The 72,089-nt window shown below is 42.2% G+C and overlaps 2 protein-coding genes across 2 annotated transcripts; both read left to right on the forward strand.

Moving 5' to 3' along the window:
- The first annotated feature begins 224 nt into the window (after positions 1–224).
- On the forward strand, positions 225–19,860 carry lin52 (lin-52 DREAM MuvB core complex component). Its single transcript, XM_018746123.2, has 6 exons — positions 225–258; positions 1,165–1,239; positions 1,336–1,373; positions 1,647–1,713; positions 2,593–2,676; positions 19,356–19,860. Exons 1-6 carry the CDS (start codon positions 240–242, stop codon positions 19,409–19,411), a joined length of 339 nt encoding a protein of 112 aa, XP_018601639.1. The 5' UTR covers positions 225–239; the 3' UTR covers positions 19,412–19,860.
- A 9,802-nt stretch (positions 19,861–29,662) lies between these two features.
- vsx2 (visual system homeobox 2) lies at positions 29,663–41,963 on the forward strand. The gene is made up of 5 exons (XM_029258671.1): positions 29,663–30,369; positions 31,228–31,312; positions 33,055–33,178; positions 38,343–38,523; positions 40,781–41,963. The coding sequence occupies exons 1-5, from the start codon at positions 29,922–29,924 to the stop codon at positions 41,092–41,094; spliced, it is 1,152 nt and encodes a 383-aa protein (XP_029114504.1). The 5' UTR covers positions 29,663–29,921; the 3' UTR covers positions 41,095–41,963.
- The last annotated feature ends 30,126 nt before the right edge of the window (positions 41,964–72,089 follow it).

The following is a 72,089-nucleotide window of genomic DNA, read 5'->3' on the forward strand; positions in this document are numbered from 1 at the left end:
CACCAATATTCCTCCTCTTCTACGCAATTTTTATTAACACTGCATGTAGTGTAACATTCCCATTTTGTGTAACGCCACATTTATCGCAGCATATATTGTTGTAAAATACGTGAGGCGAAGCAGCTACGCTCAACTTCTGGCTCCTCTCGCGCTGCACAACCCGCGCGCGGAAGAGTAACCAAATTCCTGCTCTCGTCCCGCCCATTGGCTGCCGTGCGTCACGTGCTTTTGTTGTTAAGATGGCGTCTCCGAGTGGAGGTAAATTCTAATTCCTGTTTTTCCTGACTGGTTTTCATATTCTGTTAAAAATTGATCTTTCGAATGCGGCAACAGTATTTTAGTCTATATTTACTCATGAATGCATAAAAATGAAACGCTAGTTACAGCAATATATTAAAATAAAAGCATTTTTGTGTGTCGTTGCTTTTGTCCGGTACAACAAACGCAACGAGCCGACGATACGTAACCGTTACGGTAACGACGTTTGGTTTGTTAGCTATTTATTTAACGCTAAGAGCCGCACATAACAACACAAGTAGCGGTGCTAATGGCTCTCACTCAGCACACACACATTTTACCATCACACACGCTCACTTCCCCGGTGTTAAAATGAGGAATTATGTATTAATTTGCGCAATTATTAGTCAGTGCAGAGTTTTCTCAGTTTTTTTGGGAAAAGCACTGATGTCAGTTCAACTTTAAATAAAAATCCGATGCTGTTTGTAGTATTAATACGTGGCATAACATTTTACAGTACCATACAAGATTCAGAGAATATGTATACAGTATTTGCGTGTAGTGGGCAGCAGGGGGCGTAGTGGTCAGAGGTGGCGCCGGCCTTGCACTCGAGGGCCCCGGGCTCAGGCGAGGTGATTGGCTTCTTTTTGTGTCCATTAGGGTTTGTGATGAGTCCTTTCACTTTGAGGCTGGTACTGAGCTGTCTGTACTGCTTTTAAATGATTTTTTGCACACCGTTTGTTTACACTTTTATACTTTACGCTTCAGTATCCGTGTTGCTGCTGTGCGCATGTCTGCTGCAGCATCCAAGCGCGATTTCCTATGGGCTTAAAAAAAAAAATGACAAGAAAACCTTGTATATTTTATCTGCGTATTAGTGGAGTCTTTATTCTCGGCTTATTTGTGTACCTGTTTAACTTTTTCCAGTTGACGACTTTGAGTCGTCTTTGCTGAGTTTTGAAAAGCTCGACAGAGCCTCCCCGGACCTGTGGCCGGAGCAGCGTGAGTACACTCGCTGGCCGAAGGGTTTGCGCCGTCACATCTCCAGCCGTGTTCTCACCCTTGTATATATGTCCCCTGTGTTCTTTGTCTCCAAAGTGCCCGGTGTTGCAGAATTTGCGGCTTCTTTTAAGAGTGTAAGTGTTTTAAACGCTTGTTGCAGGGGTCTTGGGGGGCGCATGTTATTAGCACATACGCTACACATACTAATATGAAACACCCACATTTCGCACATTATCTTCATTTGTAACTTATTGTTCATCTTATCATCAATACATGCATGTTGTTTTTCCCAAAACTACATACAAGTCATTCTATACAAGTACAGTAGCAAGTATATTAGAAAGTTGTGGCCTACCATTCATGGTTTATTAGGAGTAAAATTTGCAGTCTCTCAATTTTTCTTACAGCCAATCACAAATTCGCCACCTAAGTGGATGGCAGAACTGGAAAATGATGACATTGAAATGTTAAAAGGTAAGTGCTCTAAACACTGCTATTGTGTTAGTTTGGTGAATGAAGTTTCTATGTGGTCCATGTTAATTTTATTTATTTATGTTTTCAGTCTTTCCAGGCAGTTTTGTGTTGTAAATATATGTTAGATTAGAAATTATTTTAACTTCTATCTCAGCCTTCTGCCACCTCAGAGCCGTCCGGACAGCAAAGACCAGTGATCGCTGGGAGGAGTAGGACACAAGAACAAGCAGAGTGTTTCGTTCCAAATTCTCCTCGAGTTTTATTGCATGTTCACAAAGATTATATACTATTTTGCAGAACAAAGAAATAAGTTCTCGTTGGTTTAGAAAGTGAATCGAGGTCTAGGGACAAGACTGTAAAAGGTAATATTAAACAACAGAACACTGTAATTGGTTATACATATAGGGAGGATATGTGATATTTCAGTTGCCTCCGTTTGCCCTTGAGCATAGACAAAGAGAAAAAATTAAAACAAGAACTTTATTCTTGCATACACATTCGTAACAGGTCTGACACACACACACCAGAAGAACAGGGAGGACAGAGAGATAGAGGTGGAGAAAAGACACGAGAGCCATTTATTTCTCACAGTATATAAACATTTTCCCATGTCTGTTTTTATATAAACCTTGCTTCAATAAGTAATTTGCTTTAGAGTTTCATAAAACATTGATTTGAACTAATGTGGTATTTTGTGAGAAGGGATGAGGTTGACTATATAGCTGAGAATGTGTCTAAATGTAAAAGAGCACTTAGTGACCAGATTTGTATCTGTATGTTAAGAGTTTGGGGAGAAAAATGTGAACGATATGTGTTAAAAATGCTGGGTGTTTCTCAGAGCACTCACAGCCCTATGGTTTTGACTGTTCATGTGTTTAGAGCTGGGGAGCCTGACCACAGCTAACCTGATGGAGAAGGTGAAAGGGTTGCAGAACCTGGCCTACCAACTGGGCCTGGAGGAGTGTAAGTTCCGCTCTTGCGATTCAAGCCCCTTGCATTTCACTGTGGAGGAGCTTTTGTGTCTTAGTCTGAGAAAGCTCAACTTGAAAAACTTCAAAATCAGTCACCTTGAAAAAGCTGTTTTCCAAATTTCATCACGATCATCTGCATGTAAGAATGCTATTTTGTAGTCAGTCCTGTGAGCTTATTGTATTCTGGATGTTCACTTGAATTTTCTTTGCTCTTTAGCTTTGATTCCATTACTCTGCCTCTGTAGAAAAATCAAAGTTTAAAACACAGTCTGCTGCTCTAGAAGTTAGGCAGTGTTATTGGATTGTTTTAAGTGAGGATCTAATTTTTTTTTTTCTGGGATATATGGCCAAATATGGTTTAATTTGAGTGGAGGAACACAGAAGAGTTCTTTACACTCTCCCTACTGGTATGCCAGGTTGTCATGCTTTTGCCTCTAGGTGGCACTGCTTTCCACAGTAAATTATAATATCACAGCATTAAGATTTTACCTGTCCACTGTAATGTTACCACCTTGCCTTTCTACAGTTTTCTAGTAAGTTCGTGTTGACCTATGAACCCTCATCTGCTAATACTGTGTCCCATCTTTGCTCCCAAAGCGTCAAATCATGGGTGTGTTTTGTACATGAACATGTTGTGACATGATTTGTATAGTTAAGTTACTGTATATTTAATTTAATATGGCGGCAAGTAGCTTTATCTAGCACTAAACCGTAGAGTGTTGCACTGATATATATTTTTTCCCAATAGGCAGAGATTTTGTCTACGGAGTCATTAAAATTGGGTCTTTATTATTGTACTTTTTAGTTATAATTTATGTGATTTGAACATACTTTCATAACTGTATTTTGTGCAGGAATAAATATGGCTAAAATTCAAGTTGCAATTAACAACAAGCACTTAAAAGCTTAAAATTTAATATTACAGAAATGACATATGGTTTGACTGATATGTGATTTTTGTAACTGTTGTAGTCCAGAGGAAATGAATTGCATTTTGATTTTTTGCATATGAATAGGTGTTAGTTAATTTTAGCATTAATTACCACAAAAAGCTCCAGGGATAGTGCTGATTAGTGACCAGTATGGAATATTTCTGTCGTATCAGATGTTTTATTGTTAATGTTGCTACCACATTTTCCAGATTGAAGCGCTGGAAAAGTAACATTGGCTGCTTAATTAAATTTTGTTAATGCAGTCCAAATGTTTCACACATAATTATATTTTTAATAACGTTTAATGCTGCTTTATATCTTTTTTGCTTTTCGTTAAAATAAGTATGTCCTTACTGTTTAGTGAAGGTCATTCTGGCATTCGTTTGAGTATGACAGTATCACATGTACAAAGGTGATGAGTGAACTTGCTCAAAATTGAGGAGGGCATGAGTGTGTGTTGCTCGCTCACCCTCCGCTCCTTTACACCTCCTCTCCTTTCTAAAGTCATGGGGCACCATGGCCCATGGCAAATTCACTGCAGCTTTGTGAAATTCCATCAAGACGGGATGATTAAACCAGGCTTGTCCTGTGCCGGATTATGCCAAACATGATTTGTTAAGATTCAGCCCTGTCAGGGAAGTGATTGTTGAATGGTGTCTTTTCACTTTCTTGTTTTGCATCTGCAGCCGGCTCTCACCTTGTCAGGTTTACATTAATGCATATAAGCATTACCACGGCAACAAACACACAAATTTGATTAGCGTGATGGACGTGCATAGGAATTCTGCTTAATTGTCATCGTAACGGTTGTCTTTTTTTTTGGGGGGGGGGGGGGGGTGTAGTATGAACAGGTTTCTAGTTCCCTAATTAATAGAGAGACATTAAGTTGTCCAACGTATCTCCTGATCAGGGCCTATGACACCAATTTAGTTTTAATAAAGCCCCTTTCAGACATTTACACTAGGATCTCCAGACACTTTTCCGAAAATCAGACATCCCCTGTTATTGGTTCGTCAGGTTTACCTTTGATTGAAGTTGCACTTGGCAGCCCTATTAATTTTGAATCACATTTCCTCATCAGTTGTGTCTGCACCTTTGGTGACCTTTAGAGATTGTGAGTGGAGTCCAGTGTATACGAAACCCTAAAATTCCCTTAGTGTACCGTTCATTGATAGCTGGATTAAACAAGGCCATATTTTCTCGATACTTGTGTTTCATTATTTACTTCTTTGCTTAACCCAAGTCATTACCCAGGGCACCCTTTTTAGTGGTTTATTAATACATTTGTTGACATTTATTCCATTTTCAGTGAATTAAGTGATTCTACAATAGCTGTTAGTGTACAGTAGTAGAGCAATGCCAGTCTGCTAGAATATTCCATTTAGCTTTTAGGAGTTGATTGCAAAAAATTTTTTTTTCACCCCTGAAGGCAAGACTGCAGTTGGACTGGTTCCTTCAGCTCTGGGTACAGTTTTTTTAATTTAGTGATCAATATGTATTTTTCACTTGCCGGTTGTTGTTATTGAGCTCCACGGTTGGGTTCCAGGTTCAAGCAGAACTGTTAATGATGCACGTAATGATAATGTTTGTAAGAAGTTAAATACTGACAGCTCTAAAATCATTTATTAGGGACCTATGAAAGATGGCTTTCAGTACAGCTGGTCCTGCAGTTATGACATATGTGGCTTAGGACCACCTTAGTATTCTATATCGGGATCATTTTAATGTGAATTTTGTGTGAAATTAGTGACAAAATACAACAAAGCCCTATCATCAATCTGTCATTGATGCATGGTATTGTGTGTGTGTGTGTGTGTGTGTATATATATATATATATTATCTGTATATGTCCTTATGGTTCATGTAATGGAAATGGATTTTCAGCTTACTGTGGGGTTGTCAGGATGGAACCCCATCCTAAACTGAGGACCACCTGTACATGTTACAGTTTACATTAATTTACAAATAGTTCACGTTACAGGAAGTGGTCATGGTATATGTTCGTTCGGTTCCACTACAACGTAATAATTTGTGTTCCTCTGCAACATCATGTTGTACCAATTTGCATAATAAACGTAACTGTTTAATTGGGGAAAAATGGGATTAGAGTCAAATCATATTAAATACAATAATCAGAAATTAGAATTTACTGCAAAATCTACCAAAAAACTTAATCAGTTGTAAATAAATGATAAAGCACATGAAAATATGCAGTAGTGACACATTGTTCTTTTGTTTAATTAAAAGAACTTAAGAATATCCAACTTCCAGTGTCCACTGTTGTTGGACATTCAATATCCAAAACCCAGAATGCTTCTTTGCACTTTCACTTTGTCCAACCATGATAACTAATGCAGTGGATCAAATTTAAATGATAAATGCAAACAGTTTTTTGAATTTCCAAATGGAATTGTGTTATCAAAATGCACTTGCTGAAGTTAGTATCATGTAAATTGTGTTCCTGTACTTGTCAAGTTCTTTTCAACTCATGTAATTAAGATGCACATTATAGCACAACTGGCTGTATTAATTTTGGGTTTAGGGTCTTTGATGTTGTGAGGCAACACCCAGCAGACTGGTGTTTGTGTTCCTTTAGCCCTGAGCTCTGATTGGCCATAGCTGACAATAGGACTTTCCCTGCTAGGGGACTCTCTTCAAGGTGGTCTTACGGTGTTATTAGTCCACACTGAGGCATAGAGCGCCTTTTAATGGTACCTCTGTAATGTGCCTGGGGTTTAATTTTCTCCTCTGCCGTCTGGGGAGGCCTTGTAAATCTCTGCTACTTTTTCATCGCCACTCTGTGCTCCTTACAGCCCCTAAATGAGATGGGGGAGTGTAGCAGGGCGGGGCGGCGATTTACTGCCCCCCCAGAACGTGTGGCCCATTAAACACTTGAGCTGCTTAATGAGGAGGACACAATCACTCCGGAGAGATGCGGCGACTCGTTAGGGGGTGGGAGACATGGAGGACACTCCAGAGTCATGGTAGCATTTACCTGACCTGTTTGCATAATGGTGTGCAGCTCGTAGCAGAGTTTACTGGGAGGGTTGTTAGCACTACCTCCGGTCACTTAGATTGTAATGATGGGTTACTTTAGCAGGAGGAACAGAGGTGAGGTGGTTTACTGCTTGCTCATATTTCACTGAGTTCATCCTGTGACTGTAAGTCCATTTCCTGGGTGTGTATGCATGTCCACTAGGGTTCAAACTGGTAGTGTTTTGTTGCCAATGCAAGTGATTTAACCTGTCGCCCCTGTTGTGACTTGGCGCTTTTGCTTCTACTGTGTAAATGGTGCAAATACTTTGTTCTTCCCTGTTTTTTTCCCGATAAGTGGCAGTTTGTAATGTTAAATTTCACATTTTTATTGGTGCTGATACAATATAATAGCTTGAGTGATAGCCTCTATGAAAAAGTTGTTTCCCACGGCAGCAGTCCCGCTGGAATGGTCTTCAGTGTCTGTTACTGTGTTTGTCTTACTCATAATAATTTTAGCTTGTATTGAACAGTATTTTAAATTGCTCTTTGTTTTAAATCAAATTTTTGGGTATATTTCAGCAAGGGTTTACATGCCTACATGAAAACTAAATGTTTTCAGTGCCATTCTGTTATGCTTAATCATTTTCAAATATGTAAATCACCCCTTTGTGCTGATGGAGGACAGCCATCGGATAAAAAGAAAGGATGGTAGGAAAAGATGCCTGATCCCACCAAATGGTTGATTTTGTGCACCACAGCAGTGACTACATCTATGGGATAAACAAATCTAGAGGAATTCACAATTTAAGGTGTGAAGTGTGAAAGTGTGAGCTGTTGGTAGTGCTGCCTTGGAAGGGTGTGTTTAGAATTTGGTGTAAAGCTAGGTTCTTCCACTCCTGTCATTGAGTGGCAGTAGAGTGACTGCTCAAGTGGGACAGGTGGTATCCATATGGATAGCTGAACCAGTCCTGGTAAAGCCGCGTGCAGCAATGTCCCCAAGGTCTTGGAAACTGTCGTAGGCCTTACTCCTTTGACCGCGTCCCCAGCACATCCCCTAGGGATCCAGCATGTGCCTTTTCTCAGGGCCACAGCTGTTTGAACCACGCCCCTACCACCAGATGAATGCTCTCATCACATGTTGCTGAGCATCCTCTGGTAGTTTTAGCTAGGGGGGCATGCCCATGGGACCCCCCAGGACAGGCCGCAAGATGCTGTTATCAGAGGTAATTGAACTGAGGGTTCCCAGTGGGAGTTTGCGCTGCTCTAACACCCTACAGGTATTTTCTGTCGATACACTCTGTGATTGGTTAAGGAGCACTTCCACCCCTTCTGTTCCATTCTCAGATTGGTTCCTGCACCAGCCAGTAAGCATAGCTTTGGTTGTTGGGTGTCACTGAATATGAGGTGTTATCACATACGCATGTTGATGACTAGATGACAGATGCCTGAACGAGGCTGTGCCAGTGAATTTAGTAGCAAGAGTGAAATCAGAACCTTATATTTTGATTGTAATGTGTAGTAGATGCATTGGGTTCATTATTTTGTTCAGACTTTCCAAGGGCCCGCAGTGTTCCACTGAAACATGTTAGTCTCAGGGCTTGTTAGAGAAATTATGGTTATCAGTTCAGGGTGGTCATTGAACACAACAGCAAAGTAAATTGCAATAAACCCTCATGGGAATCACTGAGCTCTAGGCTCTGAGGGGTACATCTTAGATGGGACAGTGCATTGGTCCGTTGCCAGGTACTAATTATTGTTGTTATTATTCTATTTAGCTGATGTTTTCCCCAAAGCAATTTACAATGTTAAGTTGCTTAGAATGAATTACCTATTTTACAGAAGGGTAATTTTTACTGGATCAATTCAGGGTACTTTGCTCCAAGGTGCTACTACTGCAGAAAGTGAGGTTTGAACTTGGGACCTTTGAATCCTTACGAATAAGTTATAGGCAGCTTTTATAACATAAACACCCCTACACTATTGCAGTTAAAGATCAAATGGTTATCTAACCTCATATCTGTTAGTAATGCTACATCGCTAACAGCATAGTATCTGTATGCTTTGCAGGGTGAAAGACATAGGCAGTGATCTTGTTAGCTTTATTTCATTATAATCCTTGACCCAAATTATCAAAATATCTCTATATTTGCCTAATGGGGTAACTTCACAAAACAAATTAACCCCATTGTAAGAGGAAGAGTTACAGCGGGATCAGTGAGATGGTGGTGTAGAGTTTTGCAAAAGCTAACCATAGTAATTCAGTGAAAGCAGCCCGATACTTTATCTCCAGATTACTGAGGTTGTGAGGTTAATATATCAGTGCTTGTAATCATGTATGTATGAAAGACCACGAGGGTAATAAAGTTTTAATCAAAATGATGTGCGTACAGATGACAAATAATTAGAATGTTGAGCAGACGCACTCAGATAGAATCATTTAAATATGTATTTGGCATTCATATTATGAGTTCTATGTGAAGTGACTATCAAATGTGTGCAAATTTAGAAGCAGATTCAGTCTGAAAAGTCTGACTGAAATGCTGGGTGGAGTTTCCCAAGTTGTTTGATTTTTGTTACCAGAACATCCTCAAACAAATATCGTGTGTATCATAAATGGTCTGTATGTGAACCTACCCTTCGCCAAACTGCACGATATCCTTTACAGTCCTATAAAGTGGGATATAAATAGAGGGTGATGAGCTCCGGTTTCGTCTCCCTGTGGGATAAGACAGGTACTTTCTTATTGTGATCAGCAAAATTGTAGTGGTCAGTGTAGCAGAGTTTAATACTGCCCTTCCCCCTTCATTATCTCTACTGAGTGGTTAAATTCCTCAGAGGTTCACCATCCTGATTTAGAGTGGCTACCCTCTGTTCATGGGGCTCCTCCTCCCTGCCCCGCCTCCGCACCTGAAGGGGATCCTGAAGGTCAGCTGTGACAGCTCCAAATGGTTGCTCTCTGCTCCTGCCCTCTACATCGCTGAACCCCTCTATGAGGATCAATCTCCTCTTGGTGAGGGACCCAGGACGATGGTTTGCAGTGATTGCACTGACGCCAGTCTGCCCCACATCCATCACCTGGGCACGGGCTGGAGGATCGAGCCATTATAGAGTACCAGTCTGACAAGCTTCCAACGAAGCCTTTTTATTTCCTCCATTTAAGATAAATAGGTGCAGCTAATGTTTCCCTGTTGCAGTGCTATTAGGAGGTGCACATGGATGGAATTGAACAGCACTGTTTGTTGGATGATTTTTTTTTTTTTTTTTGACTGAGTGCGATGTCACGAAGGTTGTAAGGAAGTATAAATGTCACTTTGTTTTATTTGTTTTCTACGGATTCCCTCTATACAAAAAAAAAAATTGTGTAAAGGTACCTAATTGAAAAGTAGCTTATGGGCAGCACGGTGGCACAGTGAGTAGCGCTGCTGTCTCACAGTGCCTGAGTGGTGTGAGAAGACGTGAGTTTGATCCCCGCTCAGTCTGTGTGGAGTTAGCATATTCTCCTTGTGTCTGCGTGGGTTTCCTCCCACAGTCCAAAGACTTGCTATTCAGTTTCCCCTGTAGTGTGTGAGTGACAGAGAGAGAGTGTGTTCTACTGATGTATGGGTGAGTGACCCATAGTAAGTACTGTATCTATCAGTGTAAGTCATTTCGGTGAATAAAGTGTGTGAACTGATAACACTACATAGAGTTCATTGGAAGTTGCTTTGAAGAAAAGCGTCTGCTAAATAAAAAATGTAAATATAAACCAGATGTTCGAATAAAAAAATAGTGCACTTGAATATTCTGGACTCAGAGGCTGGGATTGGGAGGGAATGGGCTGTGGTTAACATGCCAGCTTGGTTTCATGTCCCTCCGACCAGGCTGGCTCTGAGCTGGGGAGAGGGAGGGTCCTTTGCACACACCTATTCCCTTTGTCCTGAACGTCACCCTGCGAACATATCTGAAATGACACCTCATTTGCATAAATAAATTAGAAATTCATAGGATTTTCTTTTCTAGCTAATCGCTGCACCAGTGTTAAACCTTTTTGAGTTTTTTTAATGAATGAGTTTTGACTGATTGCCTATTTATAAGGACACCTCTGGAACAGGGGTTTGGCATTTGGTGTGGGCGGCCGTAAGACAGGTGGGGTTGTTCAGGGGCGCGTAGGGGCGTGCATTTATTTTGTGTGCGAGAGCGGGTGTTATAGATGTGTGCATTTGTGTGTGTGCCGTTTGTGCGTGGTTTAGGGTTATGCACCGGTGCACGTGGCGAGACAGGAATTCTCTAGTGGGTGAGGGCTGTGGGATTTTGAGAGTAGGAATCATGGGGGGTGGAGGGTCCTCCAGCCTGGGACATAAAAAAGAACCGCTGGGCCCCTTGGGAAATCATCACCCATGTCCGCATCTTAAACATCCCTGTGAAGTATCAATAAGTGGGTAATTGAATTTTGAACACAAACAGAAGCGTCAGGTGTGTGTGAAGGGGGGTCATAGGGGCTTTGGGGGGGTCAGTACAGGGAAAGAAGAGGGTGGCAGCATTGGTGAATTGTCATCTCCTCTGTTCAACCTCTGTCCCCAGGGGCTTGGCCAAGGGGAATGGATGTTAAATCCATTAAATAAAGATTACACTCTGTAATGGCTCAGTGTGACAGTTTACGGGGAATAACAGGGGTAGGATTACAGTCTGTTTGAGGCGTAATGAAACTGCACTAGGATAGTGAGGAAAAAAGAGGAGAGTTCAGTTAGCCTAGCTCATTATGTGGCCTCAGAAAAAAGGAGGAGCCCTTTTTCATTCTGCCTCTTCTGGCCAGTCTCTTATTAACAGTCTTTCTTTCATGTGAATCCAATGTTTTGAGATAGTTGCTAATGTCAATGTGTTTTGAATAACATAATTTCAATATTTTATGTCCCTTAGTGGGAAATATTTAATTTTCCCCTTGGTACCCCTATTTTTTCTTCTCGGATTAGTTCAATAATTTGTAGAATCACAGTAATGCTGTTTGATGATGGAAAAGTATACTACTGATTTTTCTTTTATCATTTTAGTGAAGTGCTGCTGTTCTGTAATTTTGGATCTAGAAGGTAGTGTTAGTGCCTCACAGTGCCTGGGCTGCACAATTGGATGTAGGTTTGAGGCCCACTCAGTCTTTGTGGTGCTGGCATATTCAGCCTGTGTTCCCGTGAGTTTCCTCCCACAGTCCAAAGACTTGTGTTTCAGGTGGATTGGTAACTCTAAATTACCCAAAGTGTGTGTGTGTGTGTGTGTGTGTGTGTATTGCATTGTTCTGATGTATGCACAGGTGAATGATTGTAAGGAGTGTGGGGTTGTGTCCAGCATTGTAAGTCACCTTGGCTAAAGATGTAGCAATCACTGAGTATCAGTTTGGGGGAGAGTGTCTGCTAAGTGAATGTGTAAATGTAAATCTTATTTCTGTAGCATCTGCAAATAGAATTTGCCGAGAAATTGTTTATGTTCATAAAATGGGTGCTGAGAGCTCAAAGTGTGCTTCAGTCACCATGTGGCTAAACTGACAGGGATAAAGTGATGATATTTGAGGATAAACTGGCAGAATACCTGGGACAGGTTGGTGTTGATATAAGGTGTAGAGGGACTGTATTTCCCCCCCCCCCCCCCGTGGCAAATGAGAAACCCTGGTTCTCCTGGTTCTGCCCTCCTCTCTGCTGGTTAGCGAACTTCTCTTTTCCATGGTGGCATGTGGAGCTTAACCTCCATGGTCTGGCACCTGTACGCTTGAGTGTATTTAGTTCAGATCCACCCTTAATTTGCCCTTTTGACCAAACAACAGGTAGACAGACATTGACAGCCTTTTTTCATTTTCATATCTGTTTTCATTTTTACCTGTCGTCTAAGACTTGGAGATACCAGTCATCACATGGTCTGACATTTTTGTAAGATGTGACATCTTGTGTCACAATTTGATGTTACAGTGAGATTGCTGGTAATGTACACAGTGTTAATGGACAGATCACTTTTTACTTTAATAACAGAAAGCGCAATGCACACACAGAGTATATAGTATTGTTTAGTAATAAAACAGTTAGTACACATTTGTCTTAAACTGTAAACTAAATGGTCCACAAACAGAAAAAAGTACCAATTTACAAAAATCTATGTTCAGATTTTAGTGAGCAGGAAACTTTTTTTTAAAAAAAGAAAAGAAAGAGGCAAAACATACAAACAAAAAGGATGAGTGTTGAAATCCCTAAAATGCTGTTTGGTATGGATGCCGACCGTAACAAGTTGCTGATTAACTAAGTACAGAATTAGTAATTGACCTTTCGAATCAACTAAACAAATCCCTGCCTCACACTAATCAGTATTGATCTCAGCTTGTGCCTAGCAGATTTTTTGTGTGTGTGTGTGTGTGTGTGTGTGTGTGTGTGTGTGTGTGTGTGTGTGTGAGTGCGGATGCTTTGAAGAACGCGTGTGAAGAGTGAATGCTGCTAGCTGGATGGGCACTCTTTATTTCTCTCCTCAGTCTCACTCTCACAATGCAAATCATTTTGCTTTCATGGCGTGCGGAAAAGGAGGATAAATTGAAAACTAATTAATGGCTGGAGCAGAAGGGCGATTGCCAGGGGATGTCTCTGGGGAGTGGACTCACACACTTCTATGATGGGGAGAGAGAGGGAGATGGCAGGGGAAAAGAACAGGCTGTGCCCACATGCTGTGTAGAGGATAGATCCAGAGCCAGAGCCCCACTTGTCATTGCACACAGCGTGTAAGTAGCAGGAAGGGAAGACAAACGTTCCTCCAGCAGAGTGATCTTCTCAGGTTCTTGGAGGGAACCCTGTCAGACTCTGTAGCTGAGAAACACTCTTTCAGATGATTCCCTGTTTCCTCCTTGTTGTTTCGTTGTGTCATGACTACCGTTCTGCACGTCGTGTGGGTGTGTGAGATCAAGAAAATTTGTATATAAGAAATAGGTCTGTCTTATGTGTGTTTTATACACTTTATCACATTTTATTCATCAGACTTGACATGATGTTGTTTGTGGTGCAGACTGAAACTAGATCTGCTGCTGTTGCTTCCCACTGGATCTCCATTTCCATGTTGTGGGCTTTTGTCCCAGTGATTGTAAGGAGCCTGGACAAGCATGGGTCTCAGGTGCTAAACATCATCCCAGTTATTCTATCAAAAGATCACGGACCCCAAGCGCCTAGAGCCATGATACCTGGGATGTACTGTGTTCATGTTTGCGGTTCTCTGCTCTTCAGCAGGCTGGACCTCGTTGTTTTCTGTGTTAAATCTCTCCAGTTAAAATTTACTTCACTTCATCCTGATCAGTCACACATTTTTAATTGCCAAACATTAAAATGATGCCAAAGGTATTTTAACCAGTGTCCAATGTGTAAAATGCAGAAGTATTCTTAGCATACCTAGTAGACTCATCTGTGAAATTTTTGATTTTCATGTTCCAAATCTTTTGATTCAGTTGTCTTCTCTTCATGTTCACTTTGGAAAATATTACCATGGTCTGACAGAGTAACAGAGCCATTATTTCTGAGTCATTTTAACGTAGACCTCATGCTACTCCTTGTCTGAAAAACTGTCAGTGCTTGCCCACCTAAGCCCCTCCCCCAGCCTTCAGCTCCAAAGTCATATTGAGTAGTTTGAAAAGTAAATAAAGTTGGAGTCGCTCGGCCACTATAATTTCTTCTAATATGAAAATGATATCTCGGCAGCAGTAATTACGGGTCATCCTAATTCATTTCATCCCCTTGATTCTTAGGGATTCATTCCTTTTTAGGCCCGGCCTGGCTGTCCAGGGCTGTGATTATTTTGTTAAGCGTTATGCGAATAGACAGCGCGGAGCGAAATTAATCAATCCGAATCCAATTAGCATCATGTTTAACCTGATGATGGACACCTCAAGGTGAAGCGGCCCTCGCGCTGTAGAGACATTGATATTCCGCGCCGGGCGGCTCGTCTAAATTACAATCCGGCGTGCTTTTTCATTAGCTGTGGGGAGGGAGTGATGGCAAGTCCTTTCACTGGAAAAGTGGGGGATGACTTTTCCATGGTAACACTAACCAGGTTGGCTTGAGTGATTGAGATGTGAATGCATGTGTGTAGCTGTTGTTAGTGTATTTTTTTATATGTGTACAGAAGACAGAGATTACAGAAGTGCATTGGTGTTGTAGTTGTAACACCTGTCAGTGATGTTTTATTAACCGAATTTACAACCCATCGGAAGAATATGTCTTTCAGTTGTGTTTATGAATCAAGTCATGCTAAACATTCTGCTGGAGCAGACACAAAGAGGTAACGTGACATGCTGTTAAACTATACAGTATAATGACTGCATAGATGGAATTTTAATGTTTTCATAATATTGTACTCAACACTGCGCTGAAGATTACTAGGTCACCAGGGTTGTACCTTCCTCATCTCACACACACATGCACACACTTTGATTTTATTCTGCATATCTCATCACTGCTGTGGCAAAGCTATAAAAAATCTTACTTTTTACTGTTGACTATATACCACTTTCTCATTCTGCTCCTGTGGGCAGCAGGGCCCTGCTTGTAAAACTTCATCAGATCTATGGCCTGCTGTAAATTGGACCAATCTCGAACCCCCCTGAGCGCAAGTTTTACAGCAGCATGTGATGCAGGCCAGCTGAGCTGTTCTTTGTGGATGTGATGACTTTTTATGTTGAGCATTCTGAGTCTGAACATGAGGTGAGAGCCTGATCCTCTTATACAGGAACAAGCAGGAGTTACTGTTCTCTGCAGGGTGAACTGCCTCTGGAGTCATATCCACACTGGATGGAAGAGCACTGTATGTTCTCCTTTCCATTTCTGATGAGTAGGAGCTCTGGAGAAACTGGAGTAGACCTTGCTGTTGTTTGCTTTGAGTTAGAAAGACTCCATGGCTTCATTGTCCCCAGTAAGTTGGTCCTTTCAGCTCCACAGAGCGCAAACTACTTATGAGAGCAGTAACACCTTTCGCTGTCCACCCTGGCATACTTGGTCTTCACGTTCAGATCTTTTCTGTGGAACCTTCTATTGCAGGTCTTTGTTCAAGTTATGAAACACTTTGAATGTGAGTTTCCGATTCAGTAGAATCATCTGTATAGGTCTTAAGTAAGTCAGTAAGTCCAGACTGAAATTTAAAAAAGACAATGAAGGTCTTGGGGAAATTTCCATAATAATCCAATTTAAATAACCATATTTAATAATGGTTGTTAATTTAATCATAGCCTCTGTACGTAGTATTTTTTCACGTGACTTACTATTTAAATTCACTGATCACTAGGTTTATTGACTTCGCTAATTCATTCAAGCCTTGGTAAGTAAATCTCTTGATTAGCTGTACATTTATTTGCTTAAAAATATTACCTTAATCAGCTTAAAATTTTAAGTACAAACAGAATAATAGATTTAAGAGCTCTTTCACTGTTATAGCTTTGATACTCATGTGCTTGTGTGCGGGAGTGTCGAAAAGGGGGGGAGAGAGAACAAGAAAATAGTCTGTAAAGTTACTATTTATTTACTGCATCAATAGATAATATATCCATAATTCCTAATCCTAACTACTTATTTTGTCGCTTGTATTATTTTATTTTACTGTTTCCACTTGATAGTTTTTCAGTTTATTTTTTACTTTCAATTCATCTGCCTTGGTAAGGTAAAGACAGGGAGATTTCAGTAAGCTTATTTTGTGATAATGTCTCTGAAAACATGGCATCACATGGTGCAAAGAAAGTAATACAAGATTTAAATGACTCTAAAGCAAACAATTAAAAAAATGATATGCATTCTATAAACATTCAGCACAGGATTTTAAGTCTAGTGTCGTCAGCAATCAGAAAGACTTCAAAATTTCTGAGGCTGAAGTGTTGACGATTCAGCCTGGGTCAGACAGTCTCCTTTACAGTCTTCTGAAGAACTGGAAAAAGTGGGCAAATCTTGCCCTTACAGAGCTTCTAAATCTATCAACTGTATCAGAAGCCAATAAGAGTGATGTCACCCAGCTCTTAGATGCCATATCAGTTGATGAGGAGACAAGGCAGTTTTACAAAGGAGTTTTGGCTGTGACTAGTGAAGATGAAGATGAATAATGATTGAATAGTGTTATGAATTATGTTGCTTTGATTTTCATCTCATTAAGTACTGTTTCTCTAATTAAACTTTTTAAATGTTGAGTGGTTTTCTTATGAGTTTGAAAAGAAGGTTTGAAAAATCTTTGGATTTGTAGCGTTTTGCTGCTAGATTGATCTCATTTTGTGGAGAAAAAAACAAACAAGCAAGCAATGATCTTTTTCCAAATTTCTGTTCCAGTAACATTTTTTCAATACACGGTCATTAAATAGGATCAACACAAAGTGTATATTATGCTTATAGCTTCGTACCAGGTCAAAGTAGCATTTTTGAATTACAAAACTGGGTTTTTCTCAAAACAATCAAAATGGATTTATCTCATTTTGTGGTCAAACTCTTCATTTACATTTATTCATTTACCAGGCTCTGTTCTCCGAAGTGACATACAGTACATCTCAACAACAGATAATTGCAAATGAGCTGTTTGGCAGACAAAATTAGTTACAATGAAAAACTTGACTCAGTGGAGACGTCTTCTTAGGGTCTCAAGCTCATAAGTGGAAAAATTGTTTGGCTTAATACAAGTCTTTCATATTTTCCAGTGAATGTATTGAGACAGTAAGATTTTTTTTTTATTATTTCTTCAGTACAAAAACACTGAATTTCTCCATGCTGTTGTCCTGTCATGTTGTCATATCCATGGTAACGGGCTAATGCACAAACCTTTGATACTGCAGACGGTGTCTCATTTTCTGCTCAACAGGGGAATAACATTCCTCATTTGGCCCCTGTTCATTGTTGATGCTCCTTCCAAGAACCCCCCCCCCCCCCCCCCACACACACACACACACATATACACACACACACGCAAACACACACAGATTCATACTCAAGCAAACACATACACACAGGCAGACAGCTATAAACACGGACACACATGCTCTGACACACTCGCACTCCCAGAGATGATGACACATGCTCTGTCACCCTGGTGGCTTTGGGCTGCTTGCAATGTTGTTTTGTGAGTCAGAAATGAGCAGATGTTTGTATAAATTACCTCCCAGTCTGACGTCTTGCAAATTAAATACGCTTGTTGCATTAATAAGCTGTTTCAGTAGTGCTGGTTGAGTGGGAAAGGATTGGTATTAGGGCTCCAGTATCAGTTTATGGAGGTTCCGTTGTTAATCCCAGGTTGAAGCCAGTTTAAGAATGCCAGAGGTAATAAATAACTAAATAATTTGGGATTAATGAAAAATATGTTAAGTGATGAGTTTTAATAAACATACCAGACAATTCTTTATGAAATCTCCACGTCAGATTTTTTGAAGATCAAAGCTTGTATATTTTTAAATCAGTCACGAATCATAACGGATGTAAAGTTTTATCAGTAACTTGATCCATATCATTCCAGAATGACACAACTAATTTTCTGCAGAGGCATGGTTGTCATAATTTAAATTAGTTGACATAAATTCAGTAATTGATGTGTGAAAGGAAATGTTTCCTTTCCTTCCGTATATCGTTTTTGTATTTTATTATTGATCTGCTGTTAAATAATGTTGCATTACCTCTGACAAACATCTGTTTTGTGCAGAATTTGTTATATGTATGTATGAAAACTATTGTAGTAAGCTACAAAAAGTGTAGCCAGTTTATTATTAGAGTACAGTCCTAGCAGGCAGTTTACCTTCCCATCATGCACTGTATATCCTTGGACATGTGACTCTTGTCTGTGTTTTTTGAGCTGTGCATCTGTCAGGGGACAGTGGTGCGAGGAACTGTAAATAAAAACAGAAGCACACATAACACACACTACATCATTTGCTAAAATATGTTGGTACATGTTTGTATGGTGTGGTGCTAAAAAGTCCCAAAAATGCTAATCCTGGACTTTATGTGTACATGGCCTAACCCATTTTTGTGTGCTCTTGCATGCTGCTAAGATGGACCTCTGTTCTTAGCTTTCCCAGTAGAACATTGCCCACTTAGTTGTGTCCGCTTTGTTTGCTGACTCAGAGGCACTGTAGTGAAGCGAAGGCTAGTCCTTTTTCAGCATGGCTGCGTTGTGGGGTTAGTCCACAGCTCAGCAGGGTGCAGAGCCCCCAGAGAAGCTGTGGCGACAGCATCACGGCTGGGCTCCTGGTACACAGTCCTGGAACTGTCCCCACTCCTCCCCACCCCCTTCCTGTCCTCCTGTCTGCCACCCTGCATTTGGTCTCCTGCAGCCACCCAGGAGCCAGCTGCTTTGGCCAACCCTAGCGTCACTCGCATTCCTCCGCTTAAACTGCGTGTCTTTGCTTATTTTTGTACGCCCTCATCTCTGGTTGTTTCTGATGTCAAAAGTCTGGTACTAGGCCTCTCCTTTTGCATTTTGTAGTACTTCTAATTGGAAACTATATGACACTGATATTTTAAAAAGTCTTGACATTTCTGCAGTCAGCTGAAGTGATTATAGATGTTTCCTTTGTTTGGATTTTTCGCCAGGAAGGAATTATTTTCAAAGCTGCTGTCATATGAGGTAGAAGAGTAGTGCACCAGATAGTATACCAAAACAGTGTTTGAGAAATATTTAGAAAGTACATTTTTATGCAGTGAAATGCCCTACCAGAAAATGCAGTAGGCCATGTACATTTTTGTTGGTGAGGGGTCAAAAAGTACATATTTTATGTACAAGATAATTTCACAAATGATTTACTGTGTTTCTTTTTCAGCCAGGGAAATGACACGAGGAAAGTTCCTGAATATCCTGGAGAAACCCAAAAAATGACAGCTGAAACGCCGCTTGATGTGTACGTATGAACAAAGGGCTGAAGTATGAAGAACACAGTCACTGGATCCAACAACCAAACTTAAGTTTATTCGAGCAAATTTGCACAGATGCCTTGAAATGTATCTGTATGCTTACATATATCTAAACAGAGTATTTCATAGTTCATACGCATTTTGTATTAATGAAGAGAAAATAGGAAAGCCCGGCTCTGCAATTCTGGGCAAAGAGACTGCTGTTGCAGAATTGTACATTCATTTAGTCAATAGTACATGATCTCTTCTTTATGTTTGGGGAAGGTGCTGGTTATTGCATGCTTCCTTATAGATCATAGTTCAGTATATGCTTTCAAATAAATATACATCCTGTATTTATTTTTATCTGAAGATGGAATTAGTTTTTAAATTTTCTGATTTTTCTCCTAAATTCTGTAATCTTTAACATTAAAGGCAGGCCTCATTTATTATGAGGGAAATTTGCTAAGATATGTGTTTGTACCTCATTTTCTGAGTGCTTTGGAAAAGTGTGGTTTTCTCAGATCCTGTTACCTTAAATTTATCTCCTACCAATGTACTTTTGTTCCAGTGATGCCAGCATATTAACGTCTAGCAACACAAATCCGTAGTGTGCAGTAAATACGGTGGATTTATAATGTCTCTACAGAATGCTGAAAAAAGTTTCTGTGGCAGTGATAGTGCAACAGTCGGGCAAGGAGAGGGCCACAAACTATTAATTAGGGCAATAACTTCATGCCTCTGCCATTCCATAGACACTCTCTGTGAAAGTGCCTCTTTAGGTCTGGAAAATGTAAGGAGTTCTGACATAGGAGGGCTGCCCCCTCCTGCACCGGACCTTTTTTCACTTAATGAGAATTGGAAGTGGACGCCTTACACAAAACATTGCATAAAAATAATATTGCACATTGTCATCCCTTGTAACAAGAGTTGACATAATTACTACGGCCATTTCTTTTCTAATTAGCACACTTCCCGCACGGACGGAGCTAGCGGGCGGGCAAAAAGGGGATCGGACAGGCATGCCGGACGAGAAACAATGAGGTGCCCGTCCGGCGTAATTAGGTGAGACAACGCCTCGGACTGTTCCCGGCTGGAGATGTCGCGGGAGCCCTGGCCATGTTGGCGAGCGGTCGCTCCACAAGTTACACATCTCCCCGGGCTGCTAATAAGCCCCTAATTGTCTTTCCGAATTACTGCCCCTGACCCACCCACCATTGCTGAAGCGGCTGCTGCCCTGCTTCCTGCATGGACCTAACATGGCCCTCTCCGCCTCCCCCTGGCCCCTGGAAAATGGCAAAAGTATGTGGGATGGCCGGGGGGGGAGTTCATGCCCCTGACCCACACTGCACCCCCTCTAATCATTGGAAATACTCAGCCACTACTGCAGTGTGTAAATCTCACAGTTGAATTACCTTGGCCCTGACTGAATACCCTTCTGAAATGCAACTGGTCCTTTCATTTTTTCAGTGGAAAAGTTCTCCATGCTTCATTCTTAATCAAGCTCCATTCCTCAAGACTGGATGGCATTAAAACATGCTGACAGTTTATCAGAAATGTTTGTCTTGTATTGGCCCAGGTGTTTCTGTGAGAACAGTAGCCACTCGAAGAATGTCAGGTAGTTCCAGTTATTGCTTTATTTTTTCCCCTTCTCTTTTTTTCCTTTCAGTAGGTCCATATTTAGGCAGTCACAATTTGTTGACTATCTCCTCATTAATACTGACCATGCTGGTTTGTTCCATACTCGATGACGGAAGTAGGTTAATATTGGAATAATTTTGCTTGTACTGTTGAATCCATTTTGACTGATAAACTACGTGTGTTTTACCTGTAGATATCAGTGGCAGTGTTTAAACCAAATAGGTTTGTTCTTTTCGCAAAACTATTGCACATATTTAATTTGCTTGTACTATAAGTCTGACTGACTTATACATATTAATGTTGTCCCATGTCCCTGACCTTGTCTATTGACTGGCACCTACTTGTTGATATTAATTCCTGTAGATAAGCTAACGACATCCTAACTGTCTGATGGCTGGGTTTTCTGGTGTTTTTTTTCCAGCCACAGTGGGGTGACTAGGATTCTTCTGTGACTGATTATCAGTGACGGTTGACAAGTTCACAAGTGGCTGTGCTTCACAGGTAGTATTTGTACAGGGGGCGCTCAAACAATTGCGGGAACGCAGTCTTGAGACGTCTATAGCTGTCCGTGGCAGACAGACACTGACGCTCCAGGGCCCTTCCGAAACGTGTCCCTAACTCTAGGAGTCATTCCCCACGAAGGGGTTGTCTCCATATGACCCCCTACCAGCTGTCCTCCCCAAGAGAAAAAAACAACCACCAACGACACGTTGGCCTGACCCTGCTGCCCTGACAAACGTCAATCTGATGTGCCCTTAGGCCCTTAATTAGCTGTCAATTAGTGCAAATGAATCAACTCCTCGCCTAATTAAGCAATGCCGCCGGGCAGCTCCCAAACACACCATTGTAGGAGTGCCATGAGAAAACTGGAGCTAGCAAACTCAGTTTGTGTCAGGAGTGCATCCCACCCCTGGCAGTGCTCTGGGAAAGCTGCTCGCTCCAGGCCGTTGCCTCTGGGGACGCATAGAGCACTGTTCAGCTAAGTGGGGCTTCTCCGGAGATTGGAACCCCCCACTGAGCTGCAGCACAAGGCCAGCGCGAATGTGTCCATGTAACTGAAAATCCATACTTGAAAATTGCCCCTCTGTTGCAGTATTCTTTCTGTGAGACAGGAGGAAACTACAGAACATCCGCACAATGTCAGCACAACAGTGTGTAAAAGTGCCAGTGACAGATTGCATCATTGCCATGTCATTTCAGTTACGCGCAGCAAGGTAAATAAGGGAAATGATTTTTGACAGGTTAACTTAGCTTTCTTTGTGCATAAACATTAGCACAGGTAAAAGTAATCAGGGTAAGTTTATGCTTGCAGCCTAAGTATTGATGAAGTGATACAGTGCACTGCTGTTTTATGGCTTTTAATGTTTCCAAAAGCATCCTCAAATCACCTCGCGCTCAAGAGCTACATTAATTGGAGTGCTGTTGAAGGGTGAATTGCTTGTTAAATGTGGCTCGTAAATCCTTGGTACAGCACAAGATGGTTTTGAGGAGAGCAGGAAGGTGAAAAGATTTTGGTTGCGTTCAACAATTTACATAAGGGTAAAGACCAAAGTCAGCATGGCGCAGATGTGTACGCCAGACGGATATTTTCCCTCACGCTGCTTCAGGAACTTCTTGGCCTCACTTTTAGTTTCAACTATTGCAATTTATTTTCCACTCTGCTGAAAAAAGTCTGATTCATTTGAGTGAAAAATATATACATCAAAGTAACAAATGCAACAAACATGTCATGGCATATTTATCATATTTAATATGTAATATTTAATATAATGCAGAGGCATTGGGAAGCAAAGACGGGCGATCCTTCATTTCGATTGCAGGCGGGGTATGAAAAATACAACCCATCACAAAGCTCATTACATCATGACCTTCTTCAGAAGCAAAAGGTCCTTGAATATTTATAACGACTGGAGTCAGCTAATCATCGCAGCGTTTAGATAGATGGCACAGCACTCCCATCAAAACAAGTGCAGGATTCATCAGTATTTATGGCTCAGGGGTTGTTTGGCTGTCTAGGTTTCTCAAAGTGCTATCGGGGTGATGTGTCCTTCGTAGTCAAGGGGCTGTTGTATGTGCAGAGGTCAAAGGTTGAGACTACTTCGTTGGACCTTCTCCCTGCTTTGCTTCACGGTCCCTCCCTAGGCTGTTGTCCAATCGAGAAACTTCTTCCCATTGAACCAGTTATCTCAGCGTGCGGCTTGTCTCTGTGATGGTGTTCAACTTCCATCCGCAACTTTTCAGTGCCGAGTTCAACGGAAACACCCCCCCCCAGCAGGCGAAAGACCCTCTGCTTTTGAGAATGGAGGACTGTCTTTGCTGCTGCTGCACTGGACACATTGGCACTGGGACCAAATCGTCCACATGCAAATGAAGAGGCAGAGTGGACCACTGGAGTGGGAGTAAAACAAACAAACACGTTCTTGCAACAGCTGTTTGTCCTTTAATCTGTGGCCGTCAGATCTTCTGGTCTTTGATGGCCTACCCAATCTACACGACCGACTGAACTAAATCTTCCCTTAATCTACAACCTTATTAGTCCGTCCCTTTTATACATGCAAATCGGGGCACAGCGGTTTTCATATGCAGGTGGATTACTCAGGGCTGGTGTGTGTGTGTGTGTGGGGGGGGGGTGGCTTCTGCTAACAATAAACAACAAAGCAACTGCAGATTATAGCAGAAGTGGTGGTAGAGCAGGGGCCAGGGACCCTCCGCGAAATTGACAGGCCCCCGTGACTGGGGTTTAATCTGTGCTGGGAGCGGGCGGAGCCACACGTGAATGGATGGTTTTGTCTCTTCTGCCTGATGTGTCATTAGCATATCAGGATAACATTGATTTCTTCATTACCCGTAATGAAATTTCCACTTAATGGCTTCTAATTAGTTTCAACTAGTGATCAGGTAATTGCTCCGGTGAATTATTATTCCTCACCCCCCCCCCCTTCTGTTTTCTCCCCCTTTAATCACCCACTCAAATTTAACCGTTTAGTGCAAAAAATTATATCTGGACGCTCCTGAGACAAGTGGAATTTCCACTGTGGTTTGTACTGGAGTGTTTTATTGTTTATTTTTGCTTTCATTTCTATTTCAGACCCCAGGTAGAGAAAGGAAATGTGTTATTTTGATCCATATCTTATTTTCAGATCCCATATTTTCACAGTAACTTAATTTACCATACCTGTGGCTGTGTAGCCCATAATGACAGAATGAAATAATATAATCGATTACAATGTGAAAACCCATGAAGGTAGTAGTACAGAGTACATTTACTAGGTTATCTAGCACAAGTTCCAAAAATATGTCATTACTAAATCGGTCAGTTTTGCACACATCACTACATTTAAAGAGAGCGGTAGTTGGTTAGAATTTAAAATGTAGTATCTATATATTGTTTTTGTTTTTCAGAAGTCGGTATCATATGCATAACCATACCATAGTATTACTTTCCAGCACAGTTTCTTAACGTTTTCCATGCCACGGACCCCTTGGCCTTAAAGAATCTGATGAAGGACCCCCTCTGGGAAAAATGTCCATAAATAAATTCGCTTACATGCGCGTACAATTATACCTTAGACAGTAATAGTAATAGGAGAGTAATATTTCATTTTTAACTTTTAAACGGTGTTATTTTGAAAGCATCTCCCTGCCTTGAACCAGAGAGTTGTATATCCATGTAACGTTTGAACACCTGTCTTGCTCATGTACGTTTTACAGTAATATTTCTGCAGATGTATATGAAACACACTGCTACTGTATCCATGGAGACGGGCAGTACGAGCGTTTGCACGCGGTTCTAATTGAAAGCTATGATATAAAAAGCGGGACAGGCAGGATGCTGAAGAAGCGCACAGCTTTCGTGTTTCTAAATCTGATTAACCCCCGCAGTCGAGACGGGATTACGCTGCATCGCCCCCATTATTAATACCCGCGATATATATATATATATTTTTTTTTTTTTTTTGGGCTGCCCGTCAATGTGACTCCGCTCATACTAGGGCCGCGTTATAGCGGCGCTTACGGCGTCCAAATAATGCATCGAAAATGCGCCTCCTCGGCTTTTTTTTTTTTTTTGTCACAAGCCTCCGCGGGGAATTCCACGTGCCACGCGCAGGTAGCCGCGGTGCGCGCCCCACGTGCCGCGTGCCGCGTGCGCGCAGTTCCACCCCTTGACCCGCGCCGTGCCTTGCCGTGCCGCGCCGCCTCGCCCCGCCCTGCCGCGCGCCATAAATCACCGCATTTATTTATTCATCGCCACATGGCACTTTGATAAGATCGGCGTTATCTCCGCCTCCGTCGAAGCTTTCTGCTTATTTCCATAAATTATCTCACCGTAATTATATGTCCAGATGTCCAAAGTGTGCCACAATTTACCTCCGAACGAAAGAAACGCCAGTAAAATTTAATAACGTCTGATTAGATGGGATTAAAAATCCTTGTATAAAAAACACAAAACGAAATTAGGGTATATTTGTCCTGCCCAAACAAATGGGGTTGTAATCCTGCCAAATCTAATGCCCTCTTTTACTAATAAAGACTGCACAAGAGAAGAGTCTCCGAAAGGGGGAAGACGGTCGGTGTAAGTGGCTCGAACACGAGCGATGGGCGGAATCGCGTGGCTTTGTTCACCCCACGTGCCCATCGTACTACTCATATCATATGCACCCCTTGAAACACACATGATGATGTGTAACCATTATAACACCAGGTCGTCGGCGGTCCACCGGCAGACTTCCGAGCTGCGCGAGACGGTGGCGCAGCGGGTAGCGCAGGTGTCTCTCAGCGCCCGGATGCTGCAGTTGGACATGGATTCGATCCCCGCTCAAGCTGTATGCATTTAGCGCCGGGTGCTCTGGTTTCCTCCCTTCCTCGCGGTGTAAATGGATGAAGGAATGTAGGCAGTGTAGTAGTGTATCTAGTACTGTAAGTCCACATACATAGTTAAAGTTGTCAATTATTAATCATTGCAGTCACTTCAGAAGAAAGCATCTGCCAAATGAGTAAATATTCGTGCACATTATTATTATAATACTCGCGCTCTGCGCTCTTTGAAACACACACTGCCACTGCACACCTTTAAAACACTCCTGAACGCTCTTGTTTAAATGACACGTGTGGGGTTTTCACTATCAGGGCGTGTTTTGCTCCTCAACTTCAAGGCGCAGTGGAACAGATGACTCTGTCAAAGGTGCCAATTCATACTCACCGCTACTGCAGATTTCCCAGGGTTTGGGGACTTTAGGGACGGCAGCAGGGCGCCGCTTTCACTTAATATTTATTTGAAACACTTGCGACACCTATGATGAGATCTCGAGCGGTGAAGTGCCTGATTCTGGGACTGGGTGGTCGGAGGAAAGGGGTCAACGAATGAGCTGCTGACCGCTCCACTGTGGACGGTCATCCCGAGTAGGAGAAATCACTCACTGTACTGTATTTACACCTTGGGCCCGGAAACCAACCGCAATGAGAAACCCGGCAAATGGGGAAAAAAATAATAATAATAATCAGGGAGCAAATGACGACGGTGAAAAAAAGATTCATTTGCTAATCGCTGATTAAAAAACATCTTCTTTATAACTTTATGTGAGGGTGACACGTTTACCGCACCAACGACGACTGAAATAAAAATCAATAAACTGAAAAAGTGCATGTATTTAATGCACTAACCGATTATTCGCGTCTCGGAGTGGGGATGTCCTGCACGCGCTGCCCGTGGGGCACCAGAGCGCATGCGCACACGGCGCGTAAATCCTGTCAAAATACAGGGTTTTACAAGGGGGAAAAAAAGTGACACACAAAATACAAATATTAGAGACCCTGCAGCAACAGATGTATGATGTACTGAGCCCAGACTGACTCTACAAACAAAACAAAGACTAAAATGTTTAGTATGCAACGCGAATTAGAATATGCAAATGAAGTACTAATGAATTAGACTTTGGGGATTAATGTTTATGAGCGGCTTTTACCTAATTAATTAGTTATTCCGATTTGATTGGTAATTATCGCTTGAAATACTGCCTCCAATCTGACCTTTGATGTGTTAATAGACCTTTTTCAAACAGCTCTTACATTGTGTTGGGACGCTTTGAGGAGCTGTCAGCATTAACTCAGTTCTTGACCTATTATTACTGTGATAATAACAGAAGGCAACATAAGATGCGAAACGAGACCTTCATAATTTGCCAGTTCGAAAACGGGAAAAAAACACATAATCCAATGCCTTCGTAAACATTTCAGTATAGTTTGCATCACAAACTTCCAGTACTGTTAAAATTCAAACCCAAATTATTAGGTAACATCTTCCTACTTTATGATAATGACCTTTAATGCAGAAAGTTTTTGAAACAAGCATTGGCAACTAAAAATATTCTGATAGAAACCGTGTCCAAAATATTTTATCCTCATGACACTACCGCTAGGCTACAATTCCATATTTATTTAACTGAAATAACCACAACTATGTACATAAGTATAAAACATCAATCTGTATAAATTTTTAAACATTTGGGAGCTTCACATTACGTCTCCGTTCAAGCATTATTAAGAAAATGATAATTTGATATTCAAATAAAGCCGTGTCCTCTTCTAAGTTGTTCCAAATTAAGATGATTTGCTACGAAATAAAGACTTTATCCCGCAGATGAGATCTTGTCGGAGCTGATGAGATGGGATTATGGTGCACATAAAATCGAGGAGACGGATGGAGACTCAGAGAACGCAGTGAAAGTAAGACTGCACTTCTTATTGATTTTTACTCCACACCTCTTTTTCCATTCATATTTCCAAGCAGTCCGCCTAGAAAACCTTCTTCAAGACCCACCAGTTCTTTACTCACACGAAAATACAATAATTTCACATCACGAAAGAGAAATTTGATTTAAAACACACACACACACACACACACACACACACACACACACACACACACACACACACACACACAAGTGCACCAGAGATATTGAATATTTCTCTGCCAGTACAAACTGTGAATTATACATGAAGTGTGATGTGGTGAACTGAACTGAATGCTTGTGTTTCGAACCGTGTATTTAAATGAACCAAATGAAATTTATCTAAATAAGACTTTAACTGCAGTAATCTGAGTCTTCCATTAAAATATTAAAAATAAACAGAATGTCTTTATCCAAAAAATAAGCGACTTTTGATATATGAAAAACATAGCAGCAAAGCTTTTACGGTATAATTGCTTGGGATTGCGCCGTGGATTAGAATAGAAAATGGAAAAAACCCATTAGAATGACAAGTACAAATAAGGATAACCACAGGAGTGATTCCATAATTACGTAACCTGCGTGTTCGAAATATGTTCGATCAAATACAGCAAAATACATTCTTAAATAATGACTCCCATGATCTTGGCTCGCCAATTGTAATGCCATCATAGACCTGTTATAATGTTGGCGGATTTTGCAAAACTGTTGTTTTTCATCGCTGTATTATAATTTGCAGAGCCAAATTATCCCAGCTGCTTAAATGAAGGGCCCTTCCTTCGCGGTCCAGCGTGGATGGATGCAGGACTTCTCTGGAACTTCACACACTTGATGATCATCGGACACGGAGCCTTGATCAGATGACGCCGATTATGAATTATTCACATTTGTACAGTTATTGACAATTACAGGCCGATTCCACAACGCGCACACCCCATTGTGCGGATGTTCTCGTTTCTGTTTTATTTCCAGTGTGTTCCAGGAGGATTTAGGCTATTTTTCAATATTTTTCATCAATACTCCGTCAGCCTTCAGTAAGCAAAACGCAGCTTTTATCTTTAATTATTTGGAGGCAGAAACAAGAGTGTCGCTCCAGCTCTGGATATTCCACAGAGTTTTAATTATCTGCTAATTTTTCCACTTGACGGGGTCTGCCAGAAATTCACCGGCGTTTCACAGGGTCCCTCGACCGTTCGCAGTGCGCAATTTTATATTTTCAGCCAGGAAGCATTAATACATATACATAGATATTCCGCACGGGTAAAATTTCTCGAAAAAAACATCAATAATATTTTAGTTCTGTATGTTCGAGTTATAAGAGCAACGTGTATATCACGACCTAAAATAACGAGTTTTTAAAATCGATAATTTCTAGTGCTTTTTAAAACAGAATTTCTACTTTTTATGGCTGTCATTCATGAAAAGCGCATTATTATTATTATTATTATTATTATTATTATTATTGTTGTTGTTATTATTATTGTTGTTGTGCTGTTATATTCATTTCATTTTATTGTTACCTTCCCGTAGCGCATTCTGGCTTTATGAAATTATTACAAAGAGGACATTGCTGCTGCTGCTGCTGGTCGCCCGATCATGCCACGGAGTGAAGTCCTGAGCCTGATGACCGAAAGGGGACTTTTTGGTTCAGTCCGTCATCATCTGCATCATCTGCATCATCTGCATCATCTGCATCCTCCGGTCCATTCATTCATTCCTGTCCCTGTCTCTGCTCGGACACCTTTTCTACATCAACTTAAGTTCACATAAGCGAGAGCCGTCCACGGACCCGAAGCCGGCTCCGGCCCGGGACACACGGAGCTGCCTGCATTTCATTTCCTTCTTTCAATAGCGTGTGTAACGCGTGTGTAACGCGTGTGTAACGTGTGTGTGCTGCGACGCGTGCGCCGTCCGTCCGTCCCCGCGCGGACCCGTTTCCTCTGGAATTTCTCCTCGCCTCCTGGCCGCTGATTGGCTGCCCGCTCTGACCCGCGCCGGGACGGACCTGTTGGATAAAAAGGGAATTTCTAGGGGATCATGAGCATTTCGTAGCGGAGGGTGGGTGCACTGGGGACCAGTGTGTGTGTGGGGCGAAGAAGGACTAGGAGCTCAGTCGACACACACACCATGACAGGTAAAGAAGGGGCCCTGCTGTCGGAGAGTGTCAGCAAAGCGAAGACAGTGTCCCCCCCGGAGGACACGGTCACGGGGGGCAACAGCCGACAGCCGTCCAAGAACGGCGGCTCACACCCTCCGCGGTGCACCGGATTCGGCATCCAGGAGATCCTGGGCTTGAATAAAGAGCCCCCCGCGGCCCCCCGCAGCGCGCTCGAGTCCTTGCCGCCCGGGGCGCACCTGCTGGCCGCCAGGTCCGTGCTCAGCCCCGCTGGCGTGGGAGTCGGCGTGGGGGTCGGGGTGGGCGTGGGGGTCGGGATGGGATTAATCGGCCCTGGAGGAATCCCCTCGTTCTACAGCCAACCCGCCTTTCTGGAGGTGCTGGACGCGCAGAAGGTTCACCTGCAGCCGCTGGACAGAGCAGCCGGAGCGCGGGAGGCCGGACAGACCCCTAGCTCAGGTACACACACACACACACACACACACACACACACACACGCGGTGTCTCCCTCTCTCTGTCTGTCACACACACACACACACACACACACACACACACACACACACACACGCAGAAAGGGACCGTGATTTCCAAAGGGTTTCACGGGGGGGGGAGGGGGGGAATGCTTTTCGTTCTTTATTTTCAATGGTCAAACATTTTTTTCTGTTTTTTATTTTTATTTTTTGCAAAATAAACACTATATGGCAAAATGATCAATTTTTCATTATAAAATACCACAGTATTTATATGGCATTTATGAGTAATATAAATAAGTATATATTAAATTACTATTTTAGGACATTGTGTATTTTACGGTATACAAAACAAGACAAAAATAGCAACTTAAATTTTTTGTTTATTTTATTACACTTGGTTTATATGAAAAATAGAGTAAAAATGACAAAAGAGTAGAACAGAGTTAGTATGACGACGTGTGATTGTGCTATAATGAACGTGGGCTGGTTATGCTGTCAATACGAAGCTCAAGAGTTCATCATTACCTAAGAAACACACCCAGCTAACTTTTCGAGGTTTTATATTCACTACAGTTAAAATTAAAACGGTGCTAAGCCATAGTTTGTTTGGTATTTATATCCTGAAATTTAATTAAGAAAAATTAGAAAATTGTTAGAAATGTAAATATTAGGCTTACTATGTTTTTCCTTTTTAAAATGCTTTTTATACAACTCTGCGATTTAAAATATATATATTTATACTGTATATATTATACTGTACTTTTAACAAAGCAGTAGGGTTTTGTTTTTTTTTTTTTTATTTTCGTACCACTACAGTTATAACTCCTGTTTTCATCTCGCACAGATTCTGAAGATGTGTCTTCGAGTGAAAGAAAGTTATCAAAGTCTTCATTGAGCCAGAGCAAGAAAAGGAAGAAGAGGCGACACCGGTAAACACTCGTCGTTCACACACGACCTCATGTCTCCTGACAGTTTCACAGTTAAATATCGGGGATTTTATGGTGCAACGTATGAAAGTAATACTGACATCACGTTATTAAATTTTTTTAGTTAGTTACTTTAGTTAGGGTTTAATTTTTTAATTTCACTGAGTAAAATGTTTATTAAAAAACGAATAAAAAAGAAGACATAACCAATATAAAATGCAACACTGGGATAAAACATTAATTCGAATATGAATTTACAGGCAAAAATATAAACTGTACAAACTGCGATCAACGTGCTTTTCCTTAAATAAATTGTTTCAGTTCACCTTTATACATCTAATATCTCTTCAGTGCTGATATGTGGGAGATGCTTTTAAAATATCATTTTTAAATATAGATATTTTAACACTTTAAAATGATTACATTTTATCTCTATTTCTAATTATGTGCTCAGTGTACATGTTTCACAACAAGATGCTTTGACAATTTACAATAATGCTCATATCAATTCGATTTTAGTGTGATAAAAAAACAATATATTTAAACGCAAATCGTATTTCTTTAATATCATAATCAATATAAAGTGTTTTATATTCTATAGAAGAGCTCGTTTTAGTCAGGGAAGCACAGATCTGATAATAGGTGAAATAAAAAAGTAAAGGGAAGGGGACTTTTTGACCCTCTGTGTGCTTTCGCCCCATTCCACCTGTCGAACCCAGGTCCCCCGTAGCTCATCACGTCGAGGGTTTATCACCAAGGAAACCAGGAGTTCTGCGCCCCAAATCTTCCGTAATTCGTTCGGTGGTTGCATTAAATGAGATTGATATCCCTGGGATTATGCACAAAAATACATCAGAACAGGGCCACGTTTGATTAATCCGGTCTATCCCTCTATTTTATTTGGTCATTCGTTTAAAAAAAAAAAGCGTCCAAGTTAAAATATAAAATGATGATAGCAGGAAAAAATGTTGGGAGAAATTCTTTCTAGGAGTTTTTCGCTTACTTGCCTTCACCAAAGTGGAAATAAATTCCGTCTTTCTGATCTGTGAGCTCTTCAAGTGTGGCGCTGCCTGGGGGTGTTACATACTCAAAGGAAGGTGTGTGTGCGTGTGTGTGTGTGTGTGTGTGTGTGAGAAGCCTTTTGGCCTTTTTGTGAGGGAAACTCGTCCAGGTTTATTCACATCATTTCCCAGCTGTACACCATGAAGCTAAACGTTTGTGGATTTTCTATCATTATATCATATCGACGTACATCTCAGAGAAATACAATCTGTACATTTACGTTAGGAGAAAGAGACACATAATTATCATTTAAAAATCCCACAGTGAAACGCAGCAGCAATAAAACACAAGAGCATCGTTTGGACCTTTTTTTCCCCACAAGGAAGACAAATACATTACAATATTACAAAATGAGATTTATTTGGCATATGGAGCAGTTTTTTCATTATTGAAAATTAATTTTTGTTTCTCGCCTTTTACGTTTTCGCTATGAAGAAATGTAGCGGGCCATTTCACGATATTTTTTAAATTCTCTTTTAGGATTTCACCTTTTAAATTTTAAATTTTTTCCATGCTCATATTTAAATTTTCATGAAATAATCATGTTTTCTTGTTTTAAATGACACATTTTTACAAGAGTAAATCGGGTCGAAATAGGTGCGAAGACTCACCCCTCTGGCTTGTATTTCTGAGCAAAGCACATGATGTCATGTTCATTCTTGACGGGTCCTGCTTTCCTCCAGAACCATCTTCACCTCGTACCAGCTGGAGGAGCTGGAGAAGGCCTTCAACGAGGCTCACTACCCGGACGTGTACGCTCGGGAGATGCTGGCCATGAAGACGGAGCTGCCGGAGGACAGGATACAGGTATCTGTCCCTCCCTTTACCGAGTGTGGAGCTCCATCGCGGACTGTGTGTAGTTCTGGAAACGAAAACCAGTGACTGCGGTGTGTGTTCGTGTGTGTTCGTGTGTGTTCGAGTGTGTTTGTGTGTATGCGTCCGGGGGTTGAGTGAGGAGAGGAAAAAATGGACATTTAAATTCGCCTTTGAAACTGGCCTTCGAATTTTCCCTTTAAAATGTACAGTTTATGTCGCATGCAAGTGTGTGTGTGTGTGTGTGTGTGTGTGTGTGTGTGTGTGAAGAATCCAACTGGCATTATAGAACGAACGAATGAATGAATATGTATCCAGTTTACTGCAAATTCAAAACTAAGAAGCAAAAGGCAAACCCATAAAAGGAGGAAAACAGTCCTCCACTGCTGTGTTCTTCTTTCAAACTTGTGCACAAGTGGCAGCGCTGTAGCAAAGAGGGCTCTGCGTTCATTTCTATCCTGCCTGTATCCTAAGTTCTGGGGTGAGACATCATCAGTGTGCACGAGGTGCAGTAACGGAAGAGTGATCGCGAGTGGGTCGGCACTGCATACACACAACATCTTCAAACACACCGAAACACTTACATTGAGTTAAAATGACATTTCCATTGCAGAATTGCTCACACAAGTGGTCATAGCTGTGTGGCAGCAGAGGAGTACACGCCACAGTGTGCTGATCCCTTCTCCATGAGCATCTCCATGGGCCTCTGCATGGTCATCTCCATAGGCATCTCCATGGCTATTTCCAAAGGCATCTCCATGGCTATTTCCCTGGGCATCTCCATGGCTATCTCCATCTCCATGGGCATCTCCATGCAATGGTTTCTGCATTTGTCAGTATACCTTAAGCTGCAGTCTTATATTAACAACCCGTTTTGGGTGGGAGCAAATCTGTCTGGTCATTGTTGTCTTTTTAAAGTGAAACTATATGTTCGGACTGCTGCAGTTTATTTGGCAACAGTGAAGCATCCGGTAAAAATAGTCATTCTTGGTTAGCAGCACCGCTAACTCGCATTCGAAACAGAAACACCAACGTTAGACGCAGCAGCAGTCACGTGCAGCATGCGCGCGCGCGCGCACACACCCTGACATATCTATTTATGTGTATGTGCATAAAATGTACATATATCTACACCAAGCAAGTTTAAAAAAAAAAAAAAAACTAGAAAACTTCGAGATGTACCAGAAATATGTAGAGAACTGGCACACAAATATCAGAAGAACTGAGGAAAAAATAGTTGGTGCGTTACTGAAAAATCTTGCAAACTGTTTCCTTGAACAAATCTTATATTTATGTCTAGCAATGTTTAGTGTATCCAATACATTAAGAGTATAGTTATATAGAGTAATTTTATTTTTTAATTCAGAAAAACGACCAAGAAGTTAAAATTACAGTCCTTCTAATTTATAGATTTATATATGGGCCTAAATACACAATAATTAAAGCTAAAATTAATGTAAGCATAAAGGTTAAAATAAATATTATAGAAGATATAAATAATATACATATATATAACTGATGCGAAATAATTTATAGTAAGGATTTTTTTATCTTTGAAATTATGTAAGAATGCAGTATTAAAAGGCGATAATGCGGAATTATAAACAGCTCACTGTCTGTTTCTGAAGGCAGCAGCATTTTTGCACTGATTTCCGCGAACGTCCAGTTAGACACCAGTTCGCGCTGCTGACGCATCACGTGTGTAGCGCGCGGTGCGAGGTGGTAGCGTGTGCGGTGTGTGTGCGGTGTGTGTGCGATGTGTGTTGCTTCGCGTCCTCCTGGTGGCCCCAACCGCACGAGCCGGTCGCTCAGCCGCCCCCTCGCGCGCGTCGCGTGTCACCTTCCGCAGTGGAGCTGCGCTGCGAGGGGGGCGCGAGGCGACGCTGCTGCGACCCGGTCCGTCCATCTGTCGCGCCGCGCGGCGCTTCAATTCCGCTTTCCGTGCGGCTCTGCGTGCTAAAGTAAAATAAAATAAAAGAAAAAACAAACAAATAAATAAATAAATAGACGCCGATTCGACCCGCACAAAATTAACACCCAATTTTCTCATCGAGTGTAATTAGTTAAATGAGATGAGCCCGCCGGGGTCCCCGGGGAAAGGCCGTCTCGGGACTGGGCTGGGGGTGGGCTGGGGGTGGGCTGGGGGTGGGCCGGGCCGCGCTGGGCTGGGCTGGGCCGGGCTGGGCCGGGCTGGGCTGCGGAGGGGGTACAAAATGAAATAACTACATTGAATTAATTAGCATGGGTCAATGGCGCAGCTCCCCCGGGCCCCGCTAGTTTAATTTCCCGTGATATTTGCGCGCCTGTCGACCATCGATTGGGCTTGAAATTAACTTATTTTTCAATCAGCCTTCGCCTGCCCCAGAGGTCGCCCCTCTCCGCGCTTCCCCTCGCTTTGCTGCAGAAGCAATTTTTCATCAGGAACCCATCTCTTGTGCAAGATAGGCTATCATCAGAATTACCGGCAAAGAAGGCTTCAAAATGGTTTTGATAATTTTTAATTTAATGTCTGACACGGACACTAATCTGACACACATACCCAGACACACTTGCTGCAGAGCTCCCCCTCCCCTCATTTACCATGCGCTGTATCCCACCGTAAGCATCCCAAGAAGAGCAGTGGCTAAACATCATGCTGGTGGTGTGAAAATCAATTTGGACTTCTGGGGATCTCTGACAGATAGCCCAAGGCTCCAGCAGCCTGTGGGAGGCAGGGAGGGAGGGAGTCAAACAGCATGCAGTGGCGAGGTTAAACATCTCGATACGCCACTGGCCATCAATCCACTGTACAACCAGATTGGTAGTGTGTGTGTGTGTGTGTGTGTGTGTGTGTGTGTGTGTGTGTGTGTGTGTGTGCACACCGCATTTTAAGGTGTGGTAGCAAAAGGCAAACATTATTCCATAACGTCATGTACATTAAGATTATGTTATAGCCATATTTTGTGACCTGCACCCTCTACCTGCTGAAGCAAGCACATAAATGCATAAATCAATCAATAAGTAAAATGATAGAATTAACAGTTTATTACATCCATTAACTGCATAATGGTGTTCATTTGCTCCTTGAAATTACTCCATTAGTGATTGTGATGGGGTCAGATTAGTTCCTAGGTAAAAAGTGTCACCTCAGTTAAAATACCAAAATAAATGGTATTTTTATGCTTTAGAAAAATAATACCAAGACATTTTTATAATATTTCCTACAAAAGTCTTATTTCTAGCTTTACTTTTAATGTGACATTTTGATTAATTAATTATCAATAACTGCCTGACAAGCACAGTGTTGAAGAGGTTTGGGGTCTATTCTGGATTTATAGGGAATGTGGCAAGGTACATCAAGGATGGAAACATTCTCATAATTGGCCTCATGGATGTTTATGATATAAAGAAATGAAATTAGCCGGAAGTTCTTGGGTCTTGGCTCCGTTGTGGTGGAACGACCCCCCCCCCCCCCCCCACTCAGAACTGCTGAATCTCTGTCCACATTTAAAAAGGATCTTAAAACTCACCTCTTCCACACTCACTTCACCCATCATCTCTTAAGTTCATGTAAGGTGTAAATGATCATGATCATGCGCGGCTCAATCCTTTACAGAGCCACTCCTGCAATGTAACGTAAAAGTTTATATTTATCTCAAAATAAAAAACTATTAGGAAGCTGATTAGGAATCGTCAATATTCTGGTAAAGTTTTATGATGTAGTATGTATGTTGAACATCGGTGCATGTGGTGAAGGAAACTGACTGTACTTAAGAGTCATACATCTGCAGCTATATCTTTTTCTCCTAATGTAATGCACATATTGTATTTTCTCTGAGATGCACGTCGCTTTGTAGAAAAGCGTCTGCCAAATGAATAAATGTAAATGTGAATGTAAAATTCATAAGATGTTTGCAAAGCACACAGATGATGTGATGATGCTGTGTAGCACTACTAATGAATGTCTGATCCCATCTCCTGCTGTAGTGTCCATGAGCAAGGTACTTACCATGATTTTCTGCCTTAAAAATAATCTTGCTGAGTAAATGCATGAAACTTTTCACAAATCTAAACATTTTAAGTTTTGGGTAAAAGCATCAGGTAAGTAAATTAAATTTATTTCACTGTTGATATTACATTTACTCATTTAGCTGATGCTTTTTCTCCCCAAAGCAACTTCCAACTGTTTACCCATTTATACAGGTGCGTAATTTTATTGGAGCAATTTAGGGTAAGTACCTTGCTCTACGGTACTATAGGTGAAGGTGGGAGTTGAACCGGTGATCTTTGGGTCCAAAGGAAGTAGCTGTAAGCACTACTCTACCATATTATACTTACTTCAGTCAAGGTTTGTGATTGGTTGAGATTGTCGCTGTGAAAGCATGTAAGAAGTGGATATAGTTATAAATATAGAGTTGGTTTTGCTATGGAAGAAACAGTGACTGTGCTTTGATGCACAAGAGACACAGTAGGAAGTGAATAAAAAAAATCCATTGTGGACACAAAATGACGACAATATGGCAAAAATGCAGTTGTAACGGTATATAATATTTTCATAAGAGTTCATAAGCTGTAACTGAACTCCGTCATGAGGGGAGAATGTATTTTTATGTCATTGTAGTAAGAAGTTGAGTGTTTCTTAATGCTAGACATGTCAGACCTTCTTGTGAGTCTTTGTTCTTTGTGTTTGTGTCTATCTATCTATCTATCTATCTATCTATCTATCTATCTATCTATCTATCTATCTATCTATCTAACCCTTCACGCATCACAGTGTTTTTCGGTAACTGGTATATTCCTGGAACTTTGCTGGTTAGCTGGAACTCTGGAGTTGTTAAGAGGTGCTGTCACCTGTCTGTTACATGATGGGTTTTTAAATGTCGGCACGAGTCCAGCTGCGTGATGCTGGTTCTTCCGGATGCAGGTTCAGTGCCGACATGAACGGGTCTGAGCTCATGTGACTAATGACAGCGATCGCTGTCGTTGTGCTGTTCTTCGTGTGCGTTACAACGTCTGACACCGGTTTGATTAATATTCATTCTGGCGCAGCTTCACGTGGCTTGTGCTCGGTGATGGTTTTACTGGTGTTTTTTCTGGATACCATTGCTAGAGTCAGTGCTCCTGCAGACTTCTCTCGACGGTGCCGATGAGTGATGGGCCGCACGGTCTCTTTGAGCAGGTCTGGTTCCAGAATCGCCGGGCCAAGTGGAGGAAGCGGGAGAAGTGCTGGGGCCGCAGCAGCGTGATGGCCGAGTACGGACTGTACGGCGCTATGGTCCGCCACTCGATACCCTTGCCCGAGTCCATCCTCAAGTCTGCCAAGGACGGCATTATGGAGTCCTGTGCCCCCTGGCTCCTCGGTACGTCACTGCACTATTTGGCCTCGTCCATTCTCACCTCTGTTTCTATCCATCCCTCCTGTGTCCACCGTACTCCATGTTTTGCGCACTTGACAAGCTATGTAAGGCTCCTGAGAAATATTTTTCTTCCCTGGGAGAAAAATAAGACATAGTTCACAGCTGCATTCCACTGCAAATCTCAGCACTGATATCTGAAATCATAAAAAAATTGTTTTACTTAATTATAGGATTCTGTGACTGGCTTGTGTGGAAACCTAAACAACAGCTGAGTTTGTGGCATGCGGTGTGTAGCGTAGCCATTGTGGTGATCGCGCTCCTTGTCACACCGCTCATCTACGCTAATGCATTTAGATTACGGGTTTTGTCTCTGGCATCAGTCCATTGATTGTCGTAAATCAATGTGATGTCTCAGATTAAAATTTTTTCCAGTGATGCCATCCCGCACGCACCGGCCCCACATCTATTATTCAGCCAGTGTAGTCTTGATTCAATTGGACTGGTTGGCTCCCCTCTTGCACAGCCGACCCCCATACTTGGGCACATCATGACAGAGGCGCCTTGCATTTACATTTTTTCATTTAGCAGATGCATTTCTCCAAGTGACATAAAGTAATTATCATCTATTATTTCACCTGATACCTTTGTCCAGGGACACTTATAGTGCTAAATATACTAAAACTACATACAATAAATATTCTGTTTATACAGCAGCACAATGTTACACACAAGGTCACACACTAGAGATGCCTGAAACACATCTTCCGTATCATGAACTGTGGGCATAAACTGCGGCCCTGTTAAGAAACCCATAAGAACATGGGGAAAAAACACTTTTTCCCAGCTTTGTAAACTATTAAAGTTAGGGGTTAGAGACAGGCACCCGAAATTCAAACAACAATTCCATTCACTCATTAATACGACAGATAAATGAAATGTAAAGCTGCAAGTGTCAATTTCATTTAACGGGCGATAAAACCACAGGACATCAGATATTTTAAAAACAATCACAGTATATCGCATACAAAACATGACATATATACAAAACATATAACACATATAAATCATGAGCAAGCCTGCAGCACGAAATCTGTTAGAGTCTCACCATCAAAACACACAAATACCATTCAAACAACGCTGGGTTTTAACACAGCTCTGAACACGCAGTGCCTGCACCTGTGAGGCACCAGTGCTACCTGCTGTGCCACCACATGGCTCTTTTCCATACTTTTACCTATAGATGTGTGGGGCAGGTGATAGCATAGTGATTAGAACTTCTGCCTTTGGCCATAAAGGTCACAGGATTGTCTCTCACCTCCAGCTGTGGTACCTTTAAGCACTTACCCTAAATTGCTCTAGTTAAAAATTACCCATCTGAATAAATGGGTAAATAATTGTAAGTTGCTTTGGAGAGAAGTATCATTTAAACGCCACAAGTCAACCTGATTCAGAATTTCAGAGCTACAAAATGCAGATGTAAATACTGCACTTTTTTGCTCTGAACACTTCCAAAGAAAGAAGTAATTGAGGGTATAATGACACAAAATTCAGTAGATAATGAAGTATTAAAGAGCTTTAAATTTGCTTTTTAAATATATTGGTTCATGTTATGTCAAGGACAGTTTTATTAGAGGGAATTAGCAATTTGGCTGTATTTGATATATTTTCCATCTGTCCATATAACGATAATAACTAATATTACTGCAATCATTGTTTATCATGCAGTGGAAGCTGCCTGTGGTGAATTATTAAGGACACACATCTAAGAAAATTTTGGCCTTGGGTAGTTATGCCCTGAGCACTTCCGGGAACTAGCATTGATAATAAAACATCAGGATACACACGGTTAAGCCGCTTGTCCCAAGCCGGGTCGCGGCAAGCCGGATCCTAACCCGGCAACACAGGGCGCAAGGCCGGAGGGGGAGGGGACACACCCCGGACGGGACGCCAGTCCGTCACAAGGCACCCCAAGCGGGACTCGAACCCCAGACCCACCGGAGAGCAGGCACAGGCCAAACCTGCTGCGCCACCGCACGCCCCCGACATCGACATATACGCTGTAATTATCAGTGGCATCACATCCTCATTCCTGCACTTTCATTTGGACTTTCAACGTAGAAAGAAATCTGTGATTCTTACCCTAATGCTTCCTATACTGCAGCTTAATCCAGACTCTTTCTTTGCTTACTACTTTCAGTTCAAGATGGCTTTCCAATGACAGGACGCATGTCTAAATCCGAGTACCCACAATTCTTTGCAGGGATGCACAAAAAGTCCTTGGAGAGCGCAGCAGCCCAAACTGCTGGGAAGCCAGAAACTGTCCCACCACCTGTCAGCCAAAAAGCAGATGAGCGGGAGCCTGAGGACAAGAGGGCAGAGTGCAAATCGCCCATTTCCAAAGAGGAACTGAGAGAGAACAGCATCGCAGCGCTCAGGGCGAAAGCACAGGAGCACAACGCCAAGGTGCTGGGGACGGTTTCTTGCGACACGCCCGGGCGCAGGATGGAGACAGAGTCACCCGAGGACAAGCCCAGAGATCTGTCAAATCCCGCTGAGGAGGAAAAGAGTCAATAAGATTGTCACCTTTTAAAGACAAAGGACTTTCTCATTTTAAAATCTTGCCGTGTCTTTGCGTTGTTCTCAATCTCACCTGTTTCCAAGCGTACCTGGAATTTACTTTCCGCACCGGGCATTGCCTGGTTATATTTCTGTTTCAGACCCGTTTCCATAACGACGTAAATGTGTTTCTCACGCCTCGTCTTTCTTCGTTCTTCTTCTTGTTCGGTCAGTCATTTTGCAGCAGTTAGCCTTCTTTTCGGGGAGAACGCCTGGAAATAGTTAGCGCTCCAGCAGTCATTTCACTCAAGCGGGAAAAGAATCACTGTTCTGCAGTTTAGGATAGAAAATGTGGCCATACTCTTAATTTTTTACCATACAGCACATCAACACTTGTTTACTATGGCTAGTATACAATTATGTCGAAGTGGAGATATAGAACATAAACTATGTTGTTTAACCATTACGCCAAGTGTTCATCTCTTTCGGTGAACCAGGCCGGCAGCTACTGTATGTATTCCCTACATCGCACTCGAAACAGTGACACTCTTCCCTTGTTTCGTAGTTTTACTTTCTGCGTCCCATTCATCGTGTCCTTGGAAACATATCTAGAGAAGTCGCTGTTCTGAAGGGGGCAAAAGAAAAATATTCAGTTCTGACAAATACTGTATGTAGAGGGGCAAAACAAAAAACTATATGTATAATCAAGTGTGTAAAGAACATTTTCATATACTGAGAAATATGTGAGCAATGGGGAAATGCTGAAATACAGCTTTCACATAAATGCTGACAACGGTTTCTGTAAAAGTATGTGACCGAACTCAGATAAGGTCTCATTCTCCAGAATAAACAGGCTCTGAATTTCCCACAGTCTGATGAACATTAAAATTCTCTCCACATCATTGAAAAGCTCAGTAAACCATCGTATTCTTTTCGCTCCTTTCAGGAAAGATGTTAGTTAAAAAGCTGTTCTAGAATGTAGCTCTTCTGTAAATAATGTATATAAGTAAAAAACTGCTTAACTGCTGAAATGTTTAAAAACATTGAAATACACTTTAATGTAGTTTAAATTAAAAATGTGCTCTTGTTTTATCTTTCTGTATAAATAAAAATAAACATCAGTTGATATTTAGACTATATTTTTCATGCCCTTTTTTCTTTTTTCAGATTTCTCAAGGTGATGGGAATCAAACCACAGAAATGTATCTATGCTAACAATATGCTTATTTCTGTTTTCAAGTTTTAGGGAAGTTTGAAAATAGCTCACATAGCCTGCACAGTCCAAACACAAAAAGATAAATTAATCAGTTGCATTATTGGTAATAAAGTAACTCAAACCATGTAGAATAAATACAGTACAGCCTGCATATGCATTGAACATTTTTATTAGAAATCTATGATAATTGTATAGATACAGCTGTACTATTTAACAAAAAAAAAAACGTGGCAGATTGTCCAGAAATGTGGATGAAATGCTTTGCATTTAATAAGATTAGAGTGTAAATAAAAGGTTGTTATGATGATTATGATTATGATCAGGGCTCTTCCATCTGGGTCCTGTTACTGTTAAATAAAGGTTGCCTTTTCAAGTGCAGCTGTATACTTTACGAAATTACTTTGAATTAAGGTATAGAAAGAAATGACTTATTTAATAAGTGAATCCACTACACAACTAGACAGAAGAGTTTGTTAGTATGTTTTTTAAACTCTGTTTTCCTGTTCCTTTTCAGGTGCCTTGACCGATTCCCCAAACTACTTTAATTTTTTTTCTCAAATAGAGAAAATTCAACCAATTAGGCCGCTCTGCTTGGAACACAACACTTATTTTGTTTGAGGGACATCGAAATAAATTTGCTAATTTGTCCTGTCATTTGAAGAGGACAACAAACATTTTTGTGATTTGTGTAAAATTTGTTTTTTTTGGGTCAAAGTAACTTTTCAATTGCTATTGTAATACACACACACACACGCACACACATTAAGATGGATGATGTGACATCTACATAATGATTAATATTGATTCTGACTTTTCCTTAGCAATAAATGTCAAGTTTAAAAACCAGAAATGGGGCCAAAATATTTTTATACACAGAAGTCATTCTACCAAGTTTAAAAATGTACCTGGTGTCTCCACGTCAAGAAAACTAAAATTTAGTTTAGTTAGTTAGTTAGTTCATTAAGAATTAATAATTCATTCATTACTGAAAACCTATTCAAAAACATGGACGACTATCTCCACACCTTGGGAACCCCACCCTTCAATGGGACTGGTTGTCGCAAATTTTCAGAGTGTTTTTGACAATTAAAATTTTAAATATTTGAAGACATGAAAAAAAGGGTTTCTGATTTTTACCCCAATCTTCAAGCTTTCCTCTAATGTTGGAATGAGTCTTCTACAATTGACAGTTTTTACAAAATTGACTCATGAGAGTAAAAATATGACATCCATCCCCAGTTGTTGCTAATTCTTAGATGTTTGCACCCTTTGGAAATACTGGAAATATTAGTGAGATGGATGGATGGATGGATGGATGAATGAATGAATGAATATTATCAGGGTTGCCTGAAGAGTTTTGAGACTGAAGGTTGGCACAATGCTGCAGCAAGTCACAATGTTACCTCACAGCATCTTGGGTGTGTGGGTGTATGTTTGAAACCAGCTTAGTGTGTGTGCCTATACAGGTGTAAACAGTACATTCTAGTCTTCTCTGCTTAGGTTTACCCTGATCAGAACACATGCAGCTCAGGTCAGTTGGACACGCTGACTTGCCTGTAGTAAGTGTGTGCGTGTGTGTGTGTGTGTGTTTGGCTACCCTGTGATGGACTGCTGTACTGTCCAGGGTGTAATGCCCACCAACCTTGTCTCTTGTGATTGCAGGATAGGCTTCAGATGTCCGCAACCCTGACCAGGACAAGTGGTTAATGAAAGTGATGAACACTGGTTGTACTGCGTGTGTGTTGTGGATGCACAGTGGTGTTAAACACATTGTAATAATAATAAAGACCATAATAACAACAAACAAATAATAAAGGCTTCGAGAGCACCTCAGTAACAGGACTGGCTTCTAGTTGGTCCAACTACTCCGAAGGTGTGACAAGAAACTTCTGAAATGTTGAATCAAGTTTGCGTAACAGAGACAAGGAGCAGAACGACAGATATAGTCTGAGCACTTTTCAATCATCCCTGCCGTATCAGTTGTTGTTGCTCGCTCTAAGATTATGGTACCAAAAACCACAAGGATCATGTACATCTGATTGTGCTGTATTTTATGCTTTACATGTCCTGCCAGTCACTTATATACCTGAGTAAGCGGACACTCCATGTTCCTCAACATGTCACTACCGGCCGCTACGCACTTAGGAAGGGTCACGTGAACTCATAGGTACTTATTTAAAAATATGAAGAATTTATTTCACAAAATCGTCTAAACCTTTATATTACAAACAGGGTTAAAAGGTTTAAACGTTTATGTAAAATTCACTGTCAATTAACTCTACAGGACAAACATATTAACGCAGCAATACGTACTGAAATGAAAAGTTTTATGTTTTAATACTGTGGCGTGCAAGCGCTGTGGGTTTCAATAGGGCGAAGAAGGACGCAGAGGCACCGTTCATCTTGAATGTTTTATCGAACACCGACACATAGGGAAATAACGCACTCAGTCCGAGGACCCCTTTTCCTCCAGGACGTGCACTTCTAGCCAACCTTCCCAGGCTGATTAGCGCCCCCAGGCTCTCTCCTCTTTCTCTTCGGTGCTCAGCTGCTCCAGTATCCAGCTTTTTATCGTCCTGCCCCATCCCACTTCTGACACCAATGTCTTCTCTTTACACAATGCTGGTATAACTCCCCTCAGTGCCGTTACAATATTAATAGAGAGAAACAGTATTATCCCAGCACTGGCATTGTATTATTGTGTTAATCTGAAGCATATTCTCTGAAGAAACACATTTGTCCCTAGTGCTGTATTTAGTGATGTGGATGCCGTTGCTAAGGTGTCGAGGTGAAAAGGTTAAAAACAGGTGTTTTGCGAGTCCCTGCTGTGCGTGATTTGTGGACAGTGCAGTGACTGAGAGTCAGGCCATTTTGGGACACATCGACAGCGACGAAAAGATGGATGGTTTTACAAAACTCTTCCTTCTTCCAGTAACCAAGCTCGGATCAATCTGGGAAAAGTGTCCACAAAGCACCCGTGTGCCGCGGAGCAGCAGCACAAAGGAAACGACCGTAGATGACAAATGCATGTTAACAGCCAAAGCAATATTCCCTGAAATGTGAAATTAATTGACACTGCTCTTAAACTGCAGCCTTTGCATTTCCGGCTCATATACAGCGCTGCTTGAAAGTATGTGAACCCTTGTGTGCCTTAGTTTTACCACAAAATGGTTAATTAATGAGAATCCGTCTTTCTCATCTGACATAGTAAGTGTGTAATGATCAATTCCATATGTTGCTAATGGGAAATCATGCATATGGAAAAAAATGGAAGTGGTACAGGTGGAAAAATAAGTGAACCCCAAGTACCAGGGACAGCTGGTAACGTAGTGGTTTGAACTGCTGCTGCCTTTAGATCTGAAGGTCACAAGTTTGACCTCCACCTCTGGCTGTGGAGCCCTTGAGCAAGGTACTTACCCTAAAAATTGCTCTACTAACATTACCCACCTGTATGAATGGCAATAATGGTAAGTACCTTAATGCTGTAAGTTGGCTCAGTGATGTAGCAAAGAGTGCTGCACAGCACCTGGTGGTGTGAGAGGAAGTGAGTTTGATTCCTCACTCAGTCTGGGTGGAGGTTGTATGTTCTCATGTTCCCCCTGTCTGTGTGGGTTTCCTCCCGCACTCCAAACACATGATGTTCAGGTGGACAGGTGCCTCTAAGTCACCCATAGTGTGTGTGAATGGCATAGAGAGTGTGTTTCATGCACTCATGCATGAATAAGGTGTAGACTGATAACACTACACAGAGCTCATTCTGAGTCACTTTGGAGAAAAGCATCTGCTAAATGAAGCAATGTAAGTCGGTTTGGAGGAAAACTAAATGAACGGATGCATTTACATTTGTAAGTTGCATTGGTTAAACAGAGCAGGTAAATAGAATTAGGTTATTAAACCGTTTATGAGTTTACTTTGAGATGTACGATTTAGATGTCATAAGTGGAATTTAATACTTTATACGAGAATAGTGACCATTTCTAGAGGGCTCACATACTTCCAAGCAGCACTGTAGGTTTGGAACTCTGTGGGAATGTGGAACCATCCCGAGTTTCTCCCCTGCATGAGGTGGACTGGTACTACAGAGAGCTTTTGAACTTTCTGGAAAGTGCTGGATGTTAAATAAAGGGGGGGTGTTTGCTTATGCGGCGTCTGTTCGGAGGGTTCGTGATATTTTTAGTTAGAGGCAGAAATGATGGTTTAACAGTCCCGACTGTGGCCGGATCACTTCTCCAGTAGAGTTGCTGTAGCGTACCTCATTAAGGTGCTAAGGTAGTAATACCTCATTGTGGGCTGAGCTAGTAATGCGCATGTTAGAACCTGCGGACTGGAAAAATCCTTCTGCGGTAAAGTCAGTGTCTGCTTAGTTATCCCTGTAGCATCCAGGTCTTTAGTGGAACCCGCGCCAGGGTGCACCTACGTTAGCTCCCTGTCTGATATTAGGTAGGTCTTGCCTTATGTCGCGTCCCTCCTTGTGTCAGTAATTGTGCTCCAACTTCACCGAATCTTTGCTGTGTTTCTTGAGTGTTTCTTCACTGATGTGGGGAATTGACAACTGGCTTGAGCGCAGGTGAGCTTTGCTCTTTTTTCTAATTATTTTATGGACTAAGTATTTCACTCGGGGGGAGGGGGGGGGGTGCGCGCTGGCAGGGGTGCGGTGGCACAGTGGGTTGGACCAGGTCCTGCTCTCCAGTGGGTCTGGGGTTTGAGTCCCGCTTGGGGCGCCTTGTGATGGACTGGTGTCCCGTCCTAGGTGTGTCCCCTCCCCCTCTAGCCTTACGCCCTGTGTTGCCGGGTAGGTTCCGGTTCCCCGGGTGTGGTGGTACAGCGGGTTTGGCCTGTGCCTGCTTTTTGGCAGGCCTGGGGTTCAAGTGCTGCTTGGGGTGCCCTGCGATGGACTGGCGTCCTGTCCTGGGTGTGTCCCCTCCCCCTCCAGCCTTACGCCCTGTGTTGCCAGGTTAGGCTCTGGTTCACCCCAATCCCGAATTCTTTCAGTCAATCTGTGTGTGTGTGTGTGTGTGTGTGTGTGTTTCACTCGGTTGGCTGCAAAGGCTGTGGTTTTCTTCCACGTCTTCTATCTGTTTGTTTCACTTTGAAAAAGCCCAGAACTACATGGGGCAGAAAGCTGTAAGAGGGGCCCTGCTGTGCTCTGAAAGAAGGTATTTAACCAGAACTGCTTTCCTGAGGACATCCAGCTGTGCAAATCCGTATCGTATGAGCTGTGCAATTTGTGCTGGACAAAATCTACTATAAAGCTCAATCATATCAATAATATAGATTGAAGTAGGTCTCCAACCCTCTGTCCTCTTCAGTAACGGTGTGGAAAAATTACGTTTTGTAATGACGAGCTCCGTGGGTCAGTTGCCTCCCCAGTGACGCTATTGGCTGTGACTCCTGTCAAAGGCTCATCGTTAGAAGCTCATTCCCTGTTGCAGCTCACAGTGTGTGAGCAGAGCCCCCCCCCAGGGCCCCTCCCATTTACCATACCTGTCAGCCGCTTCCCTTGGGCAGAACACCGGCCGAATGAAGGGCTGCTGGCACAGGTCAGTCCAGGGCCTCGGATAAGGACTGAAAATGCACAGCCGGTGGTGCTGAGACCTCAGAAGGAGAAGACGCCAGCATAAAGTTGAAAACCGGGCCCTGGTTCTCTCCGGGTACCTTAAACCCAGGTGCGGCTCACGTTTTTAAGCACGTTGTCCTGTCTCAGCCCAGCATTACCTGGACCTGGCACTCTCCGATCAGACAGAGCGCATGTGGTTTTGTAACTTTCGAGTGAAACCTTCTCAACAAAGTGGGATTTCCATGATAAAGGACTTTTTCAGATTGAGGAATACGGTTGTGTGTGTGTGTGTGTGTGTGTCACCCTGCAATCGACAGTATGCGGCAAAGCAAATTGGAATCATCATGTAACAGCCTGGGGTGAAACGGTGTTAATTATCCTCCTAAATATACATAATTAAACATTACCAGGATCTGTCTGTGTCTGCTACGATATGACCTACATAATCCAGTTCAAACATTTTCAAATAGGGGATTACGGTTATTATTTTTTTCTGTGCTTTTTAAAGCTCGTCCACTTAGCTGTAAATGGCATTATTTATAATTGCTGCATGTCAGATCCATGTGGGGATGAGGTCTGGGGAAACAAATCCTAGTGTGGTGTTGGCACACCTTTGTCTTAGGATCACCCTGTGGTCCTCCGGTCCCCGGCCTGTCCTGGTTACCGGAGAGTACGGCGCAGAGAGCCGGTCTCATCAGATTATTGATTTAACTGTGTGCGACTCAGTCCCGATTTAATTTGATTTATTTAACATTGCTCTAATTAATTTATTGACATCTGCTGTTGTAATACCTGGCTTAAAAACATGTCACTGCTGCCTCTCTCTCTCTCCCTCTCTCTCTCTCTCGCTCTGTATACAGCTCCCCCAGTGTTTGTCTCTCTTTTTCTTGCTTCCTCGTACCCTTCTGTTCCGGAGAGATGAGTAGGATTTGCGTTGCCACCCGAGCTGTCAGACCAGGCAATCTGAGATTATCGAGGGCCGAGCTATGAGGCCGGTCTCTGGGCGCCATCCGGCCCTTGTGAGCAGAAGGACCCCAAGGGACCCAAGAGGTTCGTGCCCTGATTTAGATTAATGGCAGATGCTTTTCACTTCCACGATTTTAAAGAAGTTATTAAATTGTTCCCCCCCCCCCCCCCCATCTAATAGATGACCTCTCAATAGCTTTTGATGAATGCTTTCATAGTAGGCAGTTGGTCAATGGGGATGCTGTTGGGTTTCTGAGAGATACAGTCCATGTGAAGCATCCTGAATTTTTAAGCCATGATACAAAATTAAAAATGACACTTGTTTATGCTACTGCATCATCTGTTCAATCTGTTCATGCTGCTTGGCGTAAAGTCGTTATGCAACAAGATGGAAGTGCTCTGGACCTGCAGCTTTTCTCAAGAAAGCATTGGGAGATGACCACTCTCTGAGCAAAGCTTGAGCTTAGGATGTTCTGTTTTTTTATTTCTTTGTTTTGTGTTGTTTGTACTTTTGCCGTTCACCGTTGTTAAAATCCTAGTTTGGTTTGTACCGAAATGTCTTTTTTTTGCTTAGTTTCTTTGCTATTATTAAAAGAGAATGGGTAGGAAAAATAAAACTCAAACCACCATGAATCCACCCACCACTGTTCTCCACCTGGTTACTCCCCAAACCAAACTCACCCTGGCGCATCACAATATTTCATAGCCTCTGCTTAGAAGAGTGCAAGAAAGAAACAATTAGATTGAATTTAGTTTTTCCGTTAAACGTAATACAGCGCTTCTTTTTGACAGGTGCTCTACGTTTCATGTGCCTTTCACTCGTGCGGCTTGAGACCCTTAAATACAGACATTGTCAGTGAGATAGGTGCTGTGTTGAGCCCTGGCTCGAGGGATCTACTCTGTATGCTCACTTGTGTTCCTGCTGAGCTCATAATTAATTATCTATGATTAAGCTGCCAATTGCTGCTCTGGGCTTGGTGTCTCCTGACAGTTGTCTGCAGTAAAGCCTTCTGCGGGTGGAAAGTGGAGCCAGATGTGCAGTTTATGCTGGCAGGAAAACACAGCTGAACATTTGTCTGTGTATCTTTGCAATTTACAGTAATAGAAGGAAAACATTTACTTTAACAAGGATAACACCATTTAATGTGGGGCTGATAGTAAAAATTTAATTTTCTGCCTAAAAAAGCAGAGTAATCTGTTGTGGACACTGCTTTGTGTTGAGGAGGTCCAAGGATGGTCTCAGAACCAGTGACAGTTACATCCAAAGCACTTTTCATCATAATATAATATGTAATGTTACATATAATATTTCAGGAGGGATTATGCAAAAGGTACATTTCGCTACACTTACTGTTGCTGACTTATTGAAAGCCCTACTGAAAATCCATCTCCGCAGGTTTGTGCGAAACCATAGACTCTTTGCAGAATCAAGAGCTGCAAAGTTCTAAATCAAACTTTTATTAACGTCACCCATGTATTTTGCATGCCTCTCTGGTATTGCTGGATGGATGTTTGTAACAGCACTTTGTCCGCAACTATAGATTCGTGAGAATATGGCTCAGATGTGACTGGCTGTAAAATCTGTGCTAACTGTACTGAAAAACAGAGTGAAATGTACATTTGGTATTCATGTGGAGGCGATACCGTGATGTCGCAGTGAAAAGCTCTGACTTACTGGGATGTTTCTGGGATTTGCTTTTGTTTGAGACTTTAAACAGCTTTTCTGTGAGTGAGCCACTTACAGGTACAGAAGCACAAATCAGTGAACAAATCTGCAGTTTAGGGCAACTGGTGCTCTGGCAACAAAGGAGGATTGTTGATCCGAGTTTCTCCCCAGATAAGACCAAGTCGTCAGCTCTGCACTCTGAGACATATGTTGGCAGAAGATTAGTGCACTATATAGAAGTCCTGCAAGCCCCTTGAAAGATGGCTGCATTTTCCGGATTTCAAGAGATCCATACACATATGTAGTACGCCGAGGCCGCCAGGGGAGGGGGCGGAGATGGGATTAAAGCAGCCACAGCTGGGGCTGATTTTATCCCCGATTTCATCCCCTATTTCTTCCCCGGTGCCCGGCAGTAGGAAGAAGAGACCGAGGAGGAGAACCAGACCGAGACGACCGCCGACCCGATCCCTGACACGAAGCCCTCGTCCCGATCGACCCTACTCTCCCAGCCTTTACAAAACCCTTCCCTACCTGTTCCCTGCTCCCTCTTTCCCATCTCCGTCCTTCTCCACTGTCTAGCAAGTAAAAGCCCACAGCTACAGGCGACTGCATCTCCTGTCTCCTGCCTCGTCTCTTACAATGTACTTCCAATAAGTATTTTTATTGCAAATGTGTAAAAGTGTTGTAACAGTTCATTGTCAAAGCCAAAGCAAATAATCCTTTAAAAAATTAAAAAAGTAGGAACTAGGAAAACACACATCACCTGAAACCATTTGTCCCATACAGGGTCGCGGGGAGCCGGAGCCTAACCCGGCAACACAGGACGAAAGGCTGGAGGGGGAGGGGACACACCCAGGATGGGAAGCCAGTCCGTCGCAAGGCACCCCAAGCAGGGGTTGAACCCCAGACCTACCAGACAGCAGGACCTGGTCCAACCCACTGCGCCGCTGCACCCCCCTAACTAGGAAAATACTGCTTGCAGAAGTATTCAACCCCCATGCATCAGTAGAGGCTCCTTTTTTTAAATTCAGTTCCATTTGATCCTTTTCTATAGAGAGCTCTTCTCACGCAGTGACACTTTTACTGCAGTAGCAGCCCCGAGTTTAAAGGCGGCTAAAGGACTCTCGGACTGTGAGAAACAAGATTCTGTTGGTGTGATGAAACCAGGCACTGTTTTTCAGAGTTAGGACTTGGAGCTGAATGAAGCACAGTAGAGCGATATCCTTAATGAAAACCTGCTCCACAGGGCTCTGGGCCTCAGACTCAGCTGAAGGATCACCTTCTAACTGGACAACTGTCCAAAACACAAAGCAGAGACAAAACAGGAGTGTCTATACAACTCCGTGAATGTCTTTGAATGGCCCTGCTGTAGCCTGGAGTTGAACCCAAAGGAACATCCCTGGAAAGACCTGAAAATAGATGCCTGCTGACAGACCTCATTCAACCAGAGAGAGCTTGAGATGATCTGCAGAGAAGAATCACAGAAAATCCCCAAATCCAAGTGTGCAAAGCTTGTCACGTTATACCCAAGAAGACTCAAAGCACCTTTGGCAGCGATTACAGCCTCAACAATACTACTAAGTAAAGGGTTGGAACACTTATGTCAATGTGATATGTTAGTTTTTTATTTGAAATAAAAAAATTTATAAGTGCGGATCCATGGGCTCTTTGGAAGACAAGACTGAATAGTGTATGAAAAACCAGGCCTGTGTGGTAAGTGATGCAAAGAGTTACGGTGCTTCATGGTACATCCTGGACGGGATACTGGTCCATTGCAGGGAAGCCACTCACACCCATTCACACACTAAAGACAATTTAGAGTCACCAGTCCATCTGAACAGCTTGTCTCTGAGTTGTGGGAGGAAACCAGAGCATCCTGAGGAAGAATATGAAAACTCCACACGGACTGAACAGGGATCGAACCCACGTTCTCTCACCACCCAAACGCTTTGAAGCAGCAGTGCTATTTGCTGCACTACCGTACTGCCTATATATTTATTGATAAATAAATTTTATGGACAAATAGGGGGCTTGGTGGTGCAGCTGGTTTGGCCAGGGTTCAATTTGTGGCGGGTCTGGGGTTCAGGCCCTACTTTGGGTGCCTTGCAGTGGACTGGCATCCCATCCAAAGTGCGTTCCTTGCGCCCTGTGTTGCCGGGTTAGGCTCTGGCTCGCCTATGGTTATAACCCTGCTCGCAATTGGTTATAGATATCGTGTGTGTGGAATATTTATGCATGCGTTTATATATACATTCCTTATAAATATATTGTATATAAATGTATTCATAATAAAGCAGGTAAAAAAAAAACATCTGCTAAATGAATAAATTTAATAATCTTGTAGTGGTGTTGCTGTGTTACAAAACTGATCTCGAGTACAGATGGACAGCAGGTTCAGGCCAACGTGGCAGTGCTACTAATGGATTTTATTGACAGATTAGACCGATACAAAAGTGAACACGTTAAACACAGAAGTTGTTTATGCTGCGAGAAAGTGGTAAGAAGTGCTTCAGCTCACGCAGATGAAATGCTGCAACCTCATGTACCACTACACACAACTTTGATATATTTATGTTACTAACTAAAGGACTGGGACTGCGAGATGTTCGTCACCTGCGGTACACAGGATCCAAAAAACACATTCTTAGATTTTTTATCATGAGCTATTGCAGTGTAACGTAATCATTTATCGACATCTGCACATTTATTTGTTTCATTACTGTGTGCTGTTGTTGTGGAATTTAATGATCATCTCCATGACCACATCCATAATAACCCACCGTGAGACAGGGACAGCTGGGACACTGGACTCTATACCGGCCACTTGCTCTAGTTTGACCTTCTCTCTGTCCCCACTTCATTTTATTGCATGTTTTTCCAGTGATGTTTATTGCTGAGCCCTATGAACCTAAGCCGGTGTCATTTTGCGGTAAGAATCAGGGTAGGGTCACAGCATGGTTTTGGAAGGGAAGAACAATGGGAAAAAGTTTTTCATGCCAATCTTCCTTTAGATGTTGCATTTTTAATTTCCTGTTAAAAATGATTTTTAGGTTACGGCCAGTTGTGTTACACATGTAAAATGTTTGTGTTGTGTTTAAAAAAGCGGTTGTGTAGATCATTTTACTGTGCAGTACATGTGCTACTCAGTCTGAATTCTTGGAATGTCATTATTCTTTACAGTATATGACGGAAGCCTCTAAAGTGATGTGTTTCAGTCTAGAGCTTGAAGTGTTCAACACTTAATGGTTGTTCTTGTTTTCCCAATCCATATACGCTGTTTACAAACATAATAAACTGAGAAAACTTTATTGCCTGTATGTAAAAATACAGGAACTGGTTATGGATATATAATAAAGAACATTACCCTCATGTGTTATGATGCAAATGTGGGTAAATTTTAAACGAATGGAATATTCTAAGTTGTAATCATGTTTATGTGGCTTTATGGTCAGAGTAATCACCTTACTGTTACAAAGTTGTGGGTTTGAATCCCAGACTGCTGCTGTAATACCCTTGAGCAAGATATTAATGTAGTGCAACTTCATGGCCGTAAGTTGCTGCAGTGAATATCACCCAGCTTTATAGCCAAGTAAAGAGTTATATCACCTTGGATAAAGGTTTCCGATAACTGTAAAGGGTTAATGTTTAATAAAATGGATTAAAAGCATGCATACAGTACTGCTTGAAAGCATGTGAACCCTATAGTGATGCTTATTATTCTTATACACACACACACACATTTTCAGAACCGCTTGTCCCAGACGGGGTCACGGGGAACCGGAGCCAACCCGGTAACACAGGGCGTAAGGCCGGAGGGGGAGGGGACACACCCAGGATGGGACGCCGGTCCGTCGCAAGGCACCCCAAGCGGGACTTGAACCCCAGACCCACCAGAGAGCAGGACCGTGGTCCAACCCACTGCGCCACCATACGCCCCCATTATTCTTATATACAATATTAAAATAAACTTATTAAATCTCAAACTTATTTACTCAGCTGGTAGTGTAGCGGTCAGACATGTTGCCTTTGGACCTCACCCCCAGCTGTAGTACCCTTGAGCAAGGTTCTTACCCTAAATTGCTCCGGTAGAACTACCCAGCTGTATAAGTAGGTAAGAATTTATAGGTACATTAACGGCACTGTCAGTTTCTCTGGAGGAAAGCATTACCCAAATGAGTAAATGTACTCACCTGATTCTACTCACCTACTTGGTTTAATCAACGCAACTTGGGGTTCACTTATTTTTGCACCTGCTCTGCTTCCGTTTTTCCACTATATGCACGATTTCCTCCAAGGCAACATATGGAACTGGTCATTGCACACCTATTATGTCACATGAGAAAGACTGATTCTCATTTAATAACCATTTTGAGGTAAAACTAAAGGACACAAAGATTCAGATAATTTCTAGCAACACTTGCTGTGTGAAACTGTTGCATAGTTAAAAAGTTGTAAAACTCCCTTTCCTGGACTGGGGAACCTTGCTGTATATACTGCTTTTGTTCCAACACCATGTTCTTTGTGAAATTTGCTTTTGAGTGTATTTTTGTTCAGAAAACCACACACACACACACACACACACACACACACACACACACACACACACACACACACACACACACACTTGTCCCATACGGGGTCGCGGGGAACCGGAGCCTACCCGGCAACTCAGGGCGTAAGGCCGGAAGGGGAGGGGACACACCCGGGACGGGATGCCGGTCCGCCGCAAGGCACCCCAAGCGGGACTTGAACCCCAGACCCACTCCACGAAGCAGGACCCAGCCAAGTCCACCACACCATCGTGCCCCCTAAGATATTATATTTCATTAAATTTAGTGTAATTATTTTATATCAATTATGGGCAATTTTAAGACGATTAAACTAATTTTTGTAAAAAAGAACATTCTCATCGCTAGTGCTTTGTGTGGACATGGTTTGTAAGCAATATAAGTACAACGGTGCCCACTGTTACTGAACTTAACGGTTCAGACACAGGTAATGAGTTATTTATTTGGTGGCTTCATAGTTTTCAGTCCTTCATCTAAATGTGACTCAGCACAAGTAATCCTTCTATCTGACATTTTATTCCAAGGTCGCAATATTGTATTTAACATGAGTCAGTGTAGAAATCACTTGTAAAAATTTTCTGAGTATTTCCCCGTGGGCCATTTTACGGCAGCTATTTTTCCAACCGAACAACATTTTTTGACTACACAAAGTCATGAAGGATAAACAAAAGGCAGTTGGGGGCACAGGAGACACCCCAGTACCCCAGACCGATTCCTGCAGGTGGGGATAAACCTGTTAAGAGGAAACAAGGGCCATGTGTGTCCAGATGTAGCCAGTTAAAAGAGCGAAGAGGAGGTTTTCAACCTTTGATACTGAGGATGGTTTTGGAAATTCAATATGTCTGGTATTCTTTCTTGACATTTTGGATTTCTCTCACGTTCTGTGTTTTATTGTTTTCTTTTTGGCTACTTTATTTTTTTTATCACTTTTGTTTTGCAGCACTAAAGCAGAAAGGCCTTTTTGATCAGGTACAGGCTTCAGATTATTTCCCTTCTTGGCTGAAAAATTAATTTATAAACACCATTAAATCATCATTGTACCCTGAAGTGTAGAATACCGTTAGTACTGGTTTAATGATGTAAGGGTACGTCTGGAACCTCACTGGAGATCAGATAAAAAACAGAAATAAGAACATTTCCTTACAGTGTTTTAGGTGAGGGGGGGGCACGGTGGCATGGTGGCACAGCGGGTTTGGCCTGTGTCTGCCCTCAGGTGGGTGTGGGGTTTGAGTCCTGCTTGGGGTACCCTGTGACGGACTGGCATCCCGTCCTCGGTGTGTCCCCTCCCCCTCCAGCTTTGCGCCCTGTGTTGCTGGGTTAGGCTCTGGCTCCCCATGACGCTGTGTGTGTGTGTATGTGTGTGTGAGTTTCCCCCAAGGGAATAAAAATCTGGGGTTATTTTTTCAGCTAGCATTCAATCCATATTTAAAATATCTTGAAAACTGCACTAGACAAGGGGGTACTGATAATAAATGAAAATCTCTCAATAAAAAATGCAGTTGATTATATATATAATACATATATTTAAACATATTGGTGTTATCAGTCACACATATAAACCCACAATTTTTTCATATATATATATATATATATATATAATATATATATATATACACACACACACACACACACACACACACACACACACACACACACACACACACACACACCATACAGGGTCGCAGGGAACTGGAGCCTACCCGGTAACACAGGGCGTAAGGCCAGAGGGGGAAGGGACACACCCAGGACAGGACGCCAGTCCGTCGCAAGGCACCCCAAGCGGGACTCGAACCCCAGACCCACCAGAGAGCAGGACTGTGGTCCAACCCACTGCGCCACCGCACCCCCACACTCTATATAGATATATATGACAGAAATAGTAGTTTTTCGACCTCCTCACAGCAGGACTTTGCCAAAGCGAGTGATTTGAGGGACAATTTGAGATGTGTGTTTTACTACACGAGGGGTACGGTGGTGCGGTGGGTTGGACCCCAATCCTCCTCTCCAGTGGGTCTGGGGTTCAAGTCCTGCTTGGGGTGCCTTGTGACGGACTGGCGTCCTGTCCTGGGTGTGTCCCTTCCCCCTCTGGCCTTACGCCCTGTGTTACCGGGTAGGCTCTGGTTCCCCGCAACCCTGTATGGGACAAGCGGTTCTGAAAATGTGTGTGTTTTACTACACCTATTCAGGCGGAGCTTAATGCTTAAGGAAGCACAAGAGAAGCAGAGCAAAGTGTATGAACACCATGTGCTCCACTGCTTTGCTCCCTCAAACCTAGTGACCATTACTGAAAAAATACTGGAAAGCATCCTTTTTGGCAGTGACTGTGGTAATAATACATTTTATGTAACGATTTACTAGACGTACGCTACACCCCACGTAACACTGTATACTGTTCACACAGGAAAGTTCACCCTGCTGCACACGCAGTGAGAAATGTTGACATTCCTGTAGAGATGCTGCCACCTGATGTACAGTATAGAGAACTATTCCTGCAATTTTAATTGCTCCTTACAATAACTCACACACACACAGACAAAGTCAGAAACCGCTTATCCCGAGCAGGGTCATGGTGAACTGGAGCCTCATCCAGCACCACAGGGTGCAGGGATGGAAGGGGAGGGGACCACCCTGGATAGGACGCCAGTCCATCACAAGGCACCCCGAGGAGGACTCGAACCCCAGACCCGCCAGAGAACAGGACCCGACCAAACCCGCTGCGCCCCCACTAATAATGTAGTAATGGAAAATATTAAATAGTCACATTATTGAATCAGGGTACATTGGTGGTTCTCCTTTCCTGAAACGTTATTTCCTTTTGTTTGTAGATTAATTTTTCAGACCAAAATTTAAATAATCTGATGACTATTATTGGCAATATTATAATACTAATAGCACCCCCTGCCACAAGCCCATTAGTAATGGTGAGACTGAAGACTGAAGATTGCTCGTCCATGAAATAAATGATACAATAATTCACTTATAATGTGGATATAGGTTATTAAAAAGTATTGAAGACGTATTGAAGAACTCTCAGCTGTAGTAAAAGAGCTGAGCTGAGTCATCATACAAACAGGCATCGTAGAAACTTATTACTGTGTATTTCTTTTTTCAGCAACCAAGTGGAAATGCGTAAAGGAACGGAATTAGTTGTGAAATCCAAGAGAACTGTAAAAAGAAGAGATGTATGCATTTCCTGAACACTGTTGCGACACCCACTGAACTTTCCAAAGCTACAATTATTCCACAGAAATCTCTCTACTGCCACCAGTCCAACAACTGTAATTGTTTAGAGGAAATGCCATCAATACCATTAGTCTGATGTCAGAAGGAAGTGCTTTAAACTTTAGCGCTGTCTTCACAGTCAAAAAGAAAATGCATAACATTTCAGATCTCCCTCCAAAACAAAACGAGGAACATGAAGAGAGGTGGTTTTTTCTAAACTGTAGTGCTCGCCAGCAGTACGTTCTAACTCCACTTGACTGATATAGAAGGTCCGGGTTCTGTTAGTTATTAAAGCAAATACATGAGCCAATAATTCACACAATATGTGTAGAAACAGGTGAGATTTAATGTCATCTGCAATGCCAATAAGTTTACTGTGCTTGTGTCTCATACCTGAACTCAGTAGCTGCATTTATATTAAGTCCCATCTGAAAGACACTGAAAGAGTGAAAGAACAGCAATACTAGATAAGTTACTGAAAGTTTCCCTTACAAGTTTCCATGCTGAAACCTTTGAAATATTCAATTCAATTCAGTTTATTTTTATAGAGCGCTCTTCTCACGCAGTGACACAGAGCGCTTTAACACAGGCATAAGGCAAGAAAAACAGATAGGAACAAAGAAGACAGTCGACTAATGGCTTCCATAATAAAGTACTTTTATACAGCTATAAGTATGCCTACTGGCCACCGGGGAAAGGAACAAGAACTCCCAGCTGAAGGTTGAGGGAAAAAAAACCTCTGGAGGTCCATGGGCCAGTGGTTGCCCACACTTCCTGGGCATTCTAGAAAGTAACAATTGTAAATCTGTTTAACAAGAAATAATGATGTTGTTGCTAAATGACATCTTGGATCCCCAGCTCAGCATGGAACGTCTCCTTCGTCATGGCAGTTGGTCGTCATCTTCAGTCGGCACGGGATTCGTCTGTCACCGCTGGCTGGCCTTCTCAGGTCTTATGTAGCGAGGCAGTGCTCGACAAGAGGAAAGAACAGAGTTAGTATTTTGTAACTTAAGTCAATTTAATATGCATTTGTATAAAGGTGGTAAAAACAACCAAGGCAGGTGGAATTACATTTCGAGGTGGAATGCCTGAGTGAACATATAAGTCTTTAGTAGAAATTTGAAAACAGAAACAGACGGGGCATTTCCGACAGTAACTGCTAGACTATCCCACACTTTAGGTGCTCTATAACTAAAGGCGTGACCTCCTGCTGAGGTCTTACTGATCACAGGTACTTTAAGGTAACCTGCATCCAATAAACGGAGATATCGTCCTGGGATATAAGAATCAATAATCTCACAAAAGTAAATCAGGGCAATGCCATGTACCATTTGGGAAGCTATAACTTTTTCTAGAATTTTGGATAAAAATGGTAGATTAGAGATCGGTCTATAATTACATGGGTTATTGCAATCCAGATCTGATTTCTTTAGTAGGGGTCTAATAACGGCGATTTTTAAATAGTACAGTTATGGCATTAATGTACCCCTCGGATGTTGGTTTCTTGGATGTTTTGCATCTATTACTATTCTGTACCCCGTCCTGGGTGTGTCCCCTCCCCCTCCAGCCTTGTGCCCCGTGTTGCTGGTTTAGGCTCCGGTTTGCCGTGACCCCGCTCAGGACAAGCGGTTTCGGACAGTGTGTCTGTATGTGTGTGTCTCTCTGTGTGTGTGTGTGTGTGTGTGTGTGTGTGTGTGTGTGTGTGTGTGTGTGTGTGTGTGTGTGTGTGTGTGTAACTATTCTGTACATCACATACACTCTTGTACAGCCGTTGTCTGATGCAGTAACTATGTTTACTTTCAGAGAATCTCTGAACTTGACAGTTGTAAAACCCCGAGAGAGTATGTCTATGCTGATGAGGCTGAGCAAAACCTGACAAAACAGAGGAGATGGGGACGCAATGTAATTGAGCGGCAAGCAGTTGTGCAAGTCCTAGGCCAGCAGGGCAAGGGGGGGGGAGGTCACAATGTCACAATGTGTGCAGCAAACAACCAGCATGGGGTCCTTTTAGTATCATGCCCTTCCACTATCCTCTGGCCCCTGTAACACAACCACCTTGTGAGTTTTCTTGACAACCTACAGAGCTCTGTTCTCCGACAGCCGGGTAGACCGGAGAAACTCTTATATCACATAATCTGGGACAATGTCAGCTTCCATTGGGCAGGCTGCTTTGGTCTGCAACTGGTTTCATGATACCTTCCTCCATATCCCTGTTCCTCTCCCTGTGTGGGTTTCTGCCAGGTGCTCTGGTTTCCTCCCATTGTCTAAAGACACGTGTTTCAAGTGGATTGGACAATATAAAAGAACTGTGTGTGATACCTTGTGATGTACTGGTGTCCTGTTCAGGGTTTACCCCATCTTGCAAACCAGCAATATAATGCTCACCAGGAAATGACTGTGCAGAGAAATTAAAAACTGGGTATTTTAAATAGTTAATTCATTCCAAGTAGCATACCTAAGGGTACTACAACATTAGTTGAGAATGAGGCTGGAATGACTTTCATCTGGATTTCAAACATTTTCAAAAACTACCTTTCCAATACATGGTCGCAGTGGTTTTTAATGAACCCCAGGAATCACACGAAGTGAACAGCATGGGTGGGGCACTTGAAGTGCATGTCTAGGGATTGTGGGGAAACTGAGAAAACCACGTGAATACTAGGAGAACATACAACTCCAGACAGACAGAGCCAAATTTGAGCCCAAATCCAAAATCAAAAGCCAGGACTTGTGATGTAGAGCTGCTCTTACTGCTCCACCATACTGCCTAGATGACTTAACAATGCATGGAAGCTGTATGTTTTATTTTCTGTGTGTGAAATTTTAAAAAAAAAAAATTAAATTAAAATTTAAATTACTTAAATGTTTTGCAGTTGTGTTAATGTCACTGTTTGTGTTGGTCCAGAAAGTGAGAAAGGACCACAGGTGGTTTGTGTGTCAGTCCAATAGCTGTGGGTGTCCAGCTGTCTGTGAAGGACAGCTGTTAGAAGTGAGCAAAGACACTCTGAGAAACAGTGATGAGTGTTTGTAATCATAATTAATGATGATTAATTTTACACTGAAAATCAGAGGTGTTGGTTTGTTACAGAAAAAAAAGTTTAAAACCCTGTAATTGGTACTGAGTACAAATGAAAGAACTTTACACATTACTACTATTGTTTAAGCGGGCGGGCGCGGTGATGCAGTGGCGCAGTGGGTTGGACCTCGTCCTGCTCTCCAGTGGGTCTGGGATTCAAGTCCCGCTTGAGGTGCCTTGCGACGGACTGGCGTCCCGTCCTGAGTGTGTCCCCTCCCCCTCTGGCCCTACGCCCTGTGTTGCCGGGTAGGCTTCGGTTCCCCGCGACCCCGTATGGGACAAGCGGTTCAGAAGATGTGTGTGTACTATTGTTTATTCAACTGACACCTGGTCCAATAGTTTTATACCAAAGGAAAAGTGCTTACAGAAACACAAGAAAACAATGGGATGACAGTTGTCTAGGATGAACCTACAATTACAAACAATTCAGGTCTTCATAAAGTGACACAGCACATACGGTGAATGCAAAGCAAAAAGGCACAACTAAACATGTATACTGGATGAGCATATCATTAAATGTTATATATAGCAGTAGAAACTTATATGATTGTGCTCGTATTATATTTTCTTGACTGATTTACTGATGGGGGTGCAGTGGCGCAGTGGGTTGGACCACGGTCCTGCTCTCCGGTGGGTCTGGGGGTGCCTTGCGATGGACTGGCGTCCCGCCCTGAGTGTGTCCCCTCCCCCTCCGGCCTTACGCCCTGTGTTACCGGGTAGGCTCCGGTTCCCCATGACCCCGTATGGGACAAGCGGTTCTGAAAATGTGTGTGTGTGTGATTTACTGACTGATAGGCTGACACTGCAGTATAAAGTCAGTGATAAACTCAGAAAAGCTGCATAAGTTACAAATGATGAGGAACGTTTGAATTCATGTGGAAATAATGTGTAGAGTACTGTTTCATACCCCTTTACATTTTCAGAAGAGGACCTCAGAATATGAAATGACCAAGGCCTCATTTGAGTTCTCTTACACAAACACACACACACACACACACACACACACACACACACGCACGCACGTGCGCACACACACGCGCACACTGACCTAGATTTGAACCTAAACCTGAACAGCCCAGATTCTTGTGAGGGAACAACACCAATCAGCGGTCACTCTGTTGCCTTCTTGTGATTACACATAGATTTAAAACCTCAGTTTATAGACCCAGTGCTCTTGAACTCTTGTTAAAAACATTAGCTGGAAGCTGAATGAGAATTGTTGACCAATTAACATCCGTCACCATTAGGGTCATTTCACAAGGTGATGCCTGTAGAACCATAGTTAGGTGCCTTACAGTACATTTCAAAGACAAAGGAGTAGCACTAAGATGGTTTGAGTCCTACCTATCTGACAGATTCTATGAAGTGGTCTGGCAGAGCTCTTGTTTTCTCCTCTGCCTATCTCAACCGGTGTCCCGCAGGGCTTGGTACTGGGTCCTCTTCTCTTCTCGATCTACACCTCCACCCTCAGCCCGGTCATAGCCTCTCATGGATTCAAATACCACTGCTATGCTGACGATATCTAGCTCTTCAATCTCCTTTCCACCTGTAGCATCACACATTTCCACGTGCATCATTGCCTGCCTGTCAAACATCTCTGCATGGATGTCTGATCATCACCTAAATCTCAACCTCTCCAAAACATGGTTCCTACACCTCCCAGCTGGCCTGTCTTCCTGTCATGATCTTTTGATCAAACTGGACACCTCACTCATTTTTCCTACCTCCTCAGCTAAGAGTCTGAGGGTGATGATTGACTGAAGTATATCTTTCTCTCAGCACATCGAAGCCACAACCTAGACCTGCAGATACATCCTGCATAACATCCGCAGGATCCGTCCTTACCTCACAACTGACTCTGAACAACTACTTGTCGAGCCCATGGTGACATCCCATCTGGACTATGGCAACTCTCTCTTGTCCTGCCTTTCTCTACTACCATCAAACCTCTTCAGCTAATACAGAATGCTTCTGCCCGAGTTATGGTTGACTTGCCGAAGCGTTCCCATGTTTCTCTGCACTGGTTTCCTATAGCTGCCTGGATCAAATTCAAGACCCTGGTTATTGTCTACAAATGCATCAGTACAACTGCTCCCACCTATCTACAAGACGAGATCAACCACTACACCCCAACCAGACCACGTTGCTCTTGTACTTCAGCCCACTAGGTGGTCCCATGCACGAACGCTAAAGCACGGAGGTTCTCGGTTCTGGCTCCGTTGTGGTAGAATGACCTCGCCCCTCTCACTCAGAACTGCTGAAACTCTGTCTACATTTAGAAGAAGTCTGAAAACTCATCTCTTCCAGACTCACTTCGCCCATGATCTCTTAAGCTTGTGCAAGGTGTAAATGTTTATGCACCATAACTTTATTATCATGCTCGGATAAGCCTTTACACAGCTACTCCTATAATGTACGTAAATGTTTGTGTATCTCAACAACAAAAAAAACAAAAAAAATTGTAGGAAGGTGATCAGGATTTGTCTGTTCTGAGTTTTATGCAGCTACTCGTGTGATGAGCATTGGTGCATATGGTGGATAAAAACAAACTAACTTTACTTAAGAATCACATGTCTGCAACTGTCTCTTTCTCCTAATATAATGCACAAATTGTATTCTCTGAGATGTACGCTGCTTTGGAGAAAAGCGTCTGCTAAATGAATAAATTTAAATGTAACTATGCAACAGTAAAATGTAATAATGCAACAGTAAAATGCAACAGTAATAATGCAACAGTAAAATGGGGGGAAATAAGGCACAAATAAGACTGAGAGATATTCAGTATAAATATGCTTAATAACTAATTACAATGTTCTCATATTGATGTGATGAACGGAACCCCAGTATCACTGTTTTCATCATACAGGATGCTGGGAGTGGATACAATAACGTGCAGGAGACAAGATCAGAATGGAGATCTCTCTTTGTCATCTAGCCATTCACATATTCTTGGAGTTCTGTATCACAGGACTCTTGATCTGCAGGGTGGGAGTGGGAATTAAGGTAAGAGAAACACAGACCAACATAGAAATAAATATTAACTGACTGCTGTACTAATACTGTAGTTATCAAGCTGATTGTACTTTTAGAATTTTTTTCTGACTTTTTCACTGATACTAAATGTGTTTCATGGTTACATTTTCACACCTGCAAAAGTGACAATAGCAAATTTTGTAAAAAAAGTAGACGTGAATCGGTGTGATTTATTGAGAATAAGTACAGTGCAACACAAAACTGGCCTAATAATCTATTTTACTGAGAATTAGTATACCACTATTACCCTCAGAATGACCTCTGATTGGATGGTTTCTGCTCCTGATGTAAATGAATGCAATGATTGGAGGAAGGCTCAGAATGATGAAAAAGTTGACCAATCGGATTGGCAGCTCCACACTGCTCGTTGTTAAACCTTAGAGAAGGGGAAAAACGGAGAGTCAAGGCAAGATAATTTACAGTGGTTTATAATACGATACTTTTACTACTATGACTACTGCTACTACTAAGAACAACGAAAATACCTCTAATAATAATTGTAATCATACGTGGTAGAATTTCATAATTTCTCTTTTATTTCTTATCCATATAGTATTTACTTAAGTTTGTGTAAAACCCCTGCATGCCCGAAATTTTTGTGAAAGTTTTGTAAAATGTTAACAACTTGTCAGCTATTAGAGTTATGGTTAGAGTGAGGACTACAAATATTAGCAACGGTACTCAATGAATTATCTTGCTTAAAAATGCAGGGACTTATCACAGAAGTGACAATCTAGTTACAGACAGACAAATTCTGTGATTTACTATTATTATTATTATTATTATTATTATTATTATTATTATTGTTAAAAGTGGTTTTATGCATAGCACTGGTCAAGTCAGCATACAGATAATACACTGAGAAAAAACAAATATGTCCATAGAGTAATGGCTCAGGGTCAAAAGGCTGCAATTTATCACAGGTATGATCATGCAGCACTTTCTAATAACATGCAAATGGCTGTCCACATATTCCAGAACTTGTTGGAGTTCTCATACAAATCAAATGTCAGTTTTTTTGAATGGGACAGATTCAAACACTTCTGTCATCCACATGTTTACAGTGGGAACTTCAGTTATAGACCACAACATTAAAAGACATTTCTTTGGGAAATATATTAGAGTAGATTGTCTGTGTACCATAATGTCATCAAAGAAAGGAATTTGGGTTGTGATTTAACAAAAGAATACACATACACATACACATACACATACACATACACTTTCAGAACTGCTTGTCCCAGACAGGGTCACTGGGAACCGGAGCCTGTGGTGATCAGTTGTTGTTTCTGTTATTACCGATAGAGGGCAGATGTGTTCGGTAGGTACAGGAAGGATACCTAGGTAGCAAGGAAGCGGATTGAGGAGGAATACGTAAAAAGCACATGGTTGTGAAAACCCAGCGTGAACATTAAACGAGGCTACGTGCCAGTTAACAATATCATTCTCAGTGTGTTTATTGAGTAAACACAACAGAGCCTAACCCGGCAACACAGGGCGTAAGGCTGGAGGGGACACACCCAGGACGGGACGCCAGTCCATCACAAGGCACCCCAAGCGGAACTCGAACCCCCAACCCACCAGACAGCAGGACTGTGGTCCAACCCACTGCGCCACCGCACCCCCCAATGAAAGAATAGTTGGGGAAAAATCAAGTTTTTTTCTTAAAGGTTTCTTGGATGATGCATGTACCCCAGTCCAATTTGCTTGGATCTAATCCCAGAAAGTACGTATCAAAGTGCCTGGAGAGGCTTTGCATTAAAAGCACAGCTGAGATGTCTCTGAGAACATCCTATGAGGGTGCACTGGAGTGAGATAGATTTTGTGAATGAATTTAAAGTTTTGTTCCTGGATGCTGAGGGAGTTATAGACAGGGAAGACTTTAACACATGTAGATGACCATTCATGGTAGCTAAAAGACATCTCAAGGTCCTGTTCCCAAGTCTCCCTCGATGAGTCAGAAAAGCAGTAGTTGCACTAAATAAAAACGGTATATAATACAGAGATCATGTCCCTGGAGATGTCTGGTGTAATGTGCTGTTTCTCAACTTTTAGTTTTGTCCATAATCAGTTGCCCCTTCCTAGGGCAGCAATTAAAAAGACATAAAAAATACTTACTTTTGTGAACGGACAGGGAAACACGAGAAATATCAGTGAATTTATTGCTATTGTGATACAGTCGACAGGTGTACCATCCAGTATCTTCAGTGTTCAGGTTATTGATGAGTAGAGAGCAGTCAGGCCCCACTGCCAGTCTTCCAGATCTCTGTGTGTCTCTGACCTTCCCGCGAGAAACTAGTTCAATGACTGGAGCAGAAGGTGAATTAAATATCCATGTGACCATGGAGCAGTCGGACATGGTGTGTTTACAGGGTTGAGTGAGAGTCTGTCCAACACCACACTGCACAGCGAACTCCTTTGTGACGTTTCCTGGTCAAAACAATGGAAATAATACACAGAATATCTTAATGTTATTAAAACTTTAAACAAACATTTTCTGTCACTCTAACTTATGTCTACGATGGACTGCTGTCCAGTCTACTGTGTGCTACTCCGAAACTTTAACCTTTTGATTCTGAGAGAGGCTCTGGACCGCCACGACCCTGATTTGGACAGGCAGTTAACGAAAGTGAGGGACTAATAAAATCTTCTTTTATTATTGGAGAACATAAGAGGGTGCATTTTTACAGTGAAATATTCAAAGACTCAAACACAATACTTAGTACATAAGCTCACACACACACACACACACACACACACACACACACACACACACAGTCTGAAACAGCTTGTTCGAAGCAGGGTCACAGCAGACCAGCACTTAACCCAGCAACCCAGGGCACAGAGGTCACACCCAGAACAGGACGCCAGTCCATCACAAGGCACCCCAAGCAGGACTCAAACCCCAGACCCACCACAGAGCAGGACCCGGCCAAACCCGCTGCATCACCCTAGTATACAAGCTGGCACTCTCAGTTTTAGCTTCATGTAAATCTTTAATGTCAACATTAAATATGTATAACTAATATTTATTTTGTACTTACAAACAGAAAAAAGACATAAGACAAAATACTGCTATGCTGGAAAGTAGGAGGCTGCCACTTTCCACAGAGAATACAGAGATTTGAAGTTTACCCTTACTATTTTTGAACATTTCAACTGTACTGAAAACATGTCTTTATGATTTAGATTTGTTTAAATTTCATGCAAATCCTAGATTTCTTCTAAATATTAGCTATTTGTAACTAATATTCATTTTTTTAAAATTGACACATTTTAATTAATTTAATAATAACTGGAAAAATGTAAGAAAAAGTAGTATGACACCAGTGACTGATATGTACAAGAGTAAAACCCCTTTTCCTCAGGTTGAGTCTGTCATGCAGTCACAGAGTTTTCAGTGTTTTAAGAAAATAAATATTGCATAAAATTAATTATAGATTCTGTACTGAATGCATTTTATGTACACAAGGGATGTTGCAAACACAATCAAATGTTGTTTGTATTAAGTAAATAATAATAGTTGTAGCAGGTGGTTTAGTAATAAATAAATAATAAATAAATATAGCAATAAATAAAATAAATCAATAAATGTAAACGTAAATGTAGTAGTCTGACCTCTTCTCTAGGAATCAAAGGACATGGGTTTGAATCCCCTCATCTGCTGTAGTTCCCTTGATTGAGGTATTGACCCAGAATGCAAACATTGTAACAAAGGTGTCAGTTAATTCTCATCAATATCCTCTCACCCATGGAGATGTGTACCAGCAGAAACAACATGAATCCAGTCCATCCGACTGCTGCCATCGTCCTGTTCACTGCTCCATCACCTCCTGTTCATCTCTCACACTATGTTGAATTTTATTCTAAATCTAGAGAAGCAACACGTCTCAGTGCGCCATAAAATACAGAGAGTGCGGTCACAGCTGTCACAGTAAAAACAAAGTCAGGAAGTCTATTCTGTGATTCACACTGCAGAAAAGGAGAACCATCACCGCAACTGAACAACTGAAAGACGATCTTCTCACCTGAGAAATGCTTGGCATGAAAAGGGAAAACTAAATGTTTCCTGACCATATTCACTATTTCTTATTTTCTGTAATGTACTGTACTATTCCGCACATAGGGATACTCATCGGATTGTTTTAAGTAAAGGTTCAGAAGAAGTTTATCATCAACAAAGCCGCAGAGTTCAGGTCCTGAGCTGCAGGATGCCTCAAAAAAAAGAAAAGAAAGAAACTTGATTCCACTTTGCAGATGACTCAGAAATAATGAAGTAATGTATTTTGAAGAAGTTTACATCCCACAGAGTTACAAAAGGACTGAAAGATGATAAATCTGATCCTTTTTCTTCATGTTTCTGTAATTTGTCTTGCGCAGCTTCTGGTATGATTCTTGACAATGTGCCAAATCCCAGCTGTTTCAGTTCCGTTACAGTTTATCACACTATGGATTAGTAATTATGACAAAGCCCTAAGTCAGCCCATTCAGGAGTTTCATGCTCCATCTGAAAAATTTAGGAAACAGTAATAAAGAATGATCCTGTGTCACACCACTTTTACTTCATTAAGGGGAGTGACCAGGCAGAATAAGGTACAGGGTAGAGTTATGAAGTTTTTAGACAAAATCATAGACCACATACAATGTTTGAAACTGCTTGCCCCAAATGGGGTCGCAGCCAACCAGAGCCTAACCCGGCAACACGGGGCACAAGGCTGCAGGGGGATAAGACACACCTAGGATGGCATGCCAATCCATCACAAGGCAACCCAAGCAGGACTCAAACCCCAGACCTGCAAGAGAGAGGGCAGAGGCCAAACCCACTGCGCCACTGCGCCACCACACCCTCCCTTAGGTTGTAGACCAAACCATTTAAACAACCCATGCATGTCATGTAGCTTCTGCGTCCATTCCAGATCTGCACTTTGAACGCCATCTGCTTTTAAATAGCATCGCCATACCGGACCCTCATCAGCCTGGCATGGCCAAGAATCCCAGAGCTGGGCATGGCCACCGTCCTGTGTGCCACTGACCTCTTGAGATATCTATTAAGATATCTATTATCTTTCATATTTTAATTCTTGTGATGTCACCTCTCCTGCAGTATGAAACACAGACCAAACTTCCTCAGGGTGGTGTTGACAGTAACTGACTTGTACAGTGAGGCAACATGGGGATCTTAAAATTTGAAGGGTGGTTTTCAGCTGCTGTGATCAGTTCTTTTCTTTGCTCCTCATGTGACCCACATGAGCTGTTCTTTTAACTGTCTGCTGCAATAGGTATAGCAGAAAGAAAGAACGCAAACCTCAGATTCCCCAGAACACATTGCAACCCTCACTGTGACTAATAAAAAGAACACTTCTGTGGACTTACATTGCAATCTCATTTATCCTGTCTTGGTTGTACAGTCTGAGTATCACAGTCATATAATATCAATGAGAAAACAACATTTTTCAGAACCATTTTTCTTCACTGTCAATCACTGGATTCTACACTCCTCTCTTAGCCAGCTTGGGGTCAAAGGTGTGGCACTAAGGTGGTTTGAGTCCTACCTCTCTGACAAATCCTATCAAGTCATCTGGCGGAACTCTCGTTCTTCTCCTCTGCCTCTCTCAACCGGTGTTCCGCAGGGCTCGATATTGGGTCCTCTTCTTTTCTCCAGCTACACCTTCTCCCTCGGTCCGGTCATTGTCACGACCTGTCAGTCAAACTGGACAACTCACTCATTTCGCCTAGCTCCTTCGCTAAGAGTCTGGGAGTAACGATTGACGCGAGTCTGTCATTCTCTCAACATATCAAAGCCACAACCCGGTCCTGCAGATACATCCTGCATAATATTCGTAGGATCTGTCCCTACCTCTCTACTGACTTCGCCCAACTACTTGTCCAGGCCATGGTGACTTCCCGTCTGGGTACTGCAACTCTCTCCTGTGTGGCCTTCCTGCTACTGCAATCAAACCTCTGCAGCTTCTACAAAATGCTGCTGCACGAGTTGTCTTTGATTTGCCAAAGCGCTCCCATGTATTTCCTCTACTCATTTCTCTGCACTGGCTTCCTATAGCTGCCTGAATCAAATTCAAAACCCTGTTTACTGTGTACAAATGCATCAATAGAACTGCTCCCAGCTATTTACAAGACTTAATCAACCGCTACACCCCAGCCAGGCCCCTTTGCTTGTCCACTTCTGCTCGCTTGGTGGTCCCGTGCACGAAAGGTAAAGCTCGGAGGTTCTCGTTTCTGGGTCCGTTGTGGAATGACCTTCCCCTCTCACTCAGAACTGCGGAAACTCTGTCTACATTCAAGAAGGGTCTGAAAACTCACCTTTTCTAGATTCACTTCACCCAAGATCCGTCCAGCTCATTTAGGGTGTAACTGTTCACACATTGTAACTCCATAAGCATCCCCAGATACAATCTTTATTCAGCCACTGCTCTGGCTTTGTACTTGCTTATTTGTGTATCTTATAATATTTAAAAAAAAATAAAAAATTGGTGGAAGGGTATCGGGAATTGTCTATCCTGTGTTTTATGCACCTATGAACCTCAGTGCAGCAAGTGGTAGGTAACAAACTAGGTTTGCTTGAGATGTTCATGTCTGCAGTTGTGTCTCCTTCTCTTAATGTAATGCATAAATTGTACTTTTGCTGAGATGTATGTCGCTTTGGACAAAAGCGTCTGCTAAATGACTAAATGCAAATGCAAATGTATTAGTACCCAGTAATGTATCTTACTGACTTATTTTCTAGAGTTACAGGTGCGCTGTGTCTCTCCCTGACGAACTGAATGCGTTTTATGGCCATTTTATGGCCGCTTCGAGTTTGAGAACAAAGACCCCCCACTGTGAATCCCCACAGTACATGAGAATGTCGGTCTCACCGTCTCTGTGGCACAGGTGAGAAAAACTTTTAGCCGAGTCAACATCCACAAAGTTGCTGGTCCGGACGGAATTTCAGGGTGAGTTTTAAAAACATGAAGTGAGCAACTGGCTACTGTATTCACAGACATATTTAACACCTCCTTATAAAGCTCAGCTATACCCACTTGTTTCAAAAACACCAGCATCATCCCCGTTCCTAAGAAGAGCAAAATCAGCTGCCTTAATGACTATCACCCGGTGGCACTGACCCCCATTGCAATGAAATGCTTTGAGAGGCTGGTGCTGAGACACATTAAGGACAACATCCCAGACACTCTGGACCCACTGCAGTTTGCCTACCGCCACAACAGATCCACTGAAGCTGCAATATCACACACGCTTCACACCATTCTGTATCACCTGGATAATAAAAACTGCTATGAAAGGCTATTGTTTGTAGACTATAGCTCAGCATTTAACACTGTCATCCCAACCAAACTTATCCAAAAACTACTAGGGCTGGGACTGAGTGCCGCATTGTGCAATTGGATCCTGGATTTCCTCACCAACAGACTGCAGCGTGTGCGGATTGGTAGTAATACCTCCTCCCCACTGATCCTCAACACTGGCACTCCATAGGGAAGTGTCCTGAGCGCAGTGCTATACTCCCTGTTCACACATGACTGTGTGGCCAGTCACAGCTCCAACGCCATCATAAAGTTTGCTGACGATACCACCATTGTGGGTCTGATCACCAACAACGAAGAGACGGCCTACAGAGAGGAGTTGAGGCTCCTGGCAGAGTGGTGCCAGGACAACAACCTGTCTCTCAATGTTAATAAAACTAAGGAGTT

Source organism: Scleropages formosus, chromosome 15 (assembly GCF_900964775.1).
Source record: "Scleropages formosus chromosome 15, fSclFor1.1, whole genome shotgun sequence".
NCBI lineage: Eukaryota > Metazoa > Chordata > Actinopteri > Osteoglossiformes > Osteoglossidae > Scleropages > Scleropages formosus.

What these genes read in the sequence shown, in the direction of transcription:
- lin52 (XM_018746123.2), top strand. An exon ending in GGACCTGTGGCCGGAGCAGC is followed by an intron (nt 1,240 to 1,335) that starts GTGAGTACACTC and finishes TTGTCTCCAAAG; the next exon opens with TGCCCGGTGTTGCAGAATTT. An exon ending in TGACATTGAAATGTTAAAAG is followed by an intron (nt 1,714 to 2,592) that starts GTAAGTGCTCTA and finishes TCATGTGTTTAG; the next exon opens with AGCTGGGGAGCCTGACCACA.
- vsx2 (XM_029258671.1), top strand. Translation starts at nt 29,922, where the DNA reads ATGACAGGTAAAGAAGGGGCCCTGCTGTCGGAGAGTGTCAGCAAAGCG. An exon ending in TGCCGGAGGACAGGATACAG is followed by an intron (nt 33,179 to 38,342) that starts GTATCTGTCCCT and finishes CTCTTTGAGCAG; the next exon opens with GTCTGGTTCCAGAATCGCCG. An exon ending in CTGTGCCCCCTGGCTCCTCG is followed by an intron (nt 38,524 to 40,780) that starts GTACGTCACTGC and finishes AATTCTTTGCAG; the next exon opens with GGATGCACAAAAAGTCCTTG.